The sequence below is a fragment of the Aegilops tauschii genome, chromosome 5, assembly GCF_002575655.3.
Source record: "Aegilops tauschii subsp. strangulata cultivar AL8/78 chromosome 5, Aet v6.0, whole genome shotgun sequence".
Lineage (NCBI taxonomy): Eukaryota > Viridiplantae > Streptophyta > Magnoliopsida > Poales > Poaceae > Aegilops > Aegilops tauschii.
In genome coordinates, this window is record NC_053039.3 from 80,238,787 (window position 1) to 80,310,875 (window position 72,089).

The 72,089-nt window shown below is 46.0% G+C and overlaps 3 protein-coding genes across 5 annotated transcripts; all 3 read right to left on the reverse strand.

Annotated features, from left to right (window-relative positions):
* Positions 1–21,639: 21,639 nt before the first annotated feature.
* LOC109747115 (B3 domain-containing protein Os12g0592300) lies at positions 21,640–30,675 on the reverse strand. The gene is made up of 5 exons (XM_073498843.1): positions 30,505–30,675; positions 28,033–28,152; positions 22,803–23,229; positions 22,391–22,632; positions 21,640–22,206 (listed from the first exon to the last, which is right to left on the reverse strand). The coding sequence occupies exons 1-5, from the start codon at positions 30,673–30,675 to the stop codon at positions 21,895–21,897; spliced, it is 1,272 nt and encodes a 423-aa protein (XP_073354944.1). The 3' UTR covers positions 21,640–21,894.
* A 1,827-nt stretch (positions 30,676–32,502) lies between these two features.
* On the reverse strand, positions 32,503–42,135 carry LOC109747124 (B3 domain-containing protein LOC_Os12g40080). Of its 2 annotated transcripts, XM_020306210.4 has the most exons (10): positions 41,188–42,135; positions 40,836–40,956; positions 39,927–40,267; positions 39,506–39,635; positions 38,992–39,287; positions 34,848–34,965; positions 34,006–34,429; positions 33,704–33,915; positions 33,133–33,579; positions 32,503–33,022 (listed from the first exon to the last, which is right to left on the reverse strand). In XM_020306210.4, the coding sequence occupies exons 2-10, from the start codon at positions 40,941–40,943 to the stop codon at positions 32,765–32,767; spliced, it is 2,334 nt and encodes a 777-aa protein (XP_020161799.1). In that variant the 5' UTR covers positions 40,944–40,956; positions 41,188–42,135; the 3' UTR covers positions 32,503–32,764. The 2 variants fall into 2 exon arrangements, with proteins under 2 accessions (XP_020161799.1, XP_020161800.1); XM_020306211.4 differs by lacking the exons at positions 40,836–40,956; positions 41,188–42,135 and having other exon boundaries at positions 39,506–39,643; positions 39,927–40,054.
* A 16,512-nt stretch (positions 42,136–58,647) lies between these two features.
* On the reverse strand, positions 58,648–63,146 carry LOC109747121 (protein FAR1-RELATED SEQUENCE 5). 2 transcript variants are annotated; one of them, XM_020306206.4, is made up of 5 exons: positions 62,870–63,146; positions 62,575–62,715; positions 61,752–61,814; positions 61,385–61,447; positions 58,648–61,286 (listed from the first exon to the last, which is right to left on the reverse strand). In XM_020306206.4, exons 1-5 carry the CDS (start codon positions 62,900–62,902, stop codon positions 59,175–59,177), a joined length of 2,412 nt encoding a protein of 803 aa, XP_020161795.1. In that variant the 5' UTR covers positions 62,903–63,146; the 3' UTR covers positions 58,648–59,174. The 2 variants fall into 2 exon arrangements, with proteins under 2 accessions (XP_020161795.1, XP_045084327.1); XM_045228392.2 differs by having other exon boundaries at positions 61,752–61,832; positions 62,870–63,142.
* Positions 63,147–72,089: the final 8,943 nt, after the last annotated feature.

Genomic DNA, 72,089 nt, shown 5'->3' on the forward strand with positions numbered 1-72,089 from the left:
TGGGAAAGGGAAGATTTCCTCCGAGCAGAATATCCATATCTATTTGAGGATCGGCAGAAATCTCGAGGACGAGATTTTTCCTAAGGGGGTAGGTGTTGTGACACCCAAGTTTTTATTGGATTTTTCAAAAGATTTTTATTTGACTTGAAGGGAGTGATTTAAAAATTTTCTTCAAGAGAACTCTCACTCTCAAATATTTTTCTTTATGGCAAAAATTTTATTTGGATTCACCCAAGATCTGCCTTTGACCTTGGGGGTTCTTGCTCTTCTTTTGGGCTCAAGACAAAATGTTTTTCATTTGAGAGGGTAACCTTTGAAAACCTTTTCTTGAATTTGCACTATGGATTTTGGAAAGTCCTTTGCCACTTTCAACTATTCCTTCTTGCCATGGCATTAGTGCAAATCCTCTCTCCTAACCCTTCCCTCACCTTTGGATCATGATTTGCATCAAATCCAGCAAGTTGAACCTCCTCATGTGATCATTTCCATTCAAATTCTATTCAAATAAATTTATGTCCTCTCTTATAGCACTTGGAGATTTACAAAGGAACTCCTTTTTCTGTTTTGATTTTTGCCACCAAACCTTTTTCCCCTCCTAGTCCTTTGAACCCTCAACCTAGAACCATGAAGATCCACTGGTCCCCAGTTCAAAATTTTCAAACTACATCAGCTGCAAGTTTGGACCAGATTTGCCAAATTTGGTGAAATTCATTCAAAACTTTCTCCAAAAATTCCAAGTAAATTCATGCAACCCCTGGGTGCTCTGAGTGATCATCCTCACCAAGTTACAGCTCCAGAAAAATTTATCTCTTTACCAAAACCTACTGTCGAACACCTGCAATGCTTGGTCACTGTCAAGTTTCAGTTAACTTCAGAGTTCAGTCAGTGCTCACTGTCGTTTTCTTGAGAGACGGGCATCGATCTCGCCAGTGCCCTCGCGTCGCCTTGCTCCTCGTCCTCGCCCTCTCGTTCCTGCACCGCACGAGTGCCTGGCATCTTGCGGGCGTCGGCGACGAGCAGCAGAAGGTGCGCCGCCCCGTGACCGACGCCGGCGGCGGCTTTGCGGGCGCCAGCGGGAGACACGGCGCCGCCGACTCCACCCAGCACCGTCCAAACCACCGGAGCCCGCCGCGTGGCCGTCCACTCCCCCGAATCCGCTGCCGCTCTCGTCGTGAACCCCAGGGCGTGGAGCGCGCTCTCTGCCGCCGTTGAGCCCGTGCGGTCACCTCACCGCGGGCAGACGCCATTACGCCAAGACCAGCTCTGTTTAGCTGCAAAACGAGTCCCGTAACATCCACTGATGCTGCTCGACCGCTCAAACCCTCTGCCAACCCACTGCTCCGCCGTAATCGCTCACCGGAGATTCTCCGTTCACGGCCACCCCGTCGATCTGCCTATAAATAGGGGCCCCGAGCTTCAACTCGAGCACCCACCAGCCCTACACTTCCCCTAGAGCACGCCTAGCCACTGGAAGAGCCCCGAGGAGGTCTTCTTCCTCGACTCCGGCCGCCGCGATCCGCCACGGGATCCAGCCCGATTCGCCCCCGTGTGTGCTCCGCAGCCCCCATTCTCTTACCAGTAGCTTCCCCTTGCATCACCCGTTCTGACCCGCGCCTCAATTCGTACTTTGCAGCCCTCCACCGGAGTTCCCCAACCTCACCCGAACCGCCGTCCGCCGGAGATAGTGTCGCCGTCGACGTGGTGCTCCCCGTTGGACGAGTCCACCACCCACCGACGCGGAAGAAGGCACTGAGGCTCTTGGTACCCTCCGTTTCTCCTAACTCATCGTGGTTCGACGCCGGCGTCCACCGCCGTCTTCGGGCGCCGGCGAGCTTTCAAACCTGACATGCGGGCCCCGCGTGTCAGCCTCTGTTTTCTTTCCCCGAACCGTTTTCTGTTGGCGCCTTCGGGCAAAGTACGTTTTCTCCTTGCGCTTGCGCATTCCCAGCCGAAGCGTTTTCTGTTTTCTCAGTTAAAACCCTGGAACTTTTCTGTTTCATTACAGATAAGTCCCTGGACAGAAACCTTTATAACTTTTTAATGAAAAGGTATTTTTGAGTGATTCTTTTTCTGTCAATCTCCAAATTTGGTCTAGTTTTTTATGGGATTTATTTGAAAAATATTTGGCAAAGTTTCTGTGCATGTGTTGGTTTTCACGTTAGTACCCCGTTTCGTGATTACCGTAGGTTCCGGGAGAGGGGACAGAGCCGCGAACTTCACCGAGCTAGACTCCGACTTCTCCGAACCAGGCAAGCATGTTTGAACATTTGATATGGCAGATGTTTTGCATGTTCATGTGAAAGTTTGTGCGTGGCATGTGAGTGTCGATAAATACCTCGTTGCTTGTAAGGCAACGACCCGGTTGTTCCGAAGTTGCGATGACCTCTGATGAGAGGTGGCCTAATCATGTGGTGGCATGAAGGGCAGCAGGGTGGTACTGTTGTAGCATGCCAGCCTTGCGTCATCCGACTCTCTTCGACGTTAACATGGTTGGAGCCACGTTATCGATCTTTTCCCGCATGTTCCAAAGTTGCGATGACCTCTGATGAGAGGTGGCCTAATCATGTGGTGACATGAAGGGCAGCAAGGTGGTACTGTTGTAGCATGCCAGCCTTGTGTCATCCGACTTTTCCGACGTTAACATGGTTGGAGCCGTGTTATCGTCCCTTCCCCTTTCCGTGCTACCACATGTCTCATTGCCAGGATACGGTTTAGTAAGTTGGTAACCTCTTTCCGTGTACACACCAAACAGAGAGGCCGGGATGATGGTACCTTGGCCCAGGATTAAAGCCAGTCATTCGGTCAGGGGGCATGGGTGTTTCCGGTTGGGACCGAGAGGGGGGCACCCCCTTATAGCGCGCGTATAGAAATTTGATCCCATGCTACGCGAGGTTGTAGCCTCCCCGACTCAGGGTTTTTCCTGAATGTTGCCGAGGGTGATCCCTGGCTTCGGATGATTAAATTGGGTGTGTACTGGTTAGACGTGTTCCTTCCAGAACACCGTAGACGGAACTAGTCCCCGTGACTACTGAAATCCGTTGGCTGTGGTTAAGTACAAACTCTGCAGAGTCAATTCTTTCCAAATCATCGTATCCATGATCAGTAATGTAGACTTTATATCCAAATCTATCCGTGTGAAAACTTGCCCCCGGTGAACAAGCTCAAGTGGTAAATTCAATTTCATTGTTATTCCTGTGGATGGACTAACATTATATTTGTCTCGTGCTTGTGATAAATTATATTCCCGAACTATTGTATTGTTGTGTTACAATATAAGCCCTTTATGTGACGTCGCGCAGACGTCCGACTGCGGCATGCACTGTATTTACTTTCTGTTATAAGCCCTTTATGTGGTGTCGCCCCGACGCCCGACTGTGGCATTATTCTTCCGCATTTTCCGCTCGAGGAGTCTTTCTGACACTCGTTTGGCACCTGTATTATTATTCCGCATTTTCCGCTCGAGGAGTCTTTCAGACACTCGTTTGGCACCTGTATTATTGTTCCGCATTTTCCGCTCGAGGAGTCTTTCAGACACTCGTTTGGCACCTGTATTATTATTTCGCATTTTCCGCTCGAGGAGTCTTTCTGACACTCGTTTGGCACCTGTATTATTATTCCGCATTTTCCGCTCGAGGAGTCTTTCTGACACTCGTTTGGCACCAGTATTACTATTCTGCAGTTTCCGCTCGAGGCGTCATTCAGACCCTCGCTTGGCACCCAGTATTTATTATCTCTGTGTCTGATCGCACTGGTTAACTTATTCATGTGCTTCATGTTTGCATTTGTTATACCTTATGTCCGAACTGTCTTGCGAGTACTTTCATAGTACTCACCTGGCTTGTTGATTTGGCCAGATGCTGACGAAGGCGATCTCTTGGATGAAGAGTTTGATAGCGCGTCCGACGCCTAGAGGAGTCCCAGTCAGTCCTGCGCGATCCCGGATATTGGTCACTTGTATCGTTTACGCTTCCGCCACCCGCAATAAGTCATCTCGAGCCTCACTCCGACGCTCGAAGAGTTGTAGTATTCTGGAATCATGTCACTCGCTTCGCGATGATATTTCCACCACCGTTATTATCGTGAGTTAGAAGTTTGCCACCCTATCTGCCGTATTATTTTATCGGCGTGCATGTAATAAATTGTTGGGCAGCCTCTGCTCAACTTTGTATTCTATTTAGTACTCCTGGTATTTTTCTTCTGTGACCAATGTATTGTCTATCAGTGAGAAGGAATTCTTCCTCGCTGGTCCGTAACAGGGATTGGTTTCTCAATAATTATTTTATTGAAAAACCGGTCGTGACATTACGGGGACAGGCATACATGAATCAACATCGAGCATGTCGGTCAGCAGCGTGCGAATCCGGGCTGTAGCACTGGGCTAACAGGACTCCGGGAACCCGGGCTGTAGCAGGCTAGGCAGGACTCTGGATGTCATCGCGTGACATTTCCCCGAAGGGACAGACACAGGAACGAGGTGAATCACATGCCGGCCAGTCAAGTGTTCCGAAGCAGTAGTGCTGGCCTAGCAGGACTCCGGTGAATCGGGCTGTAGCGGACTACTATGGCTCATGGAAGGACAAGACTACATTTCCCCATAAGAGAGGCTACCAAGGATAAACAACTAGGTTGTCGGATCCCACACATACCAAGCATTTCAATCATACACACAATATGCTCGATATGTGTAAATACAACATGGCATCACCACAAAACTCTACGACTCAAGGTATTTATTCATTAGGCTCCGAGGAGCCAAGTATTACAAACATGGGTCTCATGACCCAACATACAGAGCATACAAGCATCAAGCGGAAGCATAACCATGTCTGAGTACAGACAACTACAAATGAAAAAGGCTGAGAAGCCTGACTATCTACAAGACCCTGCCGAGGGCACAAGATCGTAGCTGAGGTAACTGTTGGGGATCGTTGCAGAAATTTAAAATTTTCTACGCATCACCAAGATCAATCTATGGAGTTTACTAGCAACGAGAGGGAAGGAGTGCATCTACATACCCTTGTAGATCACGAGCAGAAGCGTTCAAGTGAACGGGGTTGATGGAGTCGCACTCGTCGTGATCCAAATCACCGATGACCGAGCGCCGAACGGACGGCACCTCCACGTTCAACACACGTACGGTTGGGGAAGACGTCTCCTCCTTCTTGATCCAGCAAGGGGGAAGGAGAGGTTCATGGAGATCCAGCAGCACGACGGCGTGGTGGTGGAAGTAGCGGGGATCTCGGCAGGGCTTCGCCAAGCTCAGCGAGAGGGAGAGGTGTCACGGGAGGGAGAGGGAGGCGCCAGGGGCTTGGGGTGCGGCTGCCCTCCCTCCCCCCCTCTTTATATAAGGGTCCAGGGGGGCGCCGGCCCCCAGAGATCCCATCTCAAGGGGGGGCGGCGGCCAAGGGGGGGGACTTGCCCCCCAAGTCAAGTGGGGCGCCCCCCCACCCCTAGGGTTTCCAACCCTAGGCACAGGGGAGGCCCAAGGGGGGCGCACCAGCCCACCAGGGGCTGGTTCCCTTCCCCACTTCAGCCCATGGGGCCCTCCGGGATAGGTGGCCCCACCCGGTGGACCCCCGGGACCCTTCTGGTGGTCCCGGTACAATACCGGTGACCCCCGAAACTTTCCCGGTGGCCGAAACTGGACTTCCTATATATAATTCTTCACCTTCGGACCATTCCGGAACTCCTCGTGACATCCGGGATCTCATCCGGGACTCCGAACAACTTTCGGGTTACCGCATACTAGTATCTCTACAACCCTAGCGTCACCGAACCTTAAGTGTGTAGACCCTACGGGTTCGGGAGACATGCAGACATGACCGAGACGACTCTCCAGTCAATAACCAACAGCGGGATCTGGATACCCATGTTGGCTCCCACATGTTCCACGATGATCTCATCGGATGAACCATGATGTCGAGGATTCAATCAATCCCGTATACAATTCCCTTTGTCAATCGGTACGTTACTTGCCCGAGATTCGATCGTCGGTATCCCAATACCTTGTTCAATCTCGTTACCGGCAAGTCACTTTACTCGTACCGTAATGCATGATCCCGTGACCAAACACTTGGTCACATTGAGCTCATATGATGATGCATTACCGAGTGGGCCCAGAGATACCTCTCCGTCATACGGAGTGACAAATCCCAGTCTCGATTCGTGCCAACCCAATAGACACTTTCGGAGATACCCGTAGTGCACCTTTATAGCCACCCAGTTACGTTGTGACGTTTGGCACACCCAAAGCACTCCTATGGTATCCGGGAGTTGCACAATCTCATGGTCTAAGGAAATGATACTTGACATTTGGAAAAGCTCTAGCAAACGAACTACACGATCTTGTGCTATGCTTGGGATTGGGTCTTGTCCATCACATCATTCTCCTAATGATGTGATCCCGTTATCAATGACATCCAATGTCCATAGTCAGGAAACCATGACTATCTGTTGATCAACGAGCTAGTCAACTAGAGGCTCACTAGGGACATGTTGTGGTCTATGTATTCACACATGTATTACGATTTCCGGATAACACAATTATAGCATGCACAATAGACAATTATCATGAACAAGGAAATATAATAATAACCATTTTATTATTGCCTCTAGGGCATATTTCCAACAGTCTCCCACTTGCACTAGAGTCAATAATCTAGTTACATTGTGATGAATCGAACACCCATAGAGTTCTGGTGTTGATCATGTTTTGCTCTAGGGAGAGGTTTAGTCAACGGATCTGCTACATTCAAGTCCGTATGTACTTTACAAATATCTATGTCTCCATTTTGAACACTTTCACGAATGGAGTTGAAGCGACGCTTGATATGCCTGGTCTTCCTGTGAAACCTGGGCTCCTTGGCAAGGGCGATAGCTCCAGTGTTGTCACAGAAGAGAGTCATCGGGCCCGACGCATTGGGAATAACTCCTAGGTCGGTAATGAACTCCTTCACCCAGATTGCTTCTTGTGCTGCCTCTGAGGCCGCCATGTATTCCGCTTCACATGTAGATCCCGCCACAACGCTTTGCTTGCAACTGCACCAGCTTACTGCCCCACCATTCAAAATATACACGTATCCGGTTTGTGACTTAGAGTCATCCAGATCTGTGTCGAAGCTAGCATCGACGTAACCCTTTACGACGAGCTCTTCGTCACCTCCATAAATGAGAAACATATCCTTAGTCCTCTTCAGGTACTTCAGGATATTCTTGACCGTTGTCCAGTGTTCCATGCCGGGATTACTTTGGTACCTTCCTACCAAACTTACGGCAAGGTTTACATCAGGTCTGGTACACAGCATGGCATACATAATAGACCCTATGGCCGAGGCATAGGGGACGACACTCATCTTTTCTCTATCTTCTGCCGTGGTCGGGCATTGAGCCGTGCTCAATTGCACACCTTGCAATACAGGCAAGAACCCCTTCTTGGACTGATCCATATTGAAATTCTTCAATATCTTGTCAAGGTACGTACTTTGTGAAAGACCAATGAGGCGTCTTGATCTATCTCTATAGATCTTGATGCCTAATATATAAGCAGCTTCTCCAAGGTCCTTCATTGAAAAACACTTGTTCAAGTAGGCCTTTATGCTTCCCAAGAATTCTATATCATTTCCCATCAACAATATGTCATCCACATATAATATGAGAAATGCTACAGAGCTCCCACTCACTTTCTTGTAAACACAGGCTTCTCCATAAGTCTGTGTAAACCCAAACGCTTTGATCATCTCATCAAATCGAATGTTCCAACTCCGAGATGCTTGCACCAGCCCATAGATGGAGCGCTGGAGCTTGCATACCTTGTTAGCATTCTTAGGATCGTCAAAACCTTCCGGCTGCATCATATACAATTCTTCCTTAAGAAAGCCGTTAAGGAATGCCGTTTTGACGTCCATCTGCCATATCTCGTAATCATAGTATGCGGCAATTGCTAACATGATTCGGACGGACTTCAGCTTCGCTACGGGTGTGAAGGTCTCATCGTAGTCAACCCCTTGAACTTGTCGATAACCCTTAGCGACAAGTCGAGCTTTATAGATGGTAACATTACCATCCGCGTCCGTCTTCTTCTTAAAGATGCATTTGTTTTCTATCGCTCGCGGATCATCGGGCAAGTCTGTCAAAGTCCACACTTTGTTTTCATACATGGATCCTATCTCGGATTGCATGGCTTCAAGCCATTTGTTGGAATCTGGGCCCGCCATTGCTTCTTCATAGTTCGAAGGTTCACCGTTGTCTAACAACATGATTTCCAGGACAGGGTTGCCATACCACTCTGGTGTGGAACGTGTCCTCGTGGACCTACGAAGTTCAGTAGTAACTTGATCCGAAGTACCTTGATCATCATCATTAGCTTCCTCTCTAGTCAGTGCAGGCACCACAGGAACATCTTCCTGAGCTGCGCTACTTTCCAGTTCAAGAGGTAGTACTTCATCAAGTTCCACTTTCCTCCCACTTACTTCTTTCGAGAGAAACTCTTTCTCCAGAAAGGACCCGTTCTTGGCAACAAAGATCTTGCCTTCGGATCTGAGGTAGAAGGTATACCCAATGGTTTCCTTAGGGTATCCTATGAAGACGCATTTTTCCGACTTGGGTTCGAGCTTTTCAGGTTGAAGTTTCTTGACATAAGCATCGCATCCCCAAACTTTTAGAAACGACAGCTTAGGTTTCTTTCCAAACCATAATTCATACGGTGTCGTCTCAACGGATTTCAACGGAGCCCTATTTAAAGTGAATGCGGCAGTCTCTAAAGCATAGCCCCAAAATGAGAGCGGTAGATCGGTAAGAGACATCATAGATCGCACCATATCCAATAGAGTGCGATTACGACGTTCGGACACACCATTTCGCTGAGGTGTTCCAGGCGGCGTGAGTTGTGAAACTATTCTACATTTCCTTAAGTGTGTGCCGTGACTCAAATATTCCCCTCCACGATCTGATCGTAAGAATTTTATTTTCCTGTCACGTTGATTCTCAACCTCACTCTGAAATTCCTTGAACTTTTCAAAGGTCTCAGAGTTGTGTTTCATTAGGTAGACATACCCATATCTAGTCAAGTCATCAGTGAGAGTGAGAACATAACGATAGCCTCCGCGAGCCTCAACACTCATTGGACCGCACACATCAGTATGTATGATTTCTAATAAGTTGGTTGCTCGCTCCATTGTTCCGGAGAACGGAGTCTTGGTCATTTTACCCATGAGGCATGGTTCGCATGTGTCAAATGATTCATAATCGAGAGACTCTAAAAGTCCATCGGCATGGAGCTTCTTCATGCGCTTGACACCAATGTGACCAAGGCGGCAGTGCCACAAGTATGTGGGACTATCGTTATCAATTTTACATCTTTTGGTATTCACACTATGAATATGTGTAACATCACGTTCGAGACTCATTAAGAATAAACCATTGACCAGCAGGGCATGACCATAAAACATATCTCTCATATAAATAGAACAACCATTATTCTCGGATTTAAATGAGTAGCCATCTCGCATTAAACGAGATCCAGATACAATGTTCATGCTCAAAGCTGGCACTAAATAACAATTATTGAGGTTTAAAACTAATCCCATAGGTAAATGTAGAGGTAGCGTGCCGACGGCGATCACATCGACCTTGGAACCATTCCCGACGCGCATCGTCACCTCGTCCTTTGCCAGTCCCCGTTTATTCCGCAGCTCCTGCTTTGAGTTACAAATATGAGCAACCGCACCGGTATCAAATACCCAGGAGCTACTACGAGTGCTGGTAAGGTACACATCAATAACATGTATATAACATATACCTTTGGTGTTGCCGGCCTTCTTGTCCGCTAAGTACTTGGGGCAGTTCCGCTTCCAGTGACCACTTCCCTTGCAATAAAAGCACTAAGTCTCAGGCTTGGGTCCATTCTTTGGCTTCTTCCCGGCAACTGGCTTACCGGGCGCGGCAACTCCCTTGCCGTCCTTCTTGAAGTTCTTCTTACCCTTGCCTTTCTTGAACTTAGTGGTTTTATTCACCATCAACACTTGATGTTCCTTTTTGATCTCCACCTCCGCTGATTTCAGCATTGAATATACCTCAGGAATGGTCTTTTCCATCCCCTGCATATTGAAGTTCATCACAAAGCTCTTGTAGCTCGGTGGAAGCGACTGAAGGATTCTGTCAATGACCGCGTCATCCGGGAGATTAACTCCCAGCTAAGTCAAGCGGTTGTGTAACCCAGACATTTTGAGTATGTGCTCACTGACAGAACTATTTTCCTCCATCTTACAACTAAAGAACTTGTCGGAGACTTCATATCTCTCGACCCGGGCATGAGCTTGGAAAACCATTTTCAGCTCTTCGAACATCTCATATGCTCCGTGTTGCTCAAAATGCTTTTGGAGCCCCGGTTCTAAGCTGTAAAGCATGCCGCACTGAACGAGGGAGTAATCATCAGCATGCTGCTGCCAAGCGTTCATAACGTCTTGGTTCTCTGGGATGGGTGCGTCACCTAGCGGTGCTTCTAGGACATAATCTTTCTTGGCAGCTATGAGGATGATCCTCAGGTTCCGGACCCAGTCCGTATAGTTGCTCCCATCATCTTTCAGCTTGGTTTTCTCTAGGAATGCGTTGAAGTTGAGGGCAACGTGGGCCATTTGATCTACAAGACATATTGTAAATATTTTAGAATAAGTTCATGATAATTAAGTTCATCTAATCAAATTATTCAATGAACTCCCACTCAGATAGACATCCCTCTAGTCATCTAAGTGAAACATGATCCGAGTCAACTAGGCCATGTCCGATCATCACGTGAGACGGACTAGTCAACATCGGTGAACATCTTCATGTTGATCGTATCTTCTATACGACTCATGCTCGACCTTTCGGTCTTCCGTGTTCCGAGGCCATGTCTGTACATGCTAGGCTCGTCAAGTCAACCTAAGTGTATTGCGTGTGTAAATCTGGCTTACACCCGTTGTATTCGAACGTTAGAATCTATCACACCCGATCATCACGTGGTGCTTCGAAACAACGAACCTTCGCAAAGGTGCACAGTTAGGGGGAACACTTTCTTGAAATTATTGCGAGGGATCATCTTATTTAAGCTACCGTCGTTCTAAGCAAATAAGATGTAAAACATGATAAACATCACATGCAATCAAATAGTGACATGATATGGCCAGTATCATATTGCTCCTTTGATCTCCATCTTCGGGGCACCATGATCATCTTCGTCACCGGCATGACACCATGATCTCCATCATCATGATCTCCATCATCATGTCTTCATGAAGTTGTCACGCCAACGATTACTTCTACTTCTATGGCTAACGTGTTTAGCAATAAAGTAAAGTAATTTACATGGCGTTATTCACTGACACGCAGGTCATACAAAAAATAAAGACAACTCCTATGGCTCCTGCCGGTTGTCATACTCATCGACATGCAAGTCGTGATTCCTATTACAAGAACATGATCAATCTCATACATCACATATATTTCATTCATCACATCCTTTTGGCCATATCACATCACAAGGCATATGCTGCAAAAACAAGTTAGACGTCCTCTGATTCTTGTTGCATGTTTTTACGTGGCTTCTATAGGTTTCTAGCAAGAACGTTTCTTACCTACGTAAAACCACAACGTGATATGCCAACTTCTATTTACCCTTCATAATGACCCTTTTCATCGAATCCGATTCGACTAAAGTGGGAGAGACAGACACCCGCTAGCCACCTTATGCAACTAGTGCATGTCAGTCGGTGGAACCTGTCTCACGTAAGCGTACGTGTAAGGTCGGTCCGGGCCGCTTCATCCCACGATGCTGCCGAAACAAGATAAGACTAGTAGTGGCAAGAAAGTTGACAACATCTACGCCCACAACAAGTTTGTGTTCTACTCGTGCATAGAAACTACGCATAGACCTAGCTCATGATGCCACTGTTGGGGATCGTTGCAGAAATTTAAAATTTTCTACGCATCACCAAGATCAATCTATGGAGTTTACTAGCAACGAGAGGGAAGGAGTGCATCTACATACCCTTGTAGATCGCGAGCGGAAGCGTTCAAGTGAACGGGGTTGATGGAGTCGTACTCGTCATGATCCAAATCACCGATGACCGAGCGCCGAACGGACGGCACCTCCGCGTTCAACACACGTACGGTTGGGGAAGACATCTCCTCCTTCTTGATCCAGCAAGGGGGAAGAAGAGGTTGATGGAGATCCAGCAGCACGACAGCGTGGTGGTGGAAGTAGCGGGGATCTCGGCAGGGCTTCGCCAAGCTCAGCGAGAGGGAGAGGTGTCACGGGAGGGAGAGGGAGGCGTCAGGGGCTTGGGGTGCGGCTACCCTCCCTCCCCCATCTTTATATAGGGATCCAGGGGGGCGCCGGCCCCCAGAGATCCCACCTCAAGGGGGGGCGGCGGCCAAGGGGGGGGACTTGCCCCCCAAGTCAAGTGGGGCGCCCCCCCACCCCTAGGGTTTCCAACCCTAGGCGCAGGGGAGGCCCAAGGGGGGCGCACCAGCCCACCAGGGGCTGGTTCTCTTCCCCACATCAGCCCATGGGGCCCTCCGGGATAGGTGGCCCCACCCGGTGGACCCCCCGGGACCCTTTCGGTGGTCCCGGTACAATACCGGTGACCCCCGAAACTTTTCCGGTGGCCGAAACTGGACTTCCTATATATAATTCTTCACCTCCGGACCATTCCGGAACTCCTCGTGACGTCCGGGATCTCATCCGGGACTCCGAACAACTTTCGGGTTACCGCATACTAGTATCTCTACAACCCTAGCGTCACCGAACCTTAAGTGTGTAGACCCTACGGGTTCGGGAGACATGCAGACATGACCGAGACGACTCTTCAGTCAATAACCAACAGCGGGATCTGGATACCCATGTTGGCTCCCACATGTTCCACGATGATCTCATCAGATGAACCACGATGTCGAGGATTCAATCAATCCCGTATACAATTCCCTTTGTCAATCGGTACGTTACTTGCCCGAGATTCGATCGTCGGTATCCCAATACCTTGTTCAATCTCGTTACCGGCAAGTCACTTTACTCGTACCGTAATGCATGATCCCGTGACCAAACACTTGGTCACATTGAGCTCATATGATGATGCATTACCGAGTGGGCCCAGAGATACCTCTCCGTCATACGGAGTGACAAATCCTAGTCTCGATTCGTGCCAACCCAACAGACACTTTCGGAGATACCCGTAGTGCACCTTTATAGCCACCCAGTTATGTTGTGACGTTTGGCACACCCAAAGCACTCCTATGGTATCCGGGAGTTGCACAATCTCATGGTCTAAGGAAATGATACTTGACATTTGGAAAAGCTCTAGCAAACGAACTACACGATCTTGTGCTATGCTTAGGATTGGGTCTTGTCCATCACATCATTCTCCTAATGATGTGATCCCGTTATCAATGACATCCAATGTCCATAGTCAGGAAACCATGACTATCTGTTGATCAACGAGCTAGTCAACTAGAGGCTCACTAGGGACATGTTGTGGTCTATGTATTCACACATGTATTACGATTTCCGGATAACACAATTATAGCATGCACAATAGACAATTATCATGAACAAGGAAATATAATAATAACCATTTTATTATTGCCTCTAGGGCATATTTCCAACAGTAACAAGCTAAACGTCGAAGTCCACGCGGAACTACTAGCAAGACTGACGTCTCTCTGCAAAAACATTAAATAGGCAAACGTGAGTACAAATGTACCCAGCAAGACTTACATCAGAACTAACTACATATGCATCGGTATCAACAAAGGGGGTAGTGGAGTTTAACTGCAGCAAGCCAGCTTTGACTCAGTGGCCAACCTGAACTACGACTGCAAGCAACTCTTTTGAGGTGGCGCACACGAGTCCACATATTCACCATATCAATACACCACTATGGATCCGCTCCCGTCTCCCTACGAGAAGGCCATCCATAGCACTCACGCATATCTTGCACATTTTAGAGTATCCACTTTCACTTGTCTATGAACTGTACAGGCAACCCAAAAGTCCTTTACCGCGGACACGGCTATTCGAATAGATGATGTTAACCCTGCAGGGGTGTACTTCTTCACACACGCTCTCACCACTTACCGCCGTTTACACGACATGTACTCGGCAACCTTCAAGCGGAAGCCCAACGAGGGTGTCGGCCACGGCCTACCTAAACACTCAAGTCTCTAGTCCAGGTTTATCGCCTATTCAGGTTCCATCCGCAGGGAGTCCGGCCGAGGTTTCCACATATGGCACCGAACGATGTGTACAGGGTTCCGCGACACCAAACAGGCGCCCGGCATACCCGGCCACGTGCCTACCGCATCACAGCCCACCCCTCGGGTGGTTAAGAAACTACTTGCAACTCCTGGACAGAGGACAAGGGTGGTTAAGAAGCCGAGAGGGTCCATTGGTTTCGGGCCCAATGCATGGTAGTAGCTGTTCATGGATCACAAACACAGAACTCAGTTCCTAAGGACGGCTTCAATGAAACAACCCACCATGTACTCCTACATGGCCTCTCATCGATACCTTTACCAAATCGTGTTCACACACTTAGCTCTCAACAGTAGGACATGTTCACACACCTCCAATTCATCCCCGGTGAATCAGACCCGACTCAACTCTAAGCAGTAGCAGGCATGACAAACAAGCATGAATGAGTAGGCACATCAGGGCTCAAACAACTCCTACTCATGCTAGTGGGTTTCATCTATTTACTGTGGCAATGACAGGTCATGCAGAGGAAAAGGGGTTCAACTACCGCAGCATGTAACAGTTGAATCGTTGTTGTCCTAATACAGTAAAAGAGAGCAGGAGCGAGAGAGTGGGATTGTATCGGAATGAACAAGGGGGTTTTTCTTGCCTGATGGAGTGGTAGTAGGATACTTCCCTGCAGTCGGATAATCGAGGGTATCCTCAGAGGCAGAACCTACCACGAAAGATACATCGAACACAATCAACACATGACGATATGCAACAATATGATGCATGCTATGACATGGCAATATAAATGTGTTTTGGGCTAATGCAAGCTAGAACAGATTGAAATGAGTCCATTTGAACCAAAGATTCAAATGCAAACCCATTTTATGAAGTCATAAAGGTGCATTAACTTGTTTCACTTAAACAGCAAGGTTAAAGTGTTCTGATATGCATGAAACCAGTACCAATGGATAGATTAGATTTTTCTGATAATTTTTCATATATAAATCTTTTCAATCTGAGTTATAGATTAATTTCTATGATTTTTAGAAGTTTTAGCTATTTTCTGGAATTTCCTGAATTATTTTAAATCCAGAAAATCCTTTACTGCATCAGCATGACGTGTGAGTGATGTCAGCAGGTCAATGGGTCGGTCCAGGTCAAACCTGACCAGTGGGACCCACATGTCGGTGTCTAACTAACTAACCTAAGTTAATTAGCACTAATCTAATCCTAATCTAGATTAGTTAAGGCCCTGCGCCCACATGTCAGTATCAGCAGGGCTAATTAAGTTTAATTAACAGTTAACCAAAATTAGCAAGGTTCCTGGGACCCAGGGGAGGTCAAACCCCTGGTCGAACAGGGTCAAACCCACCGGCGGGGTCAGACAGGGCGGCGCGACTCGGAAACACCGCAGAGGGCATGACTCGACGGATGGTTTGCATCTACGGCTTGCTGGCGCTCGCGCGCATCCAGCGGTGGCGGCAGCTGGAGCTGGGGTGGCCGGAGCTCACCGGAACCTTGCTCGCGGCGGCTGCCGGAAATCGGGCTCGAGCGGGCGCGATGCTGCGGTGCGCTGGGAAAATAGCTGAAGGTGGCGTTGGTTTCCTACGGAGCTGCTGAGCATGGTGACGCGCGCGGGTGCGAGCTGCGGTGGCTCAGACCACGGCGGCGTCGAGTTTCGGTCTTCTTCGAATCAGCGTCTACGGTGAGGGATAGGCCACGGGGTGAGGGGGAAGGTGACCGGGAGCTCACAGCGCGTCTGATGGAGTGCTCGACAGCTCGGGGAAGGCGTCGGGGTCGATGGAGCGACGGTGGCGATCTCCGGTGGCCGTCGGTGATGATGACGACGATGGCGACGCATCGGGGCTCTTCCGGTCGCGTGAGACGATGGGGAGGACGAGAGCAGCACGGCGAAGCTCGGGGACGCGTCGGAGAGGCGAGGTGGTGGCCAGTGGTTGCGGTGTTTGCGGCGGCGCGCTCCGGCTCGTTTGGGCAGCCGTGGAAGAGAGGCAGAGGAGGGAAGAGCGCTCGTGGGAGAGGGAGGAGAGGTGCAGGGGGTCCAGGGGGAGTGCGTGGCGTCGCGGGAGGCGTCCAGCGCAAGCAGGCGGGCTGGAGGTGGCCTCGTGCGTGCGTGCGCGCGTCGGACACACGCCCTCGTGCCTACTGGCAGGAGGTTGAAGACGGTGCAGTGGCTGGCTGGGCCTAGCACAGTAGTGGGCTGCCAGGTGGGCTGTCAGGTAAGTGGCCCAGTGGCCTTCTCTCTCTCTTTTCTAAATTGTTTCTGTTTTCTATTTTTCTGCAATTGCTTTGGCTTTATTAAAAATGCCAGAGCATTTTCAAAAATCATGAGACTGCCTGTGGCCACTTTTTGGATTATTTCCAACAGCCAACATTTCAGTTCATGAATATTTGGACATTTAAAATAATATATAAAATTTAAATGCCCAAATGCAAATAAGGTATGATTTAATTCAATGACCCAATGTTGTCCTAGAAAAATGTAAACCATTTTTGTCAAAGGTTCTAGACCAAGGCAAAGATGATGAACATTTTTGAAGGGCATTTCAGGTTCATTGAAAATATTTTTATTTGATCCTAGTTGCATTTCATTTGGTGCTAGGGTTTGAACATCCCCATTTCAAGTTTCTGAGGAAATGTAAACATGATGCATGGAGATTATGCAATGACAGGCAAGACCAAGCTAGGGTTGTGACATCCTGTTCATCGGGAGGGGTCTGGCGTATCGCAAAATGGAGGAAACAGACCTCCTAGGGTCGAAATGGGGGTCCTGTTCATCGGGAGGGGTGTGGCGTACCGCAAAATGGAGGAAACGGACTTGTGTTGGAGCGCTACGGTCGAAACGGGGGTCCTGTTCATCGGGAGGGGTGTGGCGTACTGCAAAAGGGACTCCACGGGATACTGTTCATCTCCACCGTCGACCCCCTCCAGCCTCCACGAGCTACTGTTCATCCACCGTCGACCTCCTCCAGCCTCCACTTGCGACTATTCATCCACGGGCTCCTGTTCATCCAGCCTCCACCGCGCGCTACTCCACCGACTACTGTTCAACCAGCCCTCTCCATGGGCTCCTGTTCAACCACCCCTCCACGGGCTACTATTCATCCAGCCCTCCACCGTCTACTGTTCATCCAGCCCTCCACGGGGTGGTCCTGTTCATCCATCCCTCCACGGGGTCTTGTTCATCCAGCCCCAACCGGCTCGATCGATCGTGGTCCTGTTCATCCAGAGGCAACACCACGGGGTCCTGTTCATCCACCTCCACCGGGAACTGTTCATCCAAACCCCCCAGCAATGCTCACTGTTCATCCAGAGGCAGCATCGATCGGCTTCAGTTAGCAGCAGTAGCGAAGGAATCGCTCGATCTGGTTCAGAAACAGCCATCGATCGATCGCTCGAGTTCAGTAACGCGTAGCCTGCAGTGCAATCGGCCGGGTTCAGTTAGAGCCCAACGCCTCGCTCGGGTTCAGTTAGAGCCCAACACCTCGCACCCACGCGCGTGCGTGTATGAGAGAAACGCGCATCGCTCGGCCCCGACCACCCACCGTAACCGGGAACACCCCGATATTTTCCTCGCCCTCGCTTCTATCATGGTTTTTTCCGTCATGGACGGCCCAAAGAATGTCATGCAGCTGCGTCTCTGGCCCGCCCAGGACAAAAAGCCCATTTTCTGTCATGATTTTTTGTCATAGAAGTAGGAGCCACCACATCTATGATGATACCGGGTTTTGTCACGATTATTGTCATAGAAGTGTCATAAGTATGACAGAAAAAATTCGTTCGGCCCAAAATGTCACGGATGTGTCTTTTTTTTCTAGTGTGAGGGGCTGCAGGATAGTCATATCGGGAGTGGTGAAGGAGGAATCACCCGCGATGACCACGACCGAATAGCTACACTACAGAGTTATCATCAGGAGTGTGTTACGAGGTATCACCCTCGACACTCGATAGTAACTATGCAGAGTCATACAACTAAGGGGGTGAAGTGATGTGTCGGTCTCTGGTCGTCGATCACGTTGATCGAGTCGTTGATGATGAAGCGGGGGCAACAAGGACAAGGTGGGGGTCACTGATGGATCACCAACCAACCTATACTAACCAATTTAGGATAATTAAGTAGGTAACAATAGCAGGTACAAAAGCAGGCTATACATCAAAATAGGAGCAATCAATTACAGTAGCAAAATCTAATGCAAGCAAGAGAGAGAGAGAGAGAGAATGAAATGGGCGATATCGGGATGATCAAAAGGGGGGCCTTGCCTGGAAGCTCCGCTGAAAGGGAAGAAGGGTCGTCGGTGACGTAGTCGATCACAATGGCATCAGCGGCGGTCTCGGGGTCTACCGAGAGAAAGGGGGGAAGAAACAGTAAATATAATGCAAACAGATGCATGACGGGGTAACACACAGGGCTAGGGGTGTTCTAACGCGGTGCTACACGATATGGCGAAGGGGATAACATTCGGGAAAGTTTTCCCGGGGTTAGGCATTTTCAGACAGATGAAACAGAGAGGGACGGTTGCATGTTCGCTATCCTAGGGATGTGTGGCAGATGAACGGAGTGCCTATTCAGATTCGTCTCAAAATTCTGAGCAACTTTCATGTACAAAGTATTTTCATCCGAGTTACGGATTATTTTATATGATTTTTCAAAGATTTAAACATTTTCTGAATTAATTTTAATACCGAAATTAAATGACTAAATTACTAGGGGCACCCAGCACAGGGTACACAAAAGTGAACCCAGTGGCTGACAGGTGGGCCAGGGGGTCCCAGTTGACCAGTCAATGTTTGACTGGTCAATAGGGGGTGGGGCCCCTTTGTCATTGACACATTTGACTAACTAACAGTTTTAACTAGTTAAACTAGGTAATTAGCCTAATTAAACCAAATTAATATAATCTAATTAATTAATTTAATTATTATTTTTAAACATATTTTTATCTTTTTTTAGTGGCTCGGGCGCTGGGCCCCACGCCTCAGTGGCCCACTGGGGCCAAACGGGCGCATGGGCGCCCAACGGGGGCGTGCGGGGCGTAGCCCGCTCGGGCGCAGGGCAGCCGCCAGGCGACGGGGGAGCCCGCCGGGCGCCACGGGCGAGCAGTGGGGGTCGGCGGCGGCAGTGGAGCCGGCGAGCCTGGGCGAGGGCGACCGCCGGCCGGGCGCAGGACGGCAGGCGGGCGGGAGGAAGGGGCAGTAGCGAGTGGGGCTGGTCGGGGCGGTCGGCGTGGCCAGGGACGCCCGGTCCGGCGGCCACGCGTGGCGTGGGTGAGGGAGTGGGGTGCCGGGTGCTGTGGAGAGGCGGCGGCGCGGTTGAGCAGGGGCGCGTCACAGGCGGGCGCCGCCGAGCGTAGCGGCGGCGCGCGGCAGTAGGCAGCACAACATCAACAGCACGGTAGCAGCGCGCGGAGTGCGAGCGTGAACGGCGCGGCGGGCCAAGGCGGGAGCGAGGAACGCGGACAGGGGAGCGCGGCGACCGGACGGAGAGGTGGAGGGGGAGGACGAGGAGTCCCGTGGCAGGGGTACTGGGCGGCAAGGCTCGGTGGAGCTCATCGGGGAGGAGGTCGGGGACGATGCGGCGACGGGGATGGGGCGCCGCGGGCGTCCAGATCCAGGGGAGGGTGGAAGAGGAGTGGCCAAGGGGGGGAGCTAGGGTTGTATGTGCCAGGAAGTTTCTTCTCAAGGGGGAGTGTAGGGGGAGGGGCACGGCCGATGGCCGCCACTCACGCCATGGCCACTGGCATGGCTGTGGATGTGTGCCACGATCCCCCTGTGAACAGGGAGGAGCAGGATGGGGGGGTAGGTGGGCTGGCTTGGTGGCAGTTGGGCCACTTGTCCCAGAGGAAGGGAGGGGTTTTGTTTTGTTTTCTGTTTATTTATTTTATCTACTGTTTTATTTATTTTAGTGCATTAAAACACTTTACAAAAATGTTGCTTCACCGTCATAATTATTTATGGAATAGTTGCCATGGTTTATACATTTTAGTTTTGACATTTGAAAATTTTATTTTTGAATTTAATTTAAATTTGAATTTGGACCGGATTCGAACTAACGTGAGTTTAACAACAATAATCATGATGGCGTGGCATCATTAGCAGGGAATTACTGTAGCTTAATTATCCGGGCGTCACAACAGATGTCGGCGAGGAACCTCTGGTGTATCCCTGTCGCTGGTTCCACAAACCTGCACGTGTGATGACTATCGCCCTTGCAAAAACCTGCGCAAAAAATGTTATCAAAGAAATTCACGAGTGATAGAAAACTGGTGAAGGTAACGTACGAATAGAGGGTAGGAAAAGGATGGGCAGAGGAAAAATTGGCATAAGCTGAAACCTTACATGATTTTTAGATATGTAGAGATAGAGATTTTGTTGCAGAAAATCTCCAAATAAGTTGCACCTCTGCTTGCATCCACAAGTGGGTTGCCCTGAAGTTCGGTGAAGGTCACTACACGCTGTTAGCGTACGACACCGGATCGGTCAACCCGATCTACCACAAGTCCGGATGGGAGGAATTCATCACGAAGACTAGTCTCAAGATGGGTATCATCAGTGCCGGTGTCAGAAATGGGCCAAGCCCCGAGCAGCTTTGTGCAGTGTCTACAGGCAACAAAGGGATTGGGCCTCACGGCCCAGGCGCGTTTTTTTCCGTTGGTCTCTTTTTATGGTTTTTGGGTTTGTTCTGGTTTTTCCATTTTCATTTTTTCACTATTATTTATAAATTCGCAAATTTCATAAAAAATCAAAAGCTTCTAATTTTGTTCACTTTTCCCAAACAATGTTCGGAATTTTCATTTGTTTTGTTTGTGTTTTTTAAAAAAATATTTGGAATTTCAAAAAAAATGTCAAAATCTTCACAATTTTGTTCACAATTTTAAAAATGATTCACAGTTACAAAAATGTTGACACTTTTTCAAAAAAGTTTGGAATTTTAAAATTTATTCACGTTTTTAAAAATGTTCAAAATTTGTTTCATAATTTCAAAAAAGTTTGGAATTTTAAAATATGTTCACCTTCAAAAAAGAAAAAAAATATGTTTGCGTCATTAAAAAAATCTTCGGATTTTCAAACATTATTTGTATTTAAACGATTTTTCACAATTTTCAAGAAAAGTTTCAAAATTTTCAAAAATGTTCTGATCTAGCGCTGCTGTTAGTTCTTATACTTCCGTGCTGCTCATTAGTAAATTACAATCGTGAGCTCCAGTTGCTAGCGACAGTGTTTCATCAACTGGAGGATTGGAGGTTGATTCCTGATGAGGGCATTGCTTTTTGTGATTTTTTTTGTTGCGCTACAGTACCAGCAGTCTGAACGGGAGTCAAGACTCTGGGTGCGTTCAAATAGGAGCTCCCATCATGAACTTCAAATTTCTCAAAGAAAATCATGAACTTCTTAAAATATGAGCCATATAATGAAGTGCTTGTTAGCATGATTATCATTAACAAGGCTAAAAAATGTGCCATTGCATTTTCATGCAAATGCATCACCAGGTACAGCAGGTTCAGTTTGGAGTGGCAGGTCGGTACAACATATTGCATACCAAAATGTAGGAGAAAGGGTGGGCAGGAACTTATAATTAGCCCACGGTGACAAACCGGCCATCTTTCTTCCTCCTGGCGACATGGACGGTCATCGTTGTCATCTTCCTTGCGCCTTTGATCAGCTCAAAGACGCAGACGTCGCCCTCGCGCAGCCCATTGTCCGGCGACAAACCGGCCATCTTTCTTCCTCCTGGCGACATGGACGGTCATCGTTGTCATCTTCCTTGCGCCTTTGATCAGCTCAAAGACGCAGACGTCGCCCTCGCGCAGCCCATTGTCCCTCACAAACTTGACCCAACGTTGGCAGTTGAAGCATCTGGTCCTGCTGGAATAGTAGCACCTGACATGCCACTTGTCTTCTCTGCTCAGCCTAAGCAGCAGGACCTCACGCGGCTTGCTCTGAAGATGATCAGCTGCAAATTTACTGGGGATGGTCTACACAAGAAGCATGATTATGTTAGCACTATAGCAAATAACTTAATGATAAATCTTGATGTTAACAAATCTAAGTGCTCAGATAGATGCAAATTAATTCTATTCTGCAAAAAAAAAAGAGCACAAAATTGATTTGCAAGTATCAAATGGTTCGAGTCAATCTAAAACAACTGACGAAACTGACCAGAAAGTTGTTCTTGCGTTGGAGATGGGTCATCAGCAGAACCACCACGAATGCGGGATTCCCCGGTCGGATGGAAGCACGCTCCATGATTTCCTGTTTTTCATCCTCATTTAGCTGACTTGCAGTCCTCGAAGAGTAGTAACCGGGCTCAGTGCATGTGTCATCATCACTCTTCTGTTCCTCAGTTGCCTCAAGCTTAACATGACAGCTGGTGCTGCTTGGTGATTCAGGAAGCTCTTTGCCTATATATGGAGAAAATTCAGTGTGTACATGAACCACATTGGAACTGACACATATCTTGATAATGCATAATTGGATAGTTACAGATGTATGTGCCAACTAACAACATAAAGTTTTCAGAAGGAAGAGATCTCATTTCTTGTATGCGCCGCAAAATTGTAGTGTTACTTACTTGATTTAGTTTTGCCACTGCATTTTCTTGAAGTAGAGGCCTTTTGAGGGGATCCAACAAACTGAGACGGCACCCTAGTATCATCAGAATCAGGGTATTGCTCAACGCCGCCTTGACCCACCATATTGTCAAAGTGTTTGCGCATTCTGCCGGCGAAGAGAGGAGACAGTTTCTCGCAGCCACTCGGGTCGAAGATTAGGACCTCGAAGGAGGCATTGCCAGTGCATGTGAAGAGCAAGAGGTCATTCTCCTGCAGTTCATGAGCCTTAGCGAAACCTCCCCATCCTGACCTCAAGAACAGCTCATTGGCAACCTTGCTGACACCCACATGCCATGTCTCACCGCTCGGTGCTTTCAGTTTCAGGTCGAGCCCCTCTGAGGTCTGCATCTGTCTGATGAAACTGCTCGCAAACTTGTCCGGTATGCGCTAAGATGGGGAAACAGATTTTTTACAAATTACACACATAGTTTATACGAGATTATTCACAAGGTTAGTTTCACATGATTATTTTTTTATGTACACTAGCACAAATGCCCGTGCGTTGCAACGGGAGAAAAATGACGGGCTGCTAATGACAAAAACGATGGACCAATTGAGAGTAGGGTTCTTCGGGGTACGGGATATGTGATATTTATTCTCGTTGTCCCAAGTCCTAACCTAAATCTGACCATAGGCTCCTATATTTTCAGAAATATTGTGCATCATATGAGCTGTGGTATTATTTGAATCTTGGTGCAAAAATTCAGACGAATGTATTCTAGCTACTGTTGCTTCTCAGCTTCAACATCATTTGAGCTAGGCAAATTGAGCGTAGTTACCATGGTTAGAAAATTACACCGACTGGAGAAATAGCAATGCAATGTACAACAGATTGGACAAAATCTAAATTTATACATATACTTGCCATCCATTGTGATATATGTGCTGAAGTTACCTGTACCAACATAGAAAGAAACAAATAAAACAAACTGCCATAGTACCACACGTCTTCCCATGCACATGATATGCCAATGCATTTGTTCCACGTAGGAATGTTGATGCATTTGAGGGTAGATTTGTCATGTGAAACAACAGTCAAACTTTTTTTAGGAAAAAATGGGACCTTTAAAAAGCTTACACTGATTTTACCTTTTTTGCGTTGTGCAATAGATCCAAACAACAGTATTTTCTGCATCCTTTCAAAATTTAATAGGTTTTATTGCTATTTCTGTCAAATTTGAATATAGATGCTAGTGTAGTATAACTATCACTCAAACATTTGGCTATGTGTAAGGCGAAACCTGATCGAGTTACATGGTTCAGTTTAGCAACTGAATTACAATGAGCAATCTCTGTTCCTCCATATCTCTTGATTTTTCCGTAACACTCTAATTTCACGCCCGGGAGGTGGCGAGCTGCGGGGTATAGAAACTGAGAGAGGCGAGTTGTGGTGTGCAATGGTCATCTGGGGACAGTGGCTGATAAGTGGGGGCGCCGCATGGGGTGGTGACTAAGGGGCAGGCACCCGGAGGGTGGGCAACCTTGGAGAAGTATGCGGGATAGGGGGCATAGGCGGCAGAGGCATGTTGTGAGGGGCAATGGTGGAAAACCATTTGGGTGGAGGTGGGGGCTATAAAATGAAGAATGGGGAGGAGAAGATGGGCGGCTGGAGCGCCGCCATCGTCGTCGGTGAACCACCGCCCTGCCGCTGCGCGACGTCGTCAACTGAGGCCCTCCGAGAGCCGCGAGTTCAAAATAGACAGGAGCAAATATGCAACTTTGCAGTGTATTTTTTCTCTAAATAAAAGGGTGGTTGTACGGTGAATTTCCTGAAAGAATTTGAATGTGAATCTGAATGTACAGAGAAGCAAGTACATGAGCTAAGCATCTTGACTTGATCTTCGGCCAGATGTGCAAGCAGCACAAGCATGCGACAACACACAAAACACACATACATAGAACAATTTTTCTGGACACATGAAGACTCCTAAATGCTTCTAAATTTTAGGAAAAAACATATTTCCCTCATGCCACTTATTAACATGACATTTCTGGGAGTGAAATGAGACACCAATAAAGGGAAAAAGAAACAAAGATAGATATGTCATATGTGACAGATAAAAGTGCTGAACATCATGTTAACGAGGAAGCCAAGATAAGGTATCTAACTGGCTAACTATATGGAGGGAACATAGTAAAGACTAAAGATAATCAATACAAATGCTGTTCAACCATAGCTTATGAGGAAACAAGGTCTAGTATTTTGCATAGCATGAAAATATTAGTCAGAATATCTGTACAGATACATGTAAACCTGAAGGAAACACATTTGTCTAACTAAAATAAGACAAAGAAGAGATGCTTACTGTAATTGCGTTCCCAACCAAGTGAAATACTACGCCTTGCATGCCTATGAGCTCATCAAAACGCACATCCTCGACACCATCCATGTCATCTAGACCATCTAACATATGCTCAACTTGGCCTATTAGAGTTATTTGGATGTTTGTCAGAAAGCTTCTTCACCCAGCTAGCAAGTCTTAAAATCAAGCATGCAAATGTAGATTCTTTTCCTTTACAACATTTCATGCATGATCAATAATCTATAGTCCGATGATCTGCTTGCCAAAAATCAAATATCGAAATTAATCGCAGGTTAATTAAGCAGTGTAGGAGTAAAGCAACAGACCTATCAGTTACACAAATCGTTTCAGGTTTTCAACCACAGAAGTGTACAGAAAACATCAGAGATCTCCAGACAAATTGTCATTGGTAAGTCGCTCGGTCTACCATATGTTTAACACTAACTACTTCTTTCTGCGCCAAAAAGAAAAACAGTAAATGCAATTCTGAATTTCAAAGCTCGTATACTGATCCAAAATTGCAAATAGATATTTGATCTACAGGAAACACATGATCACAAACACTAATAGCTGGCACAGATCATTCCAAGCGCAACATTTTCTGATATATAAGATGTACATGAGAAAAATTCCCCACTGCATTATCTAACCACGTATAAGACACTACTCCAGACCATCAGTTACAGAAAGTAAATTTTGCAAAACTGTTCGTACATACTTAGTCTTGACACAGGATTCATTAGTCATATAAATAGGAATTTTCAGGTTGGGATAGGGCGTAATTAAAAAGCAGATGAGATGTTAGCTTGGCTTCAACAACCATGAAGATATATCAGGAAATTGCAAGGTTTGCTTCAGTGAATACCTAAGTGCAGAACCGACAGATGGAGTTCCGACAAAGTCTGGACCAGGGGCGAACGGTGGGTGGTGTGCCGGCAGCTCGATCCCCTCCTCCTTCCCTTGTGCGCCGCACCAGGAGAGGAGCGCCGCGCCCCTCGGGCGCCTGCGCGTCCCGCCCGGCAGTGGCTTTGACGCCGGCGAAGTCCTCGCACCTCGGGGGAGTGGAGACAGAGATATCAAGGAGAGCCGGTGGTATCCTTGGTCCTTGCACACGGCAGCGCGAGGCGATGGCAGAGATGCTGGGGGAGTCGCGCGGTGGCGAGGTTAGTCGCCTCGGCGGGGTCCTCGCCCACGATCAGGACGTCCACCGGCGCTCCATCGTGAATATCGGCGGGCGCCGTGCTCCAGGGAGACGGTGGCTAGGGCTCTGTCAAGGCTATTTACCGGCGGGGGAGGACTACAACGACGATTGGGGACGGAAGATGGTGGCGAGGGCTGCCGGAAGCGGCGGCATGGCGGCGCGGCGGCGAAGGGAACCCTACCGTCGGGGCGTCTCGCATCCTCGTACGGGGGAGAGAGGGCCTCTGCAATCCTTTTTTTTCCGACTTAATAACAGATGAAAGCTTGTGTAGTGCGAGTTGATTATCCACAAAAGCAGGGTCTTTTATGCAAAACTGCAGCGACGGTGAACCCGGCAAACTCAATCCATGCTTTATTATTATACGGACTAGCACAGATGCCCGTGCGTTGCAACGGGGGAAACTTTTGATGTGGATTCAAATTTAGCGAGAATTGTTCGATCTTGTTCATTTCACCAACTTGCTCCATGCGCACCTTCTTCTAGTCAATTTGACAAAGCGCCCTTCTTCTGCTCAACTGTGACAAATTCTATACCTATATCGATAGAGAAAGGTAAAAAAATTGAAAAAAAGTCTAGTGCACCTTTTTGAATTTTTTTTAAAAAAATTAGCTAAAATCAGGAACCGAGGAACAAAATTATGGAATGTAGAAACTTTTGTTCAAAATTGTACAATTAAAAAGGTTGATTTTATCTAAAAATCAGATTAATAGCAGAAAGTTCAAATATAAAATAAAATAATTTAATGTTAGATTTCCTACTAATTAATTTCGTGATATGCATATATATGCCCGCTTTTTAAATAGGAAGGCAATCAGCGACAATAATTATCCCCACGTGCATCTTGCTTTTTTTAGATCTGCATCTCCGCTTTTAAGTAGGAAAGCAATCAAGCTGCACTAATTAAATCATTGCCTTCCCGTGGAGTCAACTTCTTGATTTGCCTTTTTTTGCTTGGCGTTATTCCTTCCTTTCTTGTCTTTCTAATTGCAGATAATCATTTATTTATTAGATTCTCGGGGCAGCTCTGCTTATTTTTCAGGCAATTCATAAGCTAACACATGCACGGCTTTAGCCTAGTTGGTCGTGCACGTTGAGATGAAACGGCAGGTCATTAGTTCGATTCCCATGAAAATCAACGAATTTTTGCTGCGCTCCTCTACAATCTCGGCCCATATGCAAGGGCAAAGTTGCTGCTCACAATCTCGGCCCATGTGGGGCAAAGCCCATGACGGATAGAAAAACTTAATTTGTCGAATCTATACCGATGGCAACATTAGTACCACCTCATGTATATGTTTTAAATTCAAACTAAAAGCGTAAATTCATGGGAAGAAGCGTATTGTGACGGTGAACCCACGGAGCTAATCCGTGCTTTATTATTAAAAAATAATAATATATTATTATTAGGGATAGATAGATAAATATGATCAAAACTTAAAATGAATAGAATCGCAGGATTTCTTCTTCAGTTTTATTTTAAAAAAATGCTCTGGTTTGGTTACTCAGTTTTACTAGTAAACGACCGTCCATTGAAACTAACCTAATCCTGGCAAGAAAATTTCAACTTGTTTTACTGAAGTCTCCAAATATAAACTAGCTATACTTCACCCTTTTGTTTGTAAAAAGAAAATTACCACATGATGATTAGAATCCTGTCACTTGTAACTTGAGCTCGTATATACTTACAATGCCCTGCGCGAGATCTCGTGTCATGAGCTTGCAGAACCTGATCTTCACATCCATGTGCTCCCAGTAGTAGTGTTCTTGCCACTCCTTGCAGCTCTCACACCCCTTCCCACTCATCACCTGCCATTCAAAAATCACAGAAGCAACATCGTCAGCCACAGTAGAGAGAGAGAGAGAGAGAGAGAGAGAGAGAGAGAGAGAGAGAGAGAGAGAGAGAGAGAGAGAGAGAGAGAGAGAGAGAGAGAGAGAGTTCTTGCCTTCCTGCCATGCTCTTCATGCATTGTCTCATTCCTGAGAGCTAGAGGGTGTTCTTGTTCTTTGGTGAGGGTGAGAGAGTGATTGCATACATAAATAGATTTCACCTACTAGTTCTCAGAAGAGACGAGTGGACTAGGTGTTCATGAACCTCACTCACTGGCAAGTGGTGTCACCACGGCAAATGCACTAGTTTTCTGCAGTTTATGCTTCATCTAATCACCTTGGCTAGAGGAAGACTGGCATTGGCAGTAAGTGGAGTGAAGAGGGCACGGTATTTAATTTCCTTGTGTCATTGACTTGCCAACTCGATTTCATTCAATAACGATACGCGCTGTACAAAATCGATCAGAAAACTAGTGCACATTTTTTTGCGGAATAGAAAACTAGTGCATATAAAGTTTAGTCAAGTCAAGCTTTATAAAATTTGACTAACTTTATATTAAAAAATATCATCATTCATAATATGAAATTAATATTATCGGATGCAGCATGAAATGTATTTTTATACTATATAGTTTTAGTATTATAGACATTCATATTTTTTGATATAAATTATGCGGAGTAAAAACAAAAGGAGGGAGTAAATTGGGCACATGTTTTTAGGTATTTAATTCAATTAGGAAAACATGTACTAGGAGTATTATATTTATAAAAAGAAAAGTTGTGGTAGCTCCCGGGACTCCCCGCACCCTCTTATCAGGCCGTGCAGTCCCGCTAAGATTCGTGTTGCATCTGACCGGGAGCATGCCATTTGCAGCATATCAGGTAACTTTTGTCAGCTCATTTGATTATTTTAATAACGGTGCAGGTATAGGACTGAGCAGCGAGCAGCTCCACAGCGGTTCCCGACAAACGTGACAGGTCAGACCACTGTAGTCATATGACCTCCGATGCCAACTCCCAATGCAGCATCCTCATCGTCTCTCTTATTTCTTTTATTTTGCTACTAGAAGATATGGAAGAACAGCGTCATTGAGGCTACCCAATACTAGTCTGCTCCTTTTTTCGTTCTCTCTCTTCCATTACCTCTCTCTACATGCCTCTTTCTGACTATGATTTTTTTTTGTCTCGCGCACAAGGCATCTCTCCCTTCTCTCCCGTAACACCTCTCTCTGAGAGAATAAAGCTTCACACATGCAGACCGGCCAAAGATGTGAAGTGATGGGATGGAACAGAAGATAGCACTCTTTCACGTGCCTACAGTGGCTCGGCTTCACATGCGCCAGTCTGCTAATCACAGGGATGGCAACACTACAAATCACAAAGTTGTTCCAGACCAGGGATCAGATCATGAGGCAGGACAACGGTGAAGATAATGGGGTGTCTAGGCACCCGGGTGTTGAAAAGCCAGTCTCTTTATAAGGACAACGCTAACGCCCACACGTGTGGTGGGAGTTAAACCCACCCACACGCCCTATAACACACAGACTACGCCATGTCACCGCATGCATGTGGAAATCTTTTTGGATTTTTAGTTTTTAAAATGTTTTATCTCTTAAATGAAAAATCAGATTGAAGATCCGTTTTCATCATTAAATCCCTCGCGACGAGATCTTCGAAACTAGATCTCATATTGATATATTTCGGCGATTTTTTTTGTTAAAAGTTGCCATGTCTATTGCACATGAATTGCCATAATATTTACACTGAAGTTGCCATGATATGTTTCAGCTATTTTTTTACATTTAAAAATAAATTTTAACATATTATAAAACGGGGAATTAAGAAACTACACTTGCCATGCACCATAAACTAAAATTGCCATAATACATGCACTTAAAATTGCCATGGATCATACAAAAAAATATTTTCATGGTCAAAGTACTGGAATTGCCATCATCAAAAAACTAAAATTGCCATGATCTACAAACTAAAATTGCCACATGGCAACTTTAGTTTAAGCACTATGGCAACTACAGTGTAAACATGATGGCAACTTCTGGGCAAAAAAAATTTCGTCGACACACATCAACATGGGGTCTAGTTTTGAAGATCTCGTCGAGACGGATTTAATGATGAAAACGGATTTTTAATTCACTTTTTTAATTAGGAGATAAAACATTTTTAAGCCGAAAACCAAAAAGGTTTCTGCTGATGTCATCTATTCATACGTGGCAAAATGAGTGATGATGAAGGCGTGTGGGCGATGTGCGAACGCCCACACGTGTGGGCGTTAGTTTTTCCACTTTATAAAAGCAACTCCAACGCACGTACCCATTTCATCTGCAGCCGTTTGGATGGGTCGTCGCGGACAAAAGTGCTGGCCCAACACACCGACTCATTCCCAAAACGCGTCCGTGCGGACCCATTGCGGCTGAAATGCGTCGGCGCGGACGCGAAGCGGACTCGCCGCACGTCCTCTCGGTGTCCGCCGTGTCCCCACATGGCGGCCGCCCAACTACCACGGTTGTCTTTATTAATGACGACCGCCCACCACGGACCCACATGTCAGCGACGACGGTAAGGGCAAGGGCAAGGCCCCCGCCGACCCTTCCCGCGCGCTCCCCTTGCCTCCGTCGGCATCTTCCCGCCAGCCGAGGCAGCGAATCAGCGTCCTAGTGCACCAGGTGAAGTGGCACTGGAAGCACCGCGTCCCCCCTCCCCTACCCCGACGTGACGCTGCCACACTACTGGCAGTTGGATCCGGAGAGAATGCCAGTGCCGGCGGCGCAGGGTCGACGCGGGCGGACGCGGAGGAGGTGCAGCGCCGGCGGCAGCTGCTGATGCCGGAGCAGCGCCGCGATCCCGCCTATGCGTTCGACTCTCCCGCTTGGGAGCAGTGATTCACCTTCGAGCACAAGAAGGCCAGGAGGCACAGCGTCGCGACGTGCGGCATGGCTCCCTGCCGTCGGCCCTCGTTGTGCGCGACGAGGACCAAGAGGCGGAGGCCGCCTACCAGGCGGCGCTGGCGGGAGTCCTCCGTGAAAGTGAGGAGGAGGAGCGGCGCAAGGAGGAGGAGGAGGAGGCATACCAGGCGCGCATGGCTGAGGCCATGGCGCTCTCCACGCTCGGCGACTGCGCCGTGTCGCCGTTGAGGCCGCCGTCCCCTGTCAAGGCCGAGCTAGAGCCCGAGCCGACCCCCATCAAGCGATACTCATGGACCGAGCGAGTGCGCAAGTGGGTCAGCGTGCCACTGGTCTGGTTGGGGGCGACGCTGGCGCAGGAGCAGGCCTACCTCGAGCAGTGGCGGCAGTGAAGGCTGGCCAAGAAGTGCCGCGAGGGCGAGTACCTCGAGATGCTGGAGCGCGACGTGGAGGAGGAGCGCCGCGAGGTGGAGGGGGAGGAGCGCCTTGCCAGCGTTGGGCCAGCCCAGCCGGCGGCGGTACAACCCGCGGCGGACGACGTCGCTCGAGCTTGGTCAACGGCGTTCCCTTGGACTGGCCCGGCGCCGACACTCATCGACCTCACCGGCCCCGACGACAACGACGGGGATGCCTAGGGCAATGCGCCTCGTCGTAGTTTTAGTTTTATTTAATGTTTCAGTTAATGTAAAAGTGGACTCGTGGACTTTCGCCGGCCTTTGTCGCCCGTATTAATGTTTAATTAACATTTTTATTTTCCAAAATGTTTGCCGTGATGTTTTTTCACGTAATCTTAAAAATGGGTCGGGCCAGCGTTGGGCGCAAGCGCCGACCCAAACGCGAAAGCGGGCGTAGGTGTCCGCCGGGCCCATCCGTTTGGGTCGGCGTATTGGAGTTGCTCTAAAAGTATATATCTTTAGATTTCTTGTTAAATGTACTAGTTGGTTGGAGGGTATTCACCATAGTCGGAAGGGCCAAATCGCATTGTGAATTTATGTCACTCTTTCGGCAATTTGGAATTGGCTGAATGTACCTTTTTAACAGATGATCTTCTTTTTTGCAGGTTATCTTCAGAGCTACAATGTTATGGTCATGGATGCAGCGTGTGGACAGACAAGGGCATGGTCTTTAGGTGCAACTGTCTGAAAATTGTTGCACTAAGTTTGTTCATCCAGTTTGGCTGGCATCGCCAGTAACAGATTATGTGGAGCAATTTAGTTGTTTCAGACCTACATGGTTGTGTTTTGCTTTTGCTGTAAACCTTTTTGTACTCGGTGAATTGGACTTATTTTTCTTAATAAATTGGTCATGTGCATCTTATGATGCAGAGGCCAGGCTTCTCGCCTTAAAAAAAAGATTGGTTCGGCAATATCAACAATTAACAATATATGCAGTTATATGCATGCATCAGGTGTAGAGATTGAGGGTTTTTTCCTCTTTTCAAAAAATAAATAAATCTAACCAGTAGCTTTCAAACAAAACATAGACATGCTTGCAGGAGCTGAAACCAAACTGAAACCCATCTCATCGACATCTACAGGGTTTCTTGCAAGTATTTGGGAGATGGGGGAACCCAAAGTTTGTGGATTTCTGATACAAAATGAACCAACTACGCATCACCACAAGAGTGGCGCCACCACCATGGCAGGCGACATTGGACAGCTACGCTTCTCTCAATCTCCGCGAATGATGTGGACGTTCATGGTGAGCTCCTCATTCTTGAGTAGCTCAAACAGGCACATGTCGTCATCCTGCAGTTTGTTATCATCTACAAACTTCTTCCAGCCTGTTTGTAGCGCGTAACATTTGCCCTTGTCCTTGTCGCCGATATAGAGCTTGGCTTTCCAAGTGTGGTTCTTCCCAGGCAGTTGAAGCCTCACCCACTGCTCCTCGCGTGGAAGATGAGCGGTAGCATATCGCACTTCTATGGACTGAGTTTGTTCGATGCACATTCATAAGGAAGAATGGTAAGTTGTCAACAGAGCAAGAAACAACAGATCCTTATTAAGAAGATGAAACAGCATGGATCGACAGAACTTACCAGCTTGGCACGGCTGCTATAGATGATGGACACGAATATTCTGGTTTCAGGTCTAATAGCCTGGATCCTCTCTTCGATTTTTCTCTTCTGCTTGCAAGTCAGTTTGGTGTATTTTGTGACCACATAGCCTGGGTGAGTCCATTTCTTCTGCTGCTGGCTGGTTGATTTGGTATGTCCTGTTACGACGACATTCTTTAAGAGGTGGACCGTTATTATCACTCTATCATGGTCCTTTGACACTTCGAATGCGCAGATATCGCCTTCCCGCAAGTTGTTGTCGCGTACAAAGTCCAGCCAACCAGCAGCAAGGATGCATGAACGGGTGCATGCGCCATCAGTGATAACCGCCAAATTGGCATCCCATGTTTTGCTGTTCTGAGGATAACAGAGTTTGATCGTCTGGTCTTTGTGCGGAAGGTGTTTGGCTGCAAAATCCTTGCAGATGACCTGTTACATATAAATGAACTGACCGTAATTGCAGAGAGCTAGGGTTTTAACAGTTTCGACAAAGTTCTAGCAAGATATTGTAGTATTCATTCAAAAAGATCATTGACTGCAAAAGATACTGTACCAGACATCCATCAGACAGACTTTTCTCGTTCATGACTGTGACATAAAATTGGATTCCAGTCCAACTTTCCTTCACAAATGTGTCGACTCTTGCCTTCTGAGCGCTAGTCAGTATACAGCCCTTTTCTAAGATGTATCGTGATTCAGTGGACCCCGGAAGGCCACCTGAACTCCTTGGTTCTGGAATATATTTTGAAGATGTGACATCTTGTGCTGTGCAACATCAATCATGAAAGCAGCAATGAGAACAAAAAAGTAGTAAAAGAAATCCTAAAAAGCAGCAATGGAAATTGCACACTCAACTGTTCATTTCTGAACTTGATTTCTGTGAAGGTGAGTCCGTTGGAGTAACCTTTGCAGTTTTCGAATTGTCCGTCCAATTGTCATTTCTACATCTTTTTATGCTAGGTAGTGATAGAGCATGACAAATGACCCTTTCTTGGACATTAGGACCACGGCTCATTGTAACACATGACGACGCTTTCTCGCAACCACTTGGTTTCAAGATTCGAACTTTGAAGTGGGAGTCCCCACTATATATAAAGAACAGGGAGTCATACTGTTGAAGTTCATAAACACCGGTGAAGTCCACCCACCCTGATCGAAGAATAAACTTATCCTGTTCCTTGGCAACCTGAACATTATAAATGTTGCCATCTGCTACTTCTAGTTTGACTTTATCAGAAATGTGTCCTCTGAAATTAGTGGTGAACTCATCTGGTATGGCCTGCATAAAGGAACAAATGAAAAAGGACCATTGAGCAGCCAATGACCATAGACAAGGTTAAGTGATTTCCAGCCCATCTCCCTACCTATAATTCACTGTAAGAAAAATTAAGAGCACATGTTTCCACTACTATTTATTACTACCTCCTATCCAAAAAATAGTGTCGTGGCTTTTGAACTAAAGCTGAACTAAACCAACGACACTCTTTTTGGATCGGAGGGAGTAGAAAATTTTGGTTGTTTGGGCTTCATGCAGTTTCATTTTCATGTAAACGATATTTATTGTAAACAAATTGGTTCTCAAGCTCCTAATTTCAGCATCAAGATTAGCAGTGTTTCTCAATTGTTCACTAAACAACAATTTAGAAAACTGTAGATATATATTGGTGCACAAAATAGTGTAATTGACAAGGTCTTACCATTTCATCCTTGAAATTACTCAGACTCATAACCTTGACAAAACACCAATCATGATCTTTCATGTGCCAATAGTGGCGATCAACACATTCTAGGCACACTGTGCATAGTTTCTTCATACTGTGTTCAGTTGAGATGAAATTGTTAGAATACAGAAATCAAATCCACTGAGAGGAGACACACACACACACACACACACACACACACATGCACATACCCACACAGATATATCTTACTAACGGCATCTCCAACAGTTGTAAGATAGGTGTTGGATGCATGACTCCATTACTTCTGTTATTCTCAACATGTAGACTTTTCACCTCATCACATATGCCACTTAACCAAACCCACTAATTATATTTTCTAAACATGCACAGGACATGATACTTGTATTCTATAAATATTTTACAACTATAGAGGGGATAAACAAATGGAGGCGACATAAGGCGAAGGAGGTGGAGGATACCGGCTTCAAGCTATGGTACACGGGGACGACTGCAAACAGAAATGGAGCAGGCATCTTTGATCAACAAGGGCTTCAAGTATGGAGTGGTAGATGTCAAGAGGCGTGGGGACCAGATTATCCTGGTCAAGCTGGTAGTTGGCGACTTGGTTCTCAATGTTAGCAGCGCGTATGCCCCGCAAGTAGGCCACAATGAGAACACCAAGAGGATATTCTAGGATGGTCTGGAGGACATGGTTAGGAGTGTACCTATTGGCGAGAAGCTCTTCATAGGAGGAGATCTCAACGGCCACGGGGTGCATGGGGTTTTGGTTATGGCATCAAGAATCAAGAAGGAGAAGATATCTTAACCTTTGCTCTAGCCTACGACATGATCATAGCTAACACCCTCATTAAAAAGAGAGAATCACATCTAGTGACTTTTAGTAGTGGTCAACACTCTAGCTAGATTGATTTCATCGTCTCGAGAAGAGAAGAAAGGCGTGCTTGCCTAGATTGTAAGGCGATACCTGGAGAAAGTATTGTCCCTTAGCATAAACTTGTGGTGGCTGACTTCCGCTTACGGACTCGTGTCCGACGGGATAAGCACGCCAAAGTCGCTAGAACGAAGTGGTGGAAGCTCAAGGGGGAAGTAGCTCATGCATTTAAGGAGAGGGACATTACGTAGGGCCCTTGGGAGGAAGGAGGTGATGCAGGCAATATGTGGATGAAGATGGTGACTTGCACACGTAAGGTGGCTTCAGAGGAGTTTGGAGTGTCCAAGCGAAGTAGAAGCGAAGCTAAAGATACCTAGTGGTGGAACAATGATGTCCAGAAGGCTATTAAGGAGAAGACACATTTTTTAGACAACATATAGAGGTACAAGGTGGCAAAGAGGGCCGCAAAGCGAGCTATGAGTGAAGCAAAGGGTCGGGCGTATGAGGATCTCTACCAACAGTTAGACACGAAGGAAGGCGAAAGGGACATCTATAAGATGGACAAGATCAGAGAGAGGAAGACGAGGGATGTCACCAAGTCAAATGCATCAAGGACGGAGCAGACCAGCTCCTGGTGAAGGACGAGGAGATTAAGCATAGATGGCAGGAGTACTTCGACAAGGCATTCAATGGGCAGAATGAGAGCTTTACCGTTGAATTGGACGACTCGTTTGATGATACCAGCAGGCGTTTTGTGCAGCGAATCTAGGAGTCTGAGGTCAAGGAGGCTTTAAAAAGGATGAAAGGAGGCAAGGCGATGGGCCCTGATTGTATCTCCATTGAGGTGTGGAGAGGCCTCGGAGGCATAGCGATATAACTAAGCTTTTCAACCTCATTTTCGGAGCAAACAAGATGCCAGAAGAATGGAGATGGAGTATATTATTACCAATCTTCAAGAACAAGGGTGGTGTTCAAAGTTGTACTAATTACCATGGAATTAAGATGATAAGCCATACAATGAAGCTATGGGAGAGACTCATTGAGCACCGCTTAAGAAGAATGGCATGCGTGATCAAAAATCAGTTTAGTTTCATGCCTGGGAGGTCGACCATGGAAGCCATTTTCTTAGTACAACAACTTATGGAGAGATACAAGGAGCAAAAGGACCTGCATATGGTGTGCATGGACTTGGAGAAGGCCTACGATAAGATACCGCAGAATGTCATGTGGTGGGCCTTGAAGAAACACAAAGTCCCAACAAAGTACATTACCCTCATCAAGGACATGTACGATAATGTTGTGACAAGTGTTCGAACAAGTGATGGCGACATTAATGAATTTTCGATTAAAATAGGACTGCAACAGCATCAGCTTTGAGCCCTTATCTTTTTGTTGTGGTGATAGATGAGGTCACAAGGGATATACAAGGAGATATCCCATTGTGTATGCTCTTTGCGGATGTGGTGCTAGTCGATGTTAGTAAGACTGGGGTTAATAGAAAGTTAGAGCTATGGAGACAAACCTTGAAATAGAAAGGTTTTAGGCTTAGTAGAACTAAAACCGAGTACGTGAGGTGCGGTTTCAATACTACTAGACACGATGAGGAGGTTAGCCTTGATGGGCAGGTGGTGCCTCAGAAGGACAACTTTTGATATTTGGGGTCAATGTTGCAGAAGGATGGGGATATCGATCAAGCTTCTAGCGTTCTCTATGACAAGAGTGCCACAAAAGCTAAAAGGCAGGCTCTATAGGACGGCGATTCAACCCGCAATGTTGTATGGTGCTGAGTGTTGGCCGACTAAAAGGCGACATGTCCAACAGTTATGTGTAGCGGAGATGTGCATGTTGAGATGGATGTGTCACCACACAAGGAGATTGGGTCCGGAATGATGATATACGGGATAGAGTTGGGGTAGCACCGATTGAAGAGAGGCTTGTCCAACATTGTCTCTGATGGTTTGGGCATATTTAGTGTAGGCCTCCAGAAGCTCCAGTACCTAGCGAACGGCTAAAGCCTGCTGATAATGTCAAGAGAGGTCAGGGTAGACTGAACTTGACATGGGAGGAGTCCATAAAGAGATATCTGAAGGACTGGAGTATGACCAAAGAACTAGTCATGGACAGGGTAGCTATCCATGTGCCAGAACCATGAGTTAGTTGCGAGATCTTATTGGTTTCAGCTCTAGTCTACCCCAACTAGTTTGGGACTAAAGGCTTTCTTGTTGTTGTTGTATGGTAAATCATATGTATAATTTCCAATTTACATTCTCATATTCAAATTCCATACAATTAAAACTCTTCAAAAATTGTATATAAATTAACCAACAACACTTGCACAAGCTCCAAGGTGAATTAGCAAGCAACCACACTTATTCTCTCACCTCCTAGTGGACAATTTATATACAACTCATTGGAGTAGTCGTGTGATAATTTGTTGGTTGATGACATGTACATTTTCTTCCAACAAGAATGCATACAGTTTGTTGGAGATGCCGTAAGTACTCCCTTTGTCCCATAATGTAGTGAGAATTGTTTTCACCAAAGTAAAAACTTTGCCAGCTTTATTGAGAAAACCATCTATATCTACAATACCAAATATATCCCATATGAAAATGTATTTCAAGATGAATCTAAGAGCATTCCTAATGCATTATAGCTTAAGCTATATCATATACATTAAGTGAGTAGTTAGATATAGCTCCTTCACTGTATCGTATCTTATTGTTGTATTTGAAAGAGCTCTTATTTAATGTGTTTTGCGAGAGAAAACATATGATTTGTCTTGGTTTTTGTGCTAAGAGCTATATCTAGATTAAGATATGGTAATGCTCTCTTTCCTCGTTAAATAGTGTGCCACATTAGATTTTTGCCTATGTGTCAACATTAAGATATAGTCCAAGGTGGATCACCAGTAGTTCCCTAATGGTATTGATTTCGTATTCAAGATGATAAAAAATTCTTAAACTTGGTCAAAGCTTACAAGGTTTGACTTTGAAAAAAAAATCTAACACACAATATTTTGGAATGGAGGGAGTCCTAGGTACATTTACAAGAAAGTACTCCCTCCGTCCGGAAATACTTGTCATAAAAATGAATAAAAGGGGATGTATCTAGATGTATTTTAGTTCTAGATACATCCCTTTTTGTTCATTTTGATGACAAGTATTTTCGGACGGAGGGAGTATATAGAAGATATGACACAACAAGTGGATAAAGTTATGCTTATTTGTCCTAGAAACACAGAATGCGAATTTAGTTACCACTGACCTTTCTCTAGGTGATCGCATAGGATTATTCTTCATGACGCACGATAACAATTTATCACAACCACTTACATTGAAGATTTGAACTTTCAAGTGGGAGTTCCCAGTATACGCAAACAACAATGTGTCACCCTCTTTAAGTTCATAGGCACTAACAAATGCATCCCATCCAGATCGAAGGACTACTTCATTCGGTTCCTTGTCAACCTGAACTCTATATGTTTGTCCATCTGGGACTTCCAGCTTTATTTCGTCAGATATTTTCCCTCTGACATTGTTTGCGAACTCTTTAGGTATGGTCTGCAGGAATAACAAAAACAACACATAATTACTTACGAGTTAAAGCAGTCACTGTAAAGGAAAACAAGAGCAGTGTACAAAATCTAAGGTCCCAACTTCGGCATCAAGTTTACAAAGTAGCTAGCTCAATTTATCAACATCCCCCAAAATAACAATCTAAAAGAACTATATAATATACATATTGGTGCACGAGAACAGCGTAATTAACAATGTCTTACCAGTTCATTTTTTGAGGCCCTGACACCCATCATAACCATGAAGAAACGCATTTTATCCATATGGTGCCAATAATAAAATGCAGCACACACCTTGCATATCGTGTGACTTTTGCCACTCATGTTACCACACCTACAATGCTAGCAGAGATGAAATTGTTTAGACGCACATTAACTCAGATACTCACTCATGTTACCACACCACATGCTGCAGTTAGGTAAACAGTCTACTTACATGATAATAAATACAGTACGTAATAAATTTGGATTATTGCAGTAGGCCGGCAAGTGTGTGTCACAATAAACACTATACGGAAAATAAGCAAATTTCCTACTGGATAAGGATTGAATATTGATATTTCTACGTAATTTACTTGTTAGGGCATAAAGGTGATGAGAGGTAACACTGCAGTTAGAAGCCAACCTTTCATTTTTTGGCGACTGCATATCATTATCATGCGGCATGCTCTTTTCATTGAGACAAGGAGTGTTTTTCATCGCAACACAGGATAACTCTTTCTCACAGCCAGTTTGATTGAATATTCGAACTTCAAAGCAGGAGCTTCCACTGGATTCAAACAATAAGATATCACCCTGTACGAGTTCATAAGTTCTGGCAAATTCTGCCCATCCAGATTGAAAGATGAGGCCATTCTCTTGCTTCGAAACCTGAACAGTATATGCTTTACCATTAGGTAAATCAAGATTGACTTCGTCAGGTATCTGTCCTCTCATATTATTTACTAAAAACTTTCTTGGTACATCCTGCAAGGATAAGAAAATGTGAGCTCTTTTTTACTTAAACAGAAGGTTCCTGTACCGGCAATCAAGATTCAATGGTGCACTATAAAAGCCCATTTGTTTGAACAAAACCAACATTTATTTTTTTACAGAGAAAAATAACACACACCGACTGGATCATATCAAAATGCAGTCATGTCGGCACCAAGCAAACAATAGTTGAGTGTGACCACATGAAAGTTACTCATGCTATACTAGTTTAGTCTGTAGATGGTTGGCATGGGATCGGGAGACTGTAGTAGTCTGTAGGTAATTTATGTCAGTATGGAGAATATCATAGGGTCAGGAAATTTGACACTGCTGTAAGTGGGAAAAGATATCAACAACAACGAAGGCACTTATCACTAGTTCATTGTCATGCTCAGAATGACTTCTTATAACCAGATAAGTGCTGATGACTTTACTCGCCCCTACTTGTTATTTTGTGAAGTGCCACCTCATACGCATTCTTTGGTTTCCGTTATAACATGCCTTTGACCAACAAGTACTGTTGACGAAACTCTTTCCAGAACAGAGAATGACAAGGTCTTACCACAAAATCACCGGTGACAATCTTGACGAAACGCTTTTTCCAGTCACCCTTGCAGTGCCAATTATGGTACACGACGCACTCGTTGCATCTTGCTAAAGATGTCTGCATTCTTTGACCACACCTGCCATGTTAATTGAGATCAAGCTGTTAAGGTTCCAAAATTTGTAAACATATCCACTGAATTTGGGAGAAACAAAAAAGTACAAATGCAGCTCCTGCAAAGCTGCCCGTTTCCTGTTTCAGTACAATTTCATTTAGCCGTTTCTCGTTTACCTATCTACTCATGTCTGAACTTCGAACTTGTTTGGCTTTCATGTACGAACTGCAGATACGAGTTTCAAATAGTACGTACCATCAGGCCACGCGCAAAGACCCAAATATCCTTCTTCCTCCTCCTCCTCATCCCCTCACCCTCTTCCTCACAGGCCACGGTCTCTCTCCACGGCGAGACACTGCCACCAACTACGCTTGGCCTAGTCGAATTTCGCGCTAACCCTCCAGACCAGGCGGGGTCGACGCGCGCGGAGCGCCTGGTTCCGCCGTAGGGCATCAGGTGGCTCGCCGCCACCTCCACCTGGAACAGCAAACCCCATTCTCGAAATCTTCTTCCCCGGTAGTGACGGAGAAGGATTAGGCTCCGGTGCTCGCCGCTGGCGACAGTTTTGGTGAGAAAGGTAGCGATTTGGGCCAATTTGTTTAGGCCCACCACATGCACCAAACCAGACAGTTCCTTTTCCAACAGTTTTGGTGAGGTTTTTTTTTTGGAACTGAAACGGCAGGAGCTCTGCCTACGCATTGAAGATTGGGAATGTACAAGGAAGGTTTACAGATCCAAGGATAGGGGAATGAAGCTAAGGTGCAATCACCAAACGAGTATCATCCTTTTATAAGATTCTTTAGGAGAAAAAAAAAAGCTATCGGTTTGGTTCCTCGAAAGAAAACTACAATGCACTTAGACATGCCTACATGAATCACACCTGCATGATCTGAACATGTACTAGAAAGACAAGAAGGGCTGCTCGAGATTACCTTTGGCAGAAAGCCGTACAGGATAGACGGCACCGGAGCGTCGGCCAGATGGAGACTGAAGAAAATTACGGCGGCGACGGTGACTCTTTCACGAGGTTGGACGGAGAGGAGGAGTGGAGGCGCCGGCAACTAGCTACGGCAAGGAAGAAGATCCAACTGGCTCGACTCGCATGATAGACTGTAGGAGTGATATACTGGTAGTAGCAGGATACAAGAGGGTTTACGATATGCTAGTTGTCAGAGAGAAATAATGAATGCAAAGTATCAAAAAAAAAAAGAAGAGAGAAATGAATGCCGCTAAGTGGATGGATGCATGGCACGCGCACATTGGGAACCTCGGCAATATGCTTCTTGGAACTCAAACGCTCATTTACTACCATCTTCATTTACCATGAAACGAAAAGTCTTTACGTATACTCATGATTAGTCCGATCCCGTCTTTGCTTTTCACGCTGCCCCACACGTATACTACAGCGCTGTAAAAAGTACTCCTTAGGCTGGTCATAGGGGGGGTAAAAAGTACTCCACTTCAGGTTGACCAACCAGGTGGTGCCAGCAGCCCGCGTCGTCCTCCCCCCAGGGCGACTCGGGCGGCCAGAAACCTAGCCGCCGCCGCCGCAAACTCCTTCCTCCTCTCCCTCCACCGCCGCCGGAAGATGCCACCGGGCTAAGCCCGGGGGCCGACGGTGGTGGCGGGGGATCTCCTCCCTCGCGCGTCTCCGGGATGGGGCGGACCCCAAGGCGTGTGGTGGCGCGACTGATCTGGGATCTGCGGCGCGACGGATGGCTGCAGGCGGCGGGAGGCCGGCCCATCCTTGGACGGCGACGGCTTGGCGCGGCGGAGGCCAGGGCTGCGGGCGCTGCGGATGGCCCTTCGGGCGGCGGCGGTCGGCGGTGGCCGGCTTGGCTGCGGTGGCGTGCATGCTGCCTTCAAATCGGCGACGACGGCGTGGAGGGCTTGGTGGTCTCGTCGGCGGCACCTCCGATCAGATCTGTTCTGACCGGTGCAGCCGGCGGTGGTGGTCATCTCTTCCGTCAGAGGTGGTCGGCCTGAGGCTGGTGTTGGGGAACGTAGCAGAAATTCAAAATTTTCTACGCATCACCAAGATCAATCTATGGAGTAATCTAGCAACAAGGGGAAGGGAAGTGCATCTACATACCATTGTAGATCGCGATGCGGAAGCGTTGCAAGAACGCGGATGAAGGAGTCGTACTCGTAGCGATTCAGATCGCGGTTGATTCCGATCTAAGCACCGAAGAACGGTGCCTCCGCGTTCAACACACGTGCAGCCCGGTGACGTCTCCCACACCTTGATCCAGTAAGGAGAGAGGGAGAGGTTGGGAAAGACTCTGTCCAGCAGCAGCATGACGGCGTGGTGGTGATGGAGGAGTGTGGCAATCCTGCAGGGCTTCGCCAAGCACCGCGGGAGAGGAGGAGGAAGAGGGGTAGGGCTGCGCCATGAGGGAGATGTGTTCTCATATGTATGGCAGCCCCAAAACCCCAATATATATAGGGGAGGGGGAGGGCTGCGCCCCCATCTAGGGTTCCCCCCCCAAGGGGTGCGGCCAGCCCTAGATGGGGCTTGGGGGGCGGCCAAGGGGGGGAGAGAGGGGGCGCCCCACTAGATGGCCTTAGGCCCATCTGTGCCTAGGGTTTCCCCCTTCCCCCCCCTTCCTGCGCCCTGGGCCTCTTGTGGGGGGGCGCACCAGCCCAGCTGGGGCTGGTCCCCTCCCACACTTGGCCCACGCAGCCCTCTGGGGCCGGTGGCCCCACCTGGTGGACCCCCGGGACCCTCCCGGTGGTCCCGGTACATTACCGATAGCACCCGAAACTTTTCTGGTGACCAAAACAGGACTTCCCATATATAAATCTTTACCTCCGGACCATTTCGGAACTCCTCGTGACGTCCGGGATCTCATCCGGGACTCCGAACAACATTCGGTAACCACATACAAACTTCCTTTATAACCCTAGCGTCATTGAACCTTAAGTGTGTAGACCCTATGGGTTCGGGAACCATGCAGACATGACCGAGACGTTCTCCGGTCAATAACCAACAGCGGGATCTGGATACCCATGCTGGCTCCCACATGTTCCACGATGATCTCATCGGATGAACCACGATGTCGGGGATTCAATCAATCCCGTATACAATTCCCTTTGTCTATCGGTATGTTACTTGCCCGAGATTCGATCGTCGGTATCCCTATACCTTGTTCAATCTCGTTACCGGCAAGTCTCTTTACTCGTTCCGTAACTCACATCATCCCGTGATCAACTCCTTGGTCACATTGTGCACATTATGATGATGTCCTACCGAGTGGGCCCAGAGATACCTCTCCGTTTACACGGAGTGACAAATCCCAGTCTCGATTCGTGCGAACCCAACAGACACTTTCGGAGATACCTGTAGTGCACCTTTATAGCCACCCAGTTACGTTGTGACGTTTGGTACACCCAAAGCATTCCTACGGTATCCGGGAGTTGCACAATCTCATGGTCTAAGGAAATGATACTTGACATTAGAAAAGCTCTGAGCAAACGAACTACACGATCTTGTGCTAGGCTTAGGATTGGGTCTTGTCCATCACATCATTCTCCTAATGATGTGATCCCGTTATCAACGACATCCAATGTCCATGGTCAGGAAACCGTAACCATCTATTGATCAACGAGCTAGTCAACTAGAGGCTTACTAGGGACATGGTGTTGTCTATGTATCCACACATGTATCTGAGTTTCCTATCAATACAATTCTAGCATGGATAATAAACGATTATCATGAACAAGGAAATGTAATAATAACCTATTTATTATTGCCTCTAGGGCATATTTCCAACAGTCTCCCACTTGCACTAGAGTCAATAATCTAGTCCACATCACCATGTGATTAACACTCATAGGTCACATCACCATGTGACCAACATCCAAAGAGTTTACTAGAGTCAACAATCTAGTTCACATCACTATGTGATTACCACTCAATGAGTTCTGGTTTGATCATGTTATGCTTGTGAGAGAGGTTATTAGTCAACGGGTCTGGACCTTTCAGATCCGTGTGTGCTTTACGAATATCTATGTCATCTTGTGGATGCTACCACGCGCTACTTGGAGCCATTTCAAGTATCTGCTCTACTATACGAATCCGGTTTACTACTCAGAGTCATCCGGATTAGTGTCAAAGTTCGCATCGACGTAACCCTTTACGACGAACTCCTTTTCACCTCCATAATCGATAAAATCCTTAGTCCACTAGATACTAAGGATAAGTTCGACCGCTGTCATGTGATCCATTCCCGGATCACTATTGTACCCTTTGACCAACTCATGGCAAGGCACACTTCATGTGTGGTACACAGCATAGCATACTGTAGAGCCTACGTCTGAAGCATAGGGGACGACCTTCGTCCTTTCTCTCTCTTCTGCTGTGGTCAGGTCTTGAGTCTTACTCAATACTTACACCTTGTAACACAGCCAAGAACTCCTTCTTTGCTGATCTATTTTGAACTCTTTCAAAATCATGTCAAGGTGTGCGTTCTTTGAAAGTATCATCGGGCGTCTTGATCTATCTCTATAGATCTTGATGCCCAATATGTAAGCAGCTTTTATCCAGGTCTTCCTTTGAAAAACTCCTTTCAAACAACCCTTTATGCTTTCCAGAAATTTTACATCATTTCGGATCAACAATATGTCATTCACATATACTTATCAGAAATGTTGTAGCGCTCCCACTCACTTTATTGTAAATACAAGTTTCTAACAAACTTTATATAAACCCAAAAACTTTGATCACTCCATCAAAGTGTATATTCTGACTCCGAGATGCTTGCTCTAGTCCATGGAAGGATTGCTGGAGCTAGCATACCTTTTAGCATCCTTAGGATCGACAAAACCTTTCTGATTGTATCACATACAACCTTTCCTTACGAAAACTGGTAAGGAAACTTGTTTTGACATCCATCTGCCAGATTTCATAAATGCAGCTAATGCTAACATGATTCCGACGGACTTAAGCATCGCTACGGATGAGAAAATCTCATCGTAGTCAACTCCTTGAACTTGTGGAAATACTCTTTGCCACAAGTCGAGCTTCATAGACGGTAACATTACCGTCCATGTCCGTCTTCTTCTTAAAGACCCATTTACCTTAACAGCCTTACGACCATCAAGTAGTTCTCTCAAAGTCTATACTTTGTTTTCATACATGGATCCTCTCGGATTTTATGGCCTCGAGCCATTCGTCAGAATCCGGGCCCACCATCGCTTCTCCATAGCTCGTAGGTTTATCGTTGTCCAACAACATGACTTCCAAGACAGGATTACGCATTACTCTGAAGTAGTACGCATCCTCGTCGTCCTACGAGGTTTGGTAGTGACTTGATCCGAAGTTTCATGATCACTATCATAAGCTTCCACTTCAATTGGTGTAGGTGCCACAGGAACAACTTCCTGTGCCCTGCTACACATTAGTTGAAGTGACGGTTTAATAACCCTATCAAGTCTCCACCATCCTCCCACTCAATTCTTTCGAGAGAAACTTTTCCTCGAGAAAGGACTTGTTTCTAGAAGCAATTACTTTTGCTTCCAGATCTGAAATAGGAGGTATACCCAACTGTTTTGGGTATTCTATGAAGATGCATTTATCGGCTTTTGGGTTCGAGCTTATCAGCCTGAAACTTTTTCACATAAGCAGCCCCAAACTTTTAATAAACGACAACTTAGGTTTCTCTAAACGGTGTCGTCTCAACGGAATTGCGTGGTGCCCTATTTAAAGTGAATGCGGTTGTCTCTAATGCCTAACCCATAAACGATAGTGGTAACTCGATAAGAAACATCATGGCATGTACCATATCCAATAGGGTGCAGTTATGATGTTCGGACACACCATCACACTATGGTGTTCCAGGCGGTATTAATTGTGAAACACTTTCCACAATGTCTTAATTGTGTGCCAAACTCGTAACTCAGATACTCATCTCTATGATCATATCACAGACATTTTATCCTCCTGTCACGACGATCTTCAACTTCACTCTGAAATTACTTGAACCTTTCAATAATTCAGACTTGTGTTTCATCAAGTAAATACACTCAGCATCTACTCGTAAGAACATAACGATATCCACTGCATGCCTCAGCACTCATTGGACTGCATACATCAAAATGTATTACTTCCAATAAGTTGCTCTCTTGTTCCATCTTACTGAAAACGAGGCCTTTCAGTCATCTTGCCCATGTGGTATGATTTGCATGTCTCAAGTGATTCAAAATCAAGTGAGTCCAAACGATCCATCTGCATGGAGTTTGTTCATGCATATATACCAATAGACATGGTTCGCATGTCTCAATCTTTTCAAAAACGAGCGAGTCCAAAGATCCATCTACATGGAGCTTCTTCATGCGTTTTATACCAATATGACTCAAGTGGCAGTGCCACAAGTATGTGGTACTATCATTACTATCTTATATCTTTTGGCATGAACATGTGTATCACTACGATCGAGATTCATTTTAGGTGCAAGACCATTGAAGGTATTATTCAAATAAACAGAGTAACCATTATTCTCCTTAAATGAATAACCGTATTGCTATAAACATAATCCAATCATGTTTATGCTCAACGCAAACACCAATCTCGATGGTAGAGGAGTCATGCGATGCTTGATCACATCAACCTTGGAAACACTTCCAACACACATCGTCATCTCACCTTTAGCTAGTCTCCTTTTATTCCGCAGCTTTTATTTCGAGTTACTAACACTTAGCAACCGAACCGGTATCTAACACCCTGGTGCTGCTAGGAGTACTACTAAAGTACATATTCATATAATGTATATCCAATATACTTCTGTCGACCTTGCCTTCTCATCTACCAAGTATCTAGGGTAGTACTGCTTCAGTGACCGTTCCCCTCATTACAGAAGCACTTAGTCTCGGGTTTGGGTTCAACCTTGGGATTCTTCACTAGAGCAGCAAATGATTTGCTGTTTCATGAAGCATCCCTTTTGCCCTTGCCCTTCTTGAAACTAGTGGTTTTACTAACCATCAACAACTGATGCTCCTTCTTGATTTCTACTTTCGCGGTGTCAAACATCGCGAGTTGCTCAAGGATCATCATATCTATCCCTGATATGTCATAGTTCATCACGAAGCTCTAATAGCTTGGTGACAGTGACTGTGGAGAACCATCACTATCTCATCTGGAAGATAAACTCCCACTCGATTCAAGCGATTGTGGCACTCAGACAATCTGAGCACATGCTCAACGATTGAGCTTTTCTCCCTTAGTTTGCAGGCTTAAGAAACTTGTCAGAGGTCTCATACCTCTTGACGTGGGCACTAGTCTGAAATCCCAATTTCAGTCTTCGGAACATCTTATATGTTCTGCGACGTTTCAAAACGTCTTTGGTGCCACAATTCTAACCGTTAGCATTACGCACTGAACTATCACGTAGTCATCAAAACGTGTATGTCAGATGTTTCGCAACATCTACAGACGACGTTGAGGTTCAGCACACCGAGCGGTGCATTAAGGACATAAGCCTTCTGTGCAGCAATGAGGACAATCCTCAGTTTACGGACCCAGCCCGCATAATTGCTACTACCAACTTTCAACTAAATTTTCTCTAGGAACATATCTTAAACAGTAGAACTAAAGCGTAAGATATGACATAATTTGCAAAGACCTTTTGACTATGTTCATGATAATGAAGTTCATCTGATTATTTAATGAACTCCCACTCAGATAGACATCCCTCTAGTCATCTAAGTGATACATGATCCGAGTCAAACTAGGCCGTGTCCGATCATCACGTGAGACGGACTAGTCATCATCGGTGAACATCACCATGTTGATCGTATCTACTATACGACTCATGTTCGATCTTTCGATCTCTTGTGTTCTGAGGCCATGTCTGTACATGCTAGGCTCGTCAAGTCAACCTAAGTGTTTCGCATGTGTTCCGAGGCCATGTCTGTACATGCTAGGCTCGTCAACACCCGTTGTATTCGAACGTTAGAATCTATCACACCCGATCATCACGTGGTGCTTCGAAACAACGAACCTTCGCAACGTTGCACAGTTAGGGGGAGCACTTTCTTGAAATTATTACAAGGGATCATCTTACTTACTACCGTTGTTCTAAGCAAATAAGATGCATAACATGATAAACATCACATGCAATCAAATAGTGACATGATATGGCCAATATCATTTTGCTCTTTTGATCTCCATCTTCGGGGCACCATGATCATCTTTCTCACCGGCATGACACCATGATCTCCATCATCATGATCTCCATCATTGTGTCTTCATGAAGTTGTCACGCCAACGATTACTTCTACTTCTATGGCTAACGCGCTCAGCAATAAAGTAAAGTAATTTACATGGCGTTATTCACTGACACGCAGGTCATACAAAAATAAAGACAACTCCTATGGCTCCTGCCGGTTGTCATACTCATCGACATGCAAGTCGTGATTCCTACTACAAGAATATGATCAATCTCATACATCACATATATCATTCATCACATCTTCTGGCCATATCACATCACATAGCCCATGCTGCAAAAACAAGTTAGACGTCCTCTAATTGTTGTTGCAAGTTTTTACGTGGCTTGTATAGGTTTCTAGCAAGAACGTTTCTTACCTACGTAAAACCACAACGTGATATGCCAATTTCTATTTACCCTTCATAAGGACCCTTTTCATCGAATCCGTTCCGACTAAAGTGGGAGAGACAGACACCCGCTAGCCACCTTATGCAACTAGTGCATGTCAGTCGGTGGAACCTGTCTCACGTAAGCGTACGTGTAAGGTCGGTCCGGGCCGCTTCATCCCACAATACCGCCGAAAAAAGATAAGACTAGTAGCGGCAAGAAGAATTGGCAACATCTACGCCCACAACTGCTTTGTGTTCTACTCGTGCATAGTAACTACGCATAGGCCTGGCTCATGATGCCACTGTTGGGGAACGTAGCAGAAATTCAAAATTTTCTACGCATCACCAAGATCAATCTATGGAGTAATCTAGCAACGAGGGGAAGGGGAGTGCATCTACATACCATTGTAGATCGCGATGCGGAAGCGTTGCAAGAACGCGGATGAAGGAGTCGTACTCGTAGCGATTCAGATCGCGGTTGATTCCGATCTAAGCACTGAAGAACGGTGGCTCCGCGTTCAACACACGTGCAGCCCGGTGACGTCTCCCACGCCTTGATCCAGCAAGGAGAGAGGGAGAGGTTGGGGAAGACTCTGTCCAGCAGCAGCACGACAGCGTGGTGGTGATGGAGGAGTGTGGCAATCCTGCAGGGCTTCGCCAAGCACCGTGGGAGAGGAGGAGGAAGAGGGGTAGGGCTGCGCCATGAGGGAGATGTGTTCTCATATGTATGGCAGCCCCAAAACCCCAATATATATAGGGGAGGGGGAGGGCTGCGCCCCCATCTAGGGTTCCCCCCCCAAGGGGTGCGGCCAGCCCTAGATGGGGCTTGGGGGGCGGCCAAGGGGGGAGAGAGGGGGGCGCCCCACTAGATGGGCCTTAGGCCCATCTGTGCCTAGGGTTTCCCCCTTCCCCCCTTCCTGCGCCCTGGGCCTCTTGTGGGGGGCGCACCAGCCCACCTGGGGCTGGTCCCCTCCCACACTTGGCCCACGCAGCCCTCTGGGGCCGGTGGCCCCACCTGGTGGACCCCCGGGACCCTCCCGGTGGTCCCGGTACATTACCGATAGCACCCGAAACTTTTCTGGTGACCAAAACAGGACTTCCCATATATAAATCTTTACCTCCGGACCATTTCGGAACTCCTCGTGACGTCCGGGATCTCATCCGGGACTCCGAACAACATTCGGTAACCACATACAAACTTCCTTTATAACCCTAGCGTCATTGAACCTTAAGTGTGTAGACCCTATGGGTTCGGGAACCATGCAGACATGACCGAGACGTTCTCCGGTCAATAACCAACAGCGGGATCTGGATACCCATGCTGGCTCCCACATGTTCCACGATGATCTCATCGGATGAACCACGATGTCGGGGATTCAATCAATCCCGTATACAATTCCCTTTGTCTATCGGTATGTTACTTGCCCGAGATTCGATCGTCGGTATCCCTATACCTTGTTCAATCTCGTTACCGGCAAGTCTCTTTACTCGTTACGTAACTCACATCATCCCGTGATCAACTCCTTGGTCACATTGTGCACATTATGATGATGTCCTACCGAGTGGGCCCAGAGATACCTCTCCGTTTACACGGAGTGACAAATCCCAGTCTCGATTCGTGCGAACCCAACAGACACTTTCGGAGATACCTGTAGTGCACCTTTATAGCCACCCAGTTACGTTGTGACGTTTGGTACACCCAAAGCAATCCTACGGTATCCGGGAGTTGCACAATCTCATGGTCTAAGGAAATGACTTGACATTAGAAAAGCTCTGAGCAAATGAACTACACGATCTTGTGCTAGGCTTAGGATTGGGTCTTGTCCATCACATCATTCTCCTAATGATGTGATCCCGTTATCAACGACATCCAATGTCCATGGTCAGGAAACCGTAACCATCTATTGATCAACGAGCTAGTCAACTAGAGGCTTACTAGGGACATGGTGTTGTCTATGTATCCACACATGTATCTGAGTTTCCTATCAATACAATTCTAGCATGGATAATAAACGATTATCATGAACAAGCAAATATAATAATAACCTATTTATTATTGCCTCTAGGGCATACTTCCAACAGCTGGGTGTTCGGATCTCGGGATCCGTCATCTGGCACCAGCTGCGAGTCGGGGAGACGTAGTTGCCGGTGAAAACCGAGCCGACGGCGAGCGATGGCGGCGTTCCACGTCGTTACCTTGATGAAGGCATCTTCATGTGACTACCGTCGACCCACTCGTATTGCTTCGGGGGAAACCCTAGGATCTGGTGTTCCAGACCGGACGATGGCGGCACTGCGCTGTCGTTTCTCTCTTGGGAGCATCGTTTTGTGGAGCAGCGCTGGAAGTCAGAGGCAGGAGGTGGAGCGGCTTCGTCTTGCACGGAGCTTCCGTGGAGATGTCAAGTCATGCCTGACCAACAGGTGCTACGCTTGGTCATGCCTGGTCGACAGGTGCTACGCACGACAGATCCTCCAAGGGCTTCAAGCTGTGTCGGCTGGTGATACTTGGCAGCATGGCGCTGAGGTGTATCAGTGGCGACCGCGACGTGTTCAGCTGTTTGCGCGCAGGGAGGAGGTGCCGTTGGGCTCCGTGGTGGTGTCGACGATAGCTGGACCGAGCAAGGTTGATGCATCAGTACGGTTCTGAAGATGGAGCGGTGGCAGTTGGCGGCGGCGGCCTCTGAGAGCACGCCGGACCAGTGTGTGCCCCAGACCCGGCAAGTGGCTAGGTTGGGGTCTCAGGTCTTAGATGTTAGGCTTGGCTGCGATGTCTGTTTGGTATTAGGCCCAGGCTATCTGCGCCCCTTCATCAACTGGATAGGTGTAGCGACAGTTTGTTGCTTAGACGACGACTTTAGTCTTACTGTTGTATGACTTTGTAAGGTCTTGTGAGAATAATTAATAAAGTGGTCGTATGCATCGTCCAGATGCAGAGGCCGGGGGTCATCCTCCTTTTCTAAAAAAATAGTGGGGGTAACATAAGGGGATGAGACTTGCCTGCTCCCCGCGCATGCGCCCATCCATGCTGCCGCGTATGTGGCTTGATTTGATTGGAACAAAATAAGGCCCGGCCCCACCCCCTTAAAATCAGGGGGAAGATGATTAGATTAGAAAGGAAAAAGGGAAAAAGACAACCGTAGGATGAAGTGGGAGCACGGATGGGAGCATGGGGGGGGGGGAGCAGGCAAGCCGGATCCAACATAAGGCTGGTCATAGTGGGAGTAATTTAGGGAGTAACATAGATGCCACATAAGCAAAAATGATGAGGTGACAAGTAGTTAATGAGGAGAGAGGCAAATAGAGTAACATACCATCACATAGCGCTTTCCAATGCAAAATGAGTCTATAAAGTGATAAATGAAGACATCTATGTTACTACACATATGACACTACCCACTATGAACGTAGTAACATAGACTAGTAACATATGCATGTTACTACTCTAAGTTACTCCCCACTATGACCAGCCTAAGTGGTATCATGCACTTGAAGGAAATATGCCCTAGAGGCAATAATAAAAGTATTATATATTTCCTTATATCATGATAAATGTTTATTATTCATGCTAGAATTGTATTAACCGGAAACATAATACATGTGTGAATACATAGACAAACAGAGTGTCACTAGTATGCCTCTACTTGACTAGCTCGTTAATCAAAGATGGTTATGTTTCCTAGCCATAGACGTAAGTTGTCATTTGATTAACGAGATCACCTCATTAGGAGAATGACGTGATTGACTTGACCCATTCCGTTAGCTTAGCACTCGATCGTTTAGTATGTTGCTATTGCTTTCTTCATGGCTTATACATGTTCCTCTGACTATGAGATTATGCAACTCCCGTTTACCGGAGGAACACTTTGTGTGCTACCAAACGTCACAACGTAAATGAGTGATTATAAAGGTGCTCTACAGGTGTCTCCAAAGGTACTTGTTGGGTTGGCGTATTTCGAGATTAGGATTTGTCACTCCGATTGTCGGAGAGGTATCTCTGGGCCCACTCGGTAATGCACATCACTATAAGCCTTGCAAGCATTGTGACTAATGAGTTAGTTGCGGGATGATGTGTTACGGAACGAGTAAAGAGACTTGCCGGTAACGAGATTGAACTAGGTATCGAGATACCGACGATCAAATCTCGGGCAAGTAACATACCGGTGACAAAGGGAACAACGTATGTTGTTATGCGGTCTGACCGATAAAGATCTTCGTAGAATATGTGGGAGCCAATATGGGCATCCAGGTCCCGCTATTGGTTATTGACCGGAGACGTGTCTCGGTCATGTCTACATAGTTCTCGAACCCGTAGGGTCCGCACGCTTAACGTTACGATGACAGTTTTATTGAGTTTTGATGTACCGAAGGAGTTCGGAGTCCCGGATGAGATCGAGGACATGACAAGGAGTCTCGAAATGGTCGATACGTAAAGATCGATATATTGGACGACTATATTCGGACTTCGGAAAGGTTCCGAGTGATTCGGGTATTTTTCGGAGTACCGGAGAGTTACGGGAATACGTATTGGGCCTTATTGGGCCATACGGGAAAGAAGGAAAAGGGCCTCAAGGGTGGCCGCACCCCTCCCCTTGGTCTGGTCCGAATTGGACTAGGGAAAGGGGGCGCCCCCTTCCTTCCTTCTCTTTTTCCCTTCCTCTTTTCCTATTCCATATGGGAGGTGGAATCCTACTAGGACTAGGGAGTCCTAGTAGGACTCCACACTTGGTGCGCCCCCTCCTAGGGCCGGCCTCCTCCTCCCTTGCTCCTTTATATACGGGGCAGGGGGCACCCCAAAAACACAACAATTGATCCTTGAGATCTCTTAGCCGTGTGCGGTGCCCCCCTCCACGATATTACACCTCGATAATACCGTTGCGGAGCTTAGGCGAAGCCCTGCGTCGGTGGAACATCATCATCGTCACCACGCCGTCGTGCTGACGAAACTCTCCCTCAACACTCGGCTGGATCGGAGTTCGAGGGACGTCATCGAGCTGAACGTGTGTAGAACTCGGAGGTGCCGTACGTTCGGTACTTGATCGGTCGGATCGTGAAGCCGTACGACTACATCAACCGCGTTGTGATAACGCTTCCGCTGTCGGTCTACGAGGGTACGTGGACAACACTCTCCCCTCTCATTGCTATGCATCACCATGATCTTGCGTGTGCATAGGAATTTTTTTGAAATTACTACGTTCCCCAACAGCACTTGCGACTCACAAACATGCTTATGTGGCAAACAATTAAAGAAAAGAGAGAGGGTTATAGTAATATATGTAGATACCGTATTATAATAAATATTATGCTACTATATGTCATGCATGTCAATAATTAAAACGACCTATGATACTAATCTATGATACTATGCACTATGGATGTACTATCATACACTAGTATCATATGCATGATACTAGTATATGATACTCCTCACTATAACCAACCTAAGGAGTACTAGAGTATATGATGCTCTAGTATATGATACTAGAGCATCTTTAACCGATCCACTATTCGGCTAGAGGAGGATAAATTATGTTTCCTGTTTCTTAAAAAAATGTTTTCCTCCTTTAACCGGCACCAAACCGAACCCCTATCGCCATTAGTGGATGATATTTTTTACTTCACGACTGCTGCAACCCTTAAATATACTTGACCACCCATTCGTGGAGTAAAAATTATCCACACCCCACCTCTCCTCCTTTTCCATTCCATCGCCGCCCAAGCCCCGCCGTGCGCGCCCCACCCCCACCCCTATCCACTCCAGCGCCGTCCCGCCGCCAAAGATGGCCAGATCCAGTTGCCGCCACTCCTCGCCGTCGCGTGGATCCGTGTCGCCATGAAAAGTCACGAGCCCATGCTCGCGGCAATGCTTCCTCTTACTGCGACGGCGGTTCCCGTTTCACCGACCTCCCATCGCCGCCGCCGCCACAGAGGAAATACCTTACGTCCAGCAGCGTCGGTGGGGGGCGTGGCCGCGTGGGTCGCGGAGACCACTGACTGTGAAACACATGAGAAGATTTGGATTGGCTCTTCCCTCTCGGCAGTGCAAGAGGCACAAGAGTATGACATAATGTCAGTGCGCCTCCACGACGCCAACACCCGGCGCAACTTCCCCGAAGACCAGCCGTAGTTGGTGCCCGTTGACCTCTGAGTGTCCACCATAAAGGAGATCTAGGAAGACAGGAAGGCCCGCTAGCACCTCGAGGTGGAGCAAGCCGGCGAGGCGTACATGGCGGAGCTCCGTTGCATGTGCCCGAAGTGCATCGAGGAGGAGCACCTATCGTACGAGATGTACAAGTACGGAGCGACAGAGGTCATCGACCTTTGCTCCAACAACGACGGCACCGGAGGGCAAGGGCGGTGCCGGTGAGGAGGGTTGGGGTGGTGGCACCGGAGAAAACGCGTTGCTTACCAAATCAGACTAGGAGAGGTTGGAGAATGAGGGAGAGATAGCATGTAGTATTTTTTTTTAAGTTTTTATGCAATCTAGTTTAAATTTCATTTAATTTATGTAAAATAGTTGATGCAACTGGTTGAATCAAGTTCAAGTCAAGTTTGATGAAGTTGCTTGAATCAATTTTGCACCAAATTTATGTTTAGTTTTTTTAAGGAACTGAGTTTAGGAGTTCATTTAGAAACGACACTTTTTTGAGGAGCAAATATGCTCCTCTAAAGAATAATCTGCTATATCCTCCTCTAAATTATAGTGAATCGGTTAGAGATGCCCTCGGGATATATACACTATTATGTCATTCTGCGCGACATTTCTATTTATCTAACTGTTTAAATTTAAATTATTTGAATTCAAATAAAAATTCATTCATTTGTTGAAAACAATTTACAAAATTTCAAAAAATATTGACCAGTTAGAGCCTCAGTGAAATTATTGCCATTTTGAAATAGAAAACCTTGAGTCCGATGCTAATGAGCAACGGGCACACTCATTGTTCCCTGTTAGCATCCAGCACGACACAACGACTTCGATGGTACGGTGGATGCTGAAATGTGACTCGCATCGGTGTGGAGTGGCAGCAGCCAGATCCGCGTCGAGGCATGGGCGTCCACTAGACAGGCGTGGCAGTGGTCGGGAAGATGTCATTATCAATCTGCTAGTGCTTTTTGGCCATGGCGTGGAGTGTGAGTACTAGCGAAGGAGGCTATCAGATGATCATCAAGCAGTTGACTGAAAAAATGCTCCATATCAGGATGAAAACTCTTGTCCCCGCCTTTAATAGTCAGCTTAGTTACGAAGAATTTGTGTCCTTACCTTGTTGAAGGTCTTGCCGCGGATGAAGTTGATTTAATCGTAGGTGTTATCTTCATGTCTCTATTATTAAAGGGTACTACTTCCATTCTGGTTTATTGACCCCCTTCATATTTTATGTCAAATTTTGATCAAAGATATAATTAACAAAATATTAATGCATGTTATGAAAAATTATATATTGGTGTTTGAACATATTTTTGATTATATTACTTTTGTTATGTATATTTTATTAGTTAAATTACTTGTGGCCCGTATCTTCATACGTGGTGTGTCGCACAAGGTTCTCACGGCTTTAGGGCATGAAGGCTTGGGAGCCACCAGGAACGGATAGCTTATTGGAGTAGAACGAGTCACTACAGCCCTTGCACACAAAAGGAAGGATCTTCATACTAGTGCTACTGATATGCTAGGAGGTGTGAAAACATCGCAATGCTATCACTTTTTACAATGCGTCGCCACTCATGAACGTAGTGATGAACCGGATCTCCGAGGAGGGTATGGCTTGGTAGAGAGCTGGGTTGCTCTGAGGAGACATGAACCCGTTCTTTTTTAGGTTGTTTATAGGTGGGTCAACCGCAAGTAGTCACGTTGTACTTGGCCTAGGCCAACCTTGTAACTTGGTGGATGGGGTTCTTTCCCTTCTCTTTTATGAATCTATGATGCACATACTTGTGCGTATTCTAGGAAAAAAAAATTATGGTCAAAATATGACCACCCATCAAACCTCATTGACTGCCCCTCCATTGATTTTTTTTTTCAATGCAATCCTACCTCACAAAGAAAGAAATCCCCCAAAATCGAAAAAATAAACGCTTGCTCTCCCCTGATCTAGCAGTCCCCATCATTCCCTTCGCCATATCAAAGATCTCACCCTCCGACGCACCCATCCCCTCCATGAGTGTCAGGCCTTTGCCTGATTTCCCCGTCGTGCCGACTCTTGATGCGATCTGACTAAGCTAGAGTGCACGCAATCGTGTTCTGTGCTCAATGGTACAAGCAGTTTGGCACTCGTCGACGAGATCCATAGAATTAAAACGAGAGGACCAGACTGACAAAACAAATCTATGAAATTTTGGGGATAAATTAAGGATCAAAACAAGTGCTCTGGGTACCAAATGCTACAAATTAGCAACATCTCTCGTCAGGCGGAGGATTGGGTCATAGCAATGTCAAGATCACATGAAGTTTTCGGGGATAGTTCATCAGAACTTGCCTCACACCACGTACGTTGAGCCAGGAATATATAAAGCCATCTTTTTTTAGGGAAATATATAAACCGAAATGATAAATCCCCAACGTTCGTATTTTAAGCATGACAATCCGAACATTTTTCATGGCAACTTTGGTTCACACGAGGTTAACAAATATGGCAATTTTCTGGCAAAAAATCAACTAGGACAATGTTGACATGTTTTAACAACTATAGTTGTCACCTCGCCCCAATTAAAGTTGCCATGAAAAACGTTCGGGGTGACATGCTTAAAACCGAACGTTCAGGATTTATCAGGTCCATATATAAAGCTATCTGGTCTCCTTTTTTTGTTGAGGGAAAGCCATCTGGGTCTCATCATACACACACTGTCAGACGGGCCTAGCCACGCACACTAAGCAGCCCACGAACCGACAGGGGCCAAAACTCTACTACAGTTACAGACTTGAGTTTGTCTCAAAAAAAAAAGTTACAGACTTGAGTGGAGATCAGTTTCTCAAAAAAATAAATAAATTTGAGTGGACATCGTAGCAAATCCCATTGGGATGCCCAACATGGGAGAGCAATTGTGCATGTGTGCGTAGCATAGAATTTCCGTATATTATTTCAGTTGTGTTGCAACTTTTAAACACAAAACACAAAACAAGCTTTCAGAGACGAGCAAAATGCTGGATCAGACATTATATCAGTCATGGCAGCAGTAGGCCAACAGTATCGCTCATTCAACACAAACTGTATTAACCACATGAACTCCTAGGGCAGATAAACTCACCAGCTCTAATCTCTGGCATTTTACTAACAGACATTGCATAGACACTATCTAGTTCTCTTGGACTCTTATCATTATCTTTATCTTGAATTCTTAATTAGCTAAAATAGACATCCTAACTATTCTACTTCATCCTGGACATGAGCATCCTCCTAATTCTCTACAAAATCCTCCTGCTGGACATCCTGATTCCCGCACCAAAGACACTCCTGTGTTCAAAGACGGGTTCACTCAAACCTATCAAAACCGGCAAATTCCAAACACCATAGCAGCGCAAGTCTAGTATCCAGTAGAGGTGGTCAGTTAGTTCAACATTATGACTTGCATAACAGTAACCCTGCAGTGACGCAGATGCTTCTGTTGCCTGCCCCCCTTGCCCACAACACAAGTATAATAATTTTCAGGATTATTTTTGTGCCGTTGCGAAGTTCTCCTGAATCTTGTCGACTTCAAGCATGAATGCATCGTATTTTGCGCCATCGCTGCATATTGTTTTGCCGAGGTCAGCCATTTTAGTCATAAAATTTGTGTATCTCATTGTAGTGTCCATCTGCTCGGAGCATTTTTCCTTGTACTGTTTCTCCTTCTCTTCTCTGAATTTTTCAGTCCATCTGGGCACTATGTACTGCTCTGGTATTTGATTGATTCCAAACTGTGTGAAAAGTCTGAATATGTGGCAGCACAGTATTCCATCCCTGGTAAACTTTGCGCACTGGCATTTGAATGCATTGGTGCCAGATTCAACCTGCACTTCAAAGTTATTTCGATCAAACTCTGGATTCTCATAGTTGAAAACCTTGTTTAGTCGGTACACAGCCCCTCTTTGGACCTCCTGCACGTTGAAAGCGGTAGAGTGGAGAAGTTCTCTCTGTACTTTCAGAAATATTTGCCTTGTGTAAATATCAGCTGCATGCTTTTCTATTGGCTGCAATGAAAAGCATGAAGGTACAGTTCCTGTTTGCAGTCTATCTTCTTCATCTGTTTTAGTTATATTCTTATGTATCTCCTCATATCTTTCAATGAACTTCTCTATTCTGTCAATAGAAAGCACATAGTCATTGAATAACAAGTTCATCCCTTTGTCACATCCATGTGATTGGACAAATGGATAGAAATCTTCTCTGAAATAAACAGGCACCCAGTTTTTCCTTCTTTGCCACAAGATTTGTAGGTACTCGTTTTCACTTGCACCATATCTCTCAATGAGTGCATCCCACCCTTCTTCAAATTCTTTTTCTGTCAGTGAGTTGTCAACCAAGCTATCCAGGTCTGCTTTTATGTTGCCACTTTCTGCTATGAAGGCTGAAATATTTTGCTGTGCCTTTTCCAGTACATCCCATTTGCACAACCGATGCCTTACTTGTGGCATGACCTCTCCAATTGCTTTTGCCATAGCTTCATCCTGGTTTGTTATAATTGATACTGGCATTTTGTCTTCCATCACATGCAAAAGTGTTTCGAACATCCATTTGTAAGTTTCAGCGCTCTCGTCATGTAACAAGGCGCATCCTAACAAGAGGGTTCTCCCATGGTTATTTATTCCAATAATAGGAGCAAATAGCATGTTATGCCTATCTGTGGTATAGGTAGTATCAAACAACAGGAAATCTCCAAAAATCTTATAATCCATCCTTGACCTCGCATCAGTCCAGAAAACACTCCGAACTATGTTGTCTTCATCTGTTTGCTTCATGCATTGAAAACTTGGATCCTGAAGCTCCTTTTCTTTGAAGTACATCAACATTCTTCCAACATCTGAGTTCTCTTTTCTATGTTGTTCTGCACATAGTAAATTGGTCCCATCCTTTTTCTTGAATGGTGTGCTTCCAAAGCTGCCTCTCATTCTCCTAAAAATCTTCATAACTTTATTTGGAGGTATCCTAGTTCGTTGCAGAACTTTCAGAAATGACCTTTCTTCAGTTGATATGTGTTTGTGGCTCAAGTAGAATTTTGTGAGGGAAGCACTTGGACAGAGCGGATGGTTATGCTCATTACGAACTGTTGTAAACTCCCATTGGCCTTTAGTGAGCTTCACTATTACCTTGGCTTGGCAATTTGTCTTCTCTATAGATTTTCTCTTCCGCTTCCTCTGCAGGTCCGGAGTTGCCCTCGATTTACCACTCCTGTTGCATATGAGGTGAAACTTCTTCCTCATGTAATTTGTACCGCGCTTTGCCTCAAAACCTGTTAGGAGAGCATATGTATTATAAAACCTGTGCGCATCTTCAAGGGTTTCGAATTTCATTCCAGGCTCTGGTTGTTTTGCCATCTCCAATTGCTCAATTTGAGGATAGAAGTATTTTCCGACTTCACTATCTGAGTCGCTCCCTGAGCTGCTGTCTGAATCAGTTTCACTGCTGCTATAGTTCCTTAGCATTTCGTTGCTTTCCACATTATCATGTAACTGGTTTTCTTCTTCGGCTTGCTGCAGTGGATGGTAAACTGAGTTGGTTTGTTGATCCTGTCCATCTGCCAGTAGTCCTTCTGTATTCTTTTCAATACTATCTAAAGATGGGTCCTGCATGACAATGAATAACTTATGTTAAGATACTGTGAAATGTCATATTCAGGTGTCTAACTTGGGTGACATGGTTATGCTTTGCTCGGTTTGTTTACCTGATCATTATCACCAGCTGGTTGTAGTGTTCCTTCTGTCATTGATTGTTTGCCAACAGGTTCCTGTGTTAGGTATTAATTTGTTTATATGCCGAAGGATGGGATGACTCAAGAAATAGGAAAGTGCCATATATTAATCTACACTATAATAATAATTCTCGGTCAGAATTTTGTCTTCCAGTCAAACAACACAAAGACTAACAGACAAATACAAAAGTGCCATATATTAATCGCTCTAGGTCAGAATCATTACTTCCAGTCAAACAACACAAAAACTGATAGACTAACAGTTCAATTTTTCCAACTCAAACAAAATGAAATGCATAACAGCCGGGAAGGTCGTAATTATGCTATTTTTGCTGCATACCTGGTAATTATCACCGGCTGGTTGCAGTCTTCCTTCTGTCATTGATTGGTTGCCAACAGGTTCCTGTGTTAGGTATTTAATCTGTTTAAATGCAGCATGGTAGGATGACTCATGAAATAGAAAAGTGACATATATTAATCCACATAATACTAATCATTCTCTGTCAGAATTTTGTCTTCCAGTCAAACAACACAAAGACTAATAGACAAATAGTTCTCACCACAAATTCCTTTGTCAATTCAAACACCAAAAAATGCATAACAGGCACGAAGGGACATATAATTATTATGTTGACAGGCACACATTCAGTGGTTACTTATTATCTGCAAAGTCCGCTGGTAATCTCCTCAACAAACTTAGTTTTGCTGTTTAATTTAACTGCAGTACAAGCAAGCCTAGCTTTATTTCTGTCTAAATCATTGGGCACATATAGTACCCGCAGACAGGCACAAACTACCCACATTCATGTATGCACACAGAAACTGAATACTTGGTGCCTACTGGACACTAGGGCCACAGTGCTGCAAGAGTATAAAGTCACTTCATGTGCATCACTATGAGAGCATTGCCAACTATGATAAGAAAACCCATGTCAACAGCTAATACCAATACACATCCTACCGAACTATTTACTTAAGATATGTACCAAATGCATTTAAATTCCTGTAGCCCAACAAGCCCTTAACTAAAAAAATTGTCTACGACACAGATAACCATGGCACTTAACAGCCTACAAACTAGCCGTCGCACGGGTCAGCCAGTGGTATTTTTTTGAACTGACGAACGCACCCAAACACCAAACGGATACATGTTCAAGTGATACCTTTCCACTAGGCAACATTAGTACAGGTACAGGGGAACCTTCATCGTCAACTACATTGTATGCCTCCCTCTGTTCCGTGGAGTTCTCTGTATTTCTTACTCCTGCCTCGTCCAATTCCGTAACCATGTCTCCCATCACAAACTGTAACAATCCCATCAAGTCAGTTTCATCTACGAATACATCATATAACATCAGTAGCAGACTGCATACGAATTGTGGTCTGGCCCATGGATCAAAGCTACGAACATGTTATTACAGGGAAAATATATATTAATTGTAGGGTTTTGGGGTACACCTTATGGGTATCAGCGCCAGGGCTCGGCGGCATCCGCCGCCGCGCCGCAGAGGGGGCTAGACTAGATCCAATTCCCCAACACGAGGGGAGGGAGGGGGTTTGGCTTGTGGAGCGAGGAGAGGAGGGGTTGGGTCGGAACAGGGAGAGGAAGACTACCCTTGCTGCGGCGAGATGGGGAAGAGGGCGGAGGATAAATGTGCGGCGGCCGCCTGCTGGATAGAGGACCGAGATGGACGAGGGATCTCATGCCCTGCGCTGCGTTTCTCATTCGGCCCTTTTGCTATGAGGTGGACGTCCGCCGTTTAACTCTTCAGACGCAGATTTTTTTTGTTTTTTTGTTTTGTTTTGAAGCAAACATATATTTCATTAGACAACCTTTTCACACAGATTACACATGTGGTCACCATACGAGACACAAATGTTTGTTAAGCAATTGTGCATAAAGAATTCCACAAGAGGTAAAACTATGATTTCACCCTTGCAGAAACTCGTGCCTCGTCGAAACATATACTACTAGAGAAAACCCTAGCAGTAGCGCATGTTTAAAGCCTATCAGTAGCGCGGGTTACAGCGCTACTAGTAAGGCGCTACAGCTAAAGATTAGCAGTAGCGTGGGTTGGACCACGCTACTGCTATATCGACTTAGTAGCAACGCTTTGTACTATGAGCGCTACTGGTAATTAGTACTAGCGCTTCTCCTAGCACGCGCTACTACTATTATTCCGCATTTCTTTTTTATTTCATGTTGTATTCATACACCTTTATACAAGTTTTCATACCGCAGCAATTTAGAGAATGATTTTACATCATAATGAGTTATTACATCACTGGGAGAAAGAACCGTGTACTAGTTTCAAGTGGATGGACATCCACTTGAAACTAATCCACGGTTCTTTCACCCAATGATATAATATATCATCATCATCATCATCGTCATCATCATCATATCATTAACAACTTATCATCATAATACATCATTGTCATATAACACCTCCTTATGATCATCGTTTTCATCAATGAGACATCACATACAAGTTGGTCACTAGACATAATCACAACTACTCATCATCATTAACTCTCATAAACATATTGTACCTCATAGGACCTACTACATTTTTTTAGGACCTACTATATTATCTGAGGTAAAATAGCATAAAACAAGATAGCCCCTGACTCTCCATTATGGAGAATGGAGATTATCCTGTCTCCAATTCTTGCCTTTCGCACAATGTTGCTTCCAAGAACCTCCTTAAGATTGTCCATACATTTTTTCCATTCTAAGATTAGCATATGTTCACCGGTTTTCGAAATCCGGTATGGACAGGTGAGATTCGTAGGATGACCTGGCTGTATGTTCAAAACATCAAGGCGACCATTCTGATACATCAAATTAGGCACACAATCCATCGGGATTCTCTGTTGAAAAACATAGTAATAACTTCGTAGTTAGCAATGGTGTACTAGTTTTAGAAGTATGCAAAAGATGCACGGATGTCGTAATAGTAAAAAATCTTACCAGGATATCTCCATGGAAGTTATCGTGGTTCAACACGTGCACTAGTGGCACGTATTGACCATAATTTGGAGGAGTTCGATAAAAGGCATTGTAATTATCAAGATCAGTACAATATGCGACCAGATGACTTTTCTTCTGATAAGTTAACTCAGAGCCATCGGTGTAGTTGGTTCTGTCTACCATGTTCCGCACATTCTTTGAAAGGATGAAACTAAGCTATCAATGGAAATAAGCTGTCAACTATTTTGAAATAAACAATATAAATTACTTAATAACTATGTTTGAGGAACTCACATAGCGGTAGAATTAGAAGCGTATCAAGAAGGACCCAAATGTCCAAATTGTCTTGGTCGATGTCAGGATCACCAAGATCCATGGTGACAAACATACCCTCTTGAAAATCATACATCTTGCAAAGTGTTTCCCAACCCGGGCAACCAAAATTGGATACGCTTTCAGAATTGTATAGATTTACCTCAAAATCCATACCATGATGGGTCCTTAGGTTAATTTTTTTGTTTCATTCCTCTCATGATCTTCAAAACCCATCCTCTCCAAGACATAGCGTCTTGCATGGCATGGGATAAGCTAGTTGAATTGTAAAATACGAAAATTACACGTTGAAGTAGTAGAAGTCGAGCTTAATTACGAAAAAACACTTTGCGTCGTAGCTTACCGTATCACAATCGAAGGCCTCCTCGAGCTTAATGCTGAAGCGCCGACCTTCGTCCAGGTGAGGCCTGTCGCAAAAACCCCGGTTGTCGCCGCACTAGGAGCACTCCCAGGGACCTTCTTCGTCCGACGACATTTCCTATGTTCATAATTCAAAGATTAAACTTGTACAATTAAAACTCTCAGCTTGTTCATTATTCATCACGGGTTGACTATCGGTCTGTCGAGTCTTTTCTTGAAAATTCTCAGCTCACGTGGTGTATAGATTCGACCGTCGGTGATGGTAGCTCCTCCTTTCGTTCCCGGGTGCATTACACCAAATTGTCTAGCACACGGGAACGAAGGAGAAACTACCCCCACGACAACAGTCTGGATTCTTCGTCCTCTCATATATGGTGGAGACTCTCCCTCACTGATTCCTCTATGACATTTGCGACCGTCGGTGATGGTCGTTACCCCTCCTTCCCTTAGTGCATAACAAAGGTCTAGCACAAGGAGAAGAAGGAGAAACGACCCCCACGACAACAGTCGGGATTCTTCGGCCTCGACAGACTTAAAGTCAACCCGAAATATCGTTTAATTATCTTTCTAGAAAATCCAGGCCACTCGATATTTCCTACATATTCTAGCACAAGTCATGCCAAAATTCACGGAAAATTCCGGCATGACCTTTGCTAAAACAGGACATATCGAGCGCCTAAAATTTGCCGGAACGGAAATTAATCAACACTCCGGCAAAACATAGGCCACTCGGAGGTGTAACCTGAACATGACCGGCCACTTGGGCAACCACATATCCTATTTGAGCAACACAAGATGTACATGTTTTTATCTACATCATATCTTATAGGACTCATATTGACATGGAGATTTGTCTGGTCTCACCTCGAGGTCGGAGGGGGTCGGTGACGGGGACGACGGCGGGGATGATGGAGGGGCTCCTTGATTTCTGCAAAAACAAAAACCCTATAAGTTATCACTAATACATCCTGAACAGTATCATACATATAACATCACTAATACAACTAAAACCCTAGCGAACGACGGGTATCGACGACGAGGATGCGGGATAGGCATGGTCGACGTCGATGCGGGAATAATTGCTTAAACTAAAAAAATAACAACAAATGTGACATGTGTTGGGAATCGTAGCATAATTTTAAAATTTTCCTACGTTCACCAAGATGCATCTATGGAGTATACTAGCAACGAGGGGAAGGGAGTGCATCTACATACCCTTGTAGATCGCGAGCGGAAGCGTTCCAATGAACGTGGATGACGGAGTCGTACTCGCCGTGATCCAAATCACCGATGACCGAGTGCCGAATGGACGGCACCTCCGCGTTCAACACACGTACGGTGCAGCGACGTCTCCTCCTTCTTGATCCAGCGAGGGGGAAGGAGAGGTTGATGGAGATCCAACAGCACGACGGCGTGGTGGTGGATGTAGTGGGTCTCGACAGGGCTTTGCTAAGCTTCTGCGAGAGAGAGAGAGAGAGGTGTTGCAGGGGAGGAGGGAGGCGCCCAAGGCTGTTGTGTTCTGCCCTCCCTCCCCCCCTTTATATAGGCCCCCTGGGGGGCACCGGCCCCAAGAGATGGGATCTCAAGGGGGGCGGCGGCCACAAGGGGGGAAGGGGTTGCCTTGCCCCCCAAGGCAAGGGGGAACTCCCCCTAGGGTTCCCAACCCTAGGCGCATGGGGGCAGGCCCAAGGGGGGCGCCCCAGCCCACTAAGGGCTGGTTCCCTTCCACTTTCAGCCCACGGGCCCCTCCGGGATAGGTGGCCCCACCCGGTGGACCCCCGGGACCCTTCCGGTGGTCCCGGTACAATACCGGTAACCCCCGAAACTTTCCCGGTGGCCGAAACTGGACTTCCTATATATAATTCTTCACCTCCGGACCATTCTGGAACTTCTCGTGACGTCCGGGATCTCATCCGGGACTCCGAACAACTTTCGGGTTTCCGCATACATATATCTCTACAACCCTAGCGTCACCGGACCTTAAGTGTGTAGACCCTACGGGTTCGGGAGACATGCAGACATGACCGAGACGCCTCTCCGGTCAATAACCAACAGCGGGATCTGGATACCCATGTTGGCTCCCACATGCTCCACGATGATCTCATCGGATGAACCACGGTGTCGAGGATTCAATCAATCCCGTATACAATTCCCTTTGTCAATCGGTATGTTACTTGCCCGAGATTCGATCGTCGGTATCCCAATACCTTCTTCAATCTCGTTACCGGCAAGTCTCTTTACTCGTACCGCAATGCATGATCCCGTGACTAACGCCTTAGTCACATTGAGCTCATTATGATGATGCATTACCGAGTGGGCCCAGAGATACCTCTCCGTCACACGGAGTGACAAATCCCAGTCTCGATCCGTGCCAACCCAACAGACACTTTCGGAGATACCCGTAGTGCACCTTTATAGTCACCCAGTTACGTTGTGACGTTTGGCACACCCAAAGCACTCCTACGGTATCCGGGAGTTGCACGATCTCATGGTCTAAGGAAAAGATACTTGACATTGGAAAAGCTCTAGCAAACGAAACTACACGATCTTTTATGCTATGCTTAGGATTGGGTCTTGTCCATCACATCATTCTCCTAATGATGTGATCCCGTTATCAATGACATCCAATGTCCATTGTTAGGAAACCATGACTATCTGTTGATCAATGAGCTAGTCAACTAGAGGCTTACTAGGGACACGTTGTGGTCTATGTATTCACACATGTATTACGATTTCCGGACAATACAATTATAGCATGAATAATAGACAATTATCATGAACAAAGAAATATAATAATAACCATTTATTATTCTCTAGGGCATATTTCCAACAGTCTCCCACTTGCACTAGAGTCAATAATCTAGTTACATTGTGATGAATTGAACACCCATTGCGTCCTGGTGTTGATCATGTTTTGCCCTAGGGAGAGGTTTAGTCAACGGATCTGCTACATTTAGGTCCGTATGTACTTTACAAATATCTATGTCTCCATTTTGAACACTTTCACGAATGGAGTTGAAGCGACGCTTGATATGCCTGGTCTTCCTGTGAAACCTGGGCTCCTTCGCAAGGGCAATAGCTCCAGTGTTGTCACAGAAGAGAGTCATTGGGCCCGACGCATTGGGAATCACCCCTAGGTCGGTAATGAACTCCTTCATCCAGACTGCTTCCTGTGCTGCCTCCGAGGCTGCCATGTACTCCGCTTCACATGTAGATCCCGCCACGACGCTTTGCTTGCAATTGCACCAGCTTACTGCTCCTCCATTCAAAATATACACGTATCCGGTTTGTGACTTCGAGTCATCCAGATCTGTGTCGAAGCTAGCGTCGACGTAACCCTTTACGACGAGCTCTTCGTCACCTCCATAAACGAGAAACATATCCTTAGTCCTCTTCAGGTACTTCAGGATATTCTTGACCGCTGTCCAGTGTTCCTTGCCGGGATTACTTTGGTACCTTCCTACCAAACTTACGGCAAGGTTTACATCAGGTCTGGTACACATCATGGCATACATAATAGACCCTATGGCCGAGGCATAGGGGATGACACTCATCTCTTCTATATCTTCTGCCGTGGTCGGGCATTGAGCCGTGCTCAACTGCACACCTTGCAATACAGGCAAGAACCCCTTCTTGGACTGATCCATATTGAACTTCTTCAATATCTTGTCAAGGTATGTACTCTGTGAAAGACCAATGAGGCGTCTTGATCTATCTCTATAGATCTTGATGCCTAATATATAAGCAGCTTCTCCAAGGTCCTTCATTGAAAAACACTTATTCAAATAGGCCTTTATACTCTCCAAGAATTCTATATCATTTCCCATCAACAATATGTCATCCACATATAATATGAGAAATGCTACAGAGCTCCCACTCACTTTCTTGTAAACACAGGCTTCTCCATAAGTCTGTGTGAACCCAAACGCTTTGATCATCTCATCAAAGCGAATGTTCCAACTCCGAGATGCTTGCACCAGCCCATAGATTGAGCGTTGGAGCTTGCATACTTTGTTAGCATTCTTAGGATCGACAAAACCTTCCGGCTGCATCATATACAACTCTTCCTTAAGGAAGCCGTTAAGGAATGCCGTTTTGACGTCCATCCGCCATATCTCATAATCATAGTATGCGGCAATTGCTAACATGATTCGGACGGACTTCAGCTTTGCTACGGGTGAGAAAGTCTCATCGTAGTCAACCCCTTGAACTTGTCGCCCTTAGCGACAAGTCGAGCTTTGTAGATGGTCACATTACCATCTGCGTCCGTCTTCTTCTTAAAGATCCATTTGTTTTCTATGGCTCGCCGCTCATCGGGCAAGTCAGTCAAAGTCCATACTTTGTTTTCATACATGGATTCTATCTCGGATTTCATGGCTTCTAGCCATTTGTCGGAATCCGGGCCCGCCATCGCTTCTTCATAGTTCGAAGGTTCACCGTTGTCTAACAACATGATTTCCAGGACAGGGTTGCCGTACCACTCTGGTGCGGAACGTGTCCTTGTGGACCTACGAAGTTCAGTAACTTGATCTGAAGTTTCATGATCATCATCATTAACTTCCTCCCCAGTCGGTGTAGGCACCACAGGAACATTTTCCCGCGCTGCGCTACTTTCCGGTTCGGAAGGGGTGACTATCACCTCATCAAGTTCCACTTTCCTCCCACTCAATTCTTTCGAGAGAAACTCCTTCTCTAGAAAGGACCCGTTCTTGGCAACGAAGATCTTGCCTTCGGATCTGAGGTAGAAGGTATACCCAATAGTTTCCTTAGGGTATCCTATGAAGACGCATTTTTCCGATTTGGGTTCGAGCTTTTCAGGTTGAAGTTTCTTGACATAAGCATCGCATCCCCAAACTTTTAGAAACGACAGCTTAGGTTTCTTCCCAAACCATAATTCATACGGTGTCGTCTCAACGGATTTAGACGGTGCCCTATTTAAAGTGAATGTGGCAGTCTCTAAAGCATAACCCCAAAATGAGAGCGGTAAATCGGTAAGAGACATCATAGATTGCACCATATCCAATAGAGTGCGATTACGACGTTCGGACACACCATTTCTCTGAGGTGTTCCAGGCGGCGTGAGTTGTGAAACTATTCCACATTTTCTTAAGTGTGTACCAAATTCGTGACTTAAATATTCTCCACCACGATCTGATTGTAAGAATTTTATTTTCCTGTCACGTTGATTCTCGACTCCACTCTGAAATTCCTTGAACTTTTCAAAGGTTTCAGACTTGTGTTTCATTAGGTAGACATACCCATATCTACTTAAATCATCAGTGAGAGTGAGAACATAACGATATCCTCCGCGAGCCTCAACACTCATTGGACCGCACACATCGGTATGTATGATTTCCAATAAGTTGGTTGCTCACTCCATTGTTCCGGAGAACGGAGTCTTGGTCATCTTACCCATGAGGCATGGTTCGCACGTGTCAAATGATTCGTAATCAAGAGACTCCAAAAGTCCATCTGCATGGAGCTTCTTCATGCGCTTGACACCAATGTGACCAAGGCGGCAGTGCCACAAGTATGTGGGACTATCGTTATCAACTTTACATCTTTTGGTATTCACACTATGAACATGTGTAACATCACGTTCGAGATTCATCAAAAATAAACCATTGACCAGCGGGGCATGACCATAAAACATATCTCTCAAATAAATAGAACAACCATTATTCTCAGATTTAAATGAGTAGCCATCTCGAATTAAACGAGATCCAGATACAATGTTCATGCTCAAAGCTGGCACTAAATAACAATTATTGAGGTTTAAAACTAATCCCGTGGGTAGATGCAGAGGTAGCGTGCCAACGACGATCACATCGACCTTGGAACCATTCCCGACGCGCATCGTCACCTCGTCCTTTGCCAGTCTCCGTTTATTCCATAGTTCCTGCTTTGAGTTACAAATATGAGCAACCGCACCGGTATCAAATACCCAGGAGCTACTACGAGTACTGGTAAGGTACACATCAATTACTTGTATATCACATATACCTTGGGTGTTGCCGGCCTTCTTCTTGTCCGCTAAATATTTGGGGCAGTTCCGCTTCCAGTGACCACTTCCCTTGCAATAAAAGCACTCAGTCTCAGGCTTGGGTCCATTCTTTGACTTCTTCCCGGTAACTGGCTTACCGGGCGCGGCAACTCCCTTGCCGTCCTTCTTGAAGTTCTTCTTACCCTTGCCCTTCTTGAACTTAGTGGTTTTATTCACCATCAACACTTGATGTTCTTTTCTGATCTCTACCTCAGCTGATTTCAGCATTGAATATACCTCGGGAATGGTCTTTTCCATCCCCTGCATATTGTAGTTCATCACAAAGCTCTTGTAGCTTGGTGGAAGCGACTAGAGGATTCTGTCAATGACCGCGTCATCCGGGAGATTAACTCCCAGCTGAGACAAGCGGTTGTGCAACCCAGACATTCTGAGTATGTGCTCATTAACAGAACTGTTCTCCTCCATTTTACAGCTGAAGAACTTGTCGGAGACGTCATATCTCTCGACCCGGGCATGAGCTTGAAAAACCAGTTTCAGCTCCTCGAACATCTCATATGCTCCATGTTTCTCAAAATGCTTTTAGAGACCCGGTTCTAAGCTGTAAAGCATGCCGCACTGAACGAGGGAGTAATCATCAGCACGCTGCTGCCAAGCGTTCATAACGTCTTGGTTCTCAGGGATTGGTGCTTCACCTAGTGGTGCTTCTAAGACATAATCTTTCTTGGCTGCTATGAGGATGATCCTCAGGCTCCGGACCCAGTCCGTATAGTTGCTGCCATCATCTTTCAGCTTGGTTTTCTCTAGGAACGCGTTGAAATTGAGGACAACGTGGGCCATTTGATCTACAATACATAGTGTAAAGATTTTAGACCAAGTTCATGATAATTAAGTTCATATAATCAAATTATTTGATGAACTCCCACTCAGATAGACATCCCTCTAGTCATCTAAGTGAAACATGATCCGAATTCAACTAGGCCGTGTCCGATCATCACGTGAGACGGACT

Coding starts and splice junctions, on each gene's coding strand:
- LOC109747115 (XM_073498843.1), bottom strand. CDS start 30,675: ATGTGGGGACACGGCGGACACCGAGAGGACGTGCGGCGAGTCCGCTTC. Junction 23,230..28,032: donor GAGATCTCGCGCAGGGCATT/GTAAGTATATAC, acceptor TCCCCATCTTAG/CGCATACCGGACAAGTTTGC. Junction 22,207..22,390: donor AACGCAAGAACAACTTTCTG/GTCAGTTTCGTC, acceptor CTTCTTGTGTAG/ACCATCCCCAGTAAATTTGC.
- LOC109747124 (XM_020306210.4), bottom strand. CDS start 40,943: ATGCAGACATCTTTAGCAAGATGCAACGAGTGCGTCGTGTACCATAAT. Junction 39,288..39,505: donor GGGCCTCAAAAAATGAACTG/GTAAGACATTGT, acceptor TTATTCCTGCAG/ACCATACCTAAAGAGTTCGC. Junction 33,023..33,132: donor ATAGCAGCCGTGCCAAGCTG/GTAAGTTCTGTC, acceptor GAACAAACTCAG/TCCATAGAAGTGCGATATGC.
- LOC109747121 (XM_045228392.2), bottom strand. CDS start 62,902: ATGCCGCCGAGCCCTGGCGCTGATACCCATAAG. Junction 62,716..62,869: donor CTGGCGCTGATACCCATAAG/GTGTACCCCAAA, acceptor GGATTGTTACAG/TTTGTGATGGGAGACATGGT. Junction 61,448..61,751: donor CAGCCGGTGATAATTACCAG/GTATGCAGCAAA, acceptor TACCTAACACAG/GAACCTGTTGGCAAACAATC.